At 43.4% G+C, this 72,089-nt stretch overlaps 1 protein-coding gene across 5 annotated transcripts; it reads left to right on the top strand.

Annotated features, from left to right (window-relative positions):
* The first annotated feature begins 21,167 nt into the window (after positions 1 to 21,167).
* LOC120909067 lies at positions 21,168 to 71,502 on the top strand. Of its 5 annotated transcripts, XM_040320706.1 has the most exons (8): positions 21,174 to 21,377; positions 45,623 to 45,661; positions 57,364 to 57,396; positions 60,280 to 60,315; positions 62,308 to 62,343; positions 65,858 to 65,973; positions 68,295 to 68,409; positions 71,220 to 71,502. In XM_040320706.1, exons 1-8 carry the CDS (start codon positions 21,314 to 21,316, stop codon positions 71,399 to 71,401), a joined length of 621 nt encoding a protein of 206 aa, XP_040176640.1. In that variant the 5' UTR covers positions 21,174 to 21,313; the 3' UTR covers positions 71,402 to 71,502. The 5 variants fall into 5 exon arrangements, with proteins under 5 accessions (XP_040176643.1, XP_040176641.1, XP_040176642.1 ...); XM_040320709.1 differs by lacking the exon at positions 60,280 to 60,315 and having other exon boundaries at positions 21,168 to 21,377; XM_040320707.1 differs by lacking the exon at positions 57,364 to 57,396 and having other exon boundaries at positions 21,173 to 21,377.
* The last annotated feature ends 587 nt before the right edge of the window (positions 71,503 to 72,089 follow it).

The following is a 72,089-nucleotide window of genomic DNA, read 5'->3' as shown; positions in this document are numbered from 1 at the left end:
GAACCTGCCTTACTAAAACTCAGTAACCTTTTACTAACTGCTAAAACCAATGGGCACTACTCCATACTCCTACTACTTGACCTTTCTGCGTCCTTTGATACTGTTGACCATTCGCACCTTCTCAATAAACTTTGTTCCATTGGCTTTCAAAATTCTGCTCTATCCTGGTTCTCCTCCTACCTATCACAGCACTCCTTCAGTGTTACTTACAACTCTGTCTCCTCCCATTTCCTCTTTCTGTAGGGGTACCCCAAGCTCTGATTTTGGACCCCTTCTTTTCTCTATCTACACCTCCTCCCTTGGTCACTTAATGACCTCCCATGGCTTTAAAGCCCCAAATTCAATAGCTGGCAAAAACTTGTAGACTTCACCTCCATAACATCTCTAAAATGTGCCCCTTTTAAATTAATGAAATCACTCCCTTGTTATCTCTCGCCTTGACTATTGCAACTCCCTCCTCATAGGTCTACAGTACCATCTCCTTTTCAGTCTATCAAGAATGCTACTGATAGATTCATGTACCTTACCAAGCGCTCAGTGTCTGCCACCCCTCTCTGCTAATCACTACACTGGCTTCCCATCGCCCAGCGAATTAAATTCAAAATACTAACTACAACATAGAAAGCCATTCACAACTCTGCCCCATGCTACATCACCAATCTTATCTCCAAATATCTCCAACTATCACCAAAATTGTCCACTCGGCTCCTCTCAAGAACTTATGCTCTCAAGCTCCCTTGTCTCCAGGACTTCTCCAGAGCCTCTTCCATCCTCTGGAACTCTCTACCTCCATCTGTCCGGCTATCTCCTACTCTGGCTGCCTTTAGGTGATCCCTGAAAACTCATCTCTTCAGGAAAGCATATCACACCTCCAACTAATCTCCCATCACCTCCATCAGCTAATTTCCAACAGTTACAACGTTTTTGTACCACTTGCCCCACCCTATTAGATTGTAAGCTCTTCTGAGCAGGGCCCTCTTAACCTGCTTGTATTTTATTGTAATGTAACTATATTGTGTCCCCTTTTACATTGTAAAGCGCTGCGTAAACTGTTGGCGCTATATAAATCCTGTATAATAATTTGGATCCAAGTGAGGGACAACTGAATTCTATGGGAGCATACACAAAATATTCTACAACTGCAGTTTGCTTATGCCTGAACTTTTATTTGCAAGAAGCACAGAGAGAGATAGGATGACATAAATGGAATCTTTTTTCTCATTAGTTTATAAAAAATGAATTTTCTTTTAAAGAATCAACAGCCTACACTATGCATGTGATAATGTTCTTTAGGAACTAATAAGAGGTTTGAACTGATGAGAAGAAACCTACATTGCATAGATCAGTATTTAAACATATACCATACTGTATACTGAAAGTTTTTTTGCCTGCAACTTATTTTATCTCCACTAGATGTCCTGCAAGATACATTTAAGTCTATGTCAGGGCAAAAAATAAATAAATAAATACATAAATACAGTACTTTTCTGCAGTACATTTCCACATGCTTTATCCTTTGAAAGACCCTTCAAGTACAGAAAATACCTGTTGATCTGCTGGAAATGCAACAGAAGCTCTGTTGTGGGCTGACAACACAATATTCTTGAGCACTGAGTAATATGAGCCCTGCCTAACTGTCTTTTTGCTAAACAACACAAACACTTCCATTTTTTTTTATCAACGCAACATTGTAACTGAGTATTGTGTAATTCCAATTTAAAAACTAGGAGGGCTAATTAGGCTCCATAGGAAGCGTTCACAGGACACATGTTGGCTCTGAATTTCTAACATGGCCAACAGGTATTCTTTGCAAAAAGTAGCAATGATCATTGTTCATTGCTATGCTGCATTCACATGTGTGTAGTTTTGCACGTGAAAACAGTGTGCACTAAACACATCAAAATGCATGGCTTAAAATCTCAAAAAGATACTTATTCTTTACCATATTTATCATGTGTAAGGCAGCTCATTGGAAATTAGTCTGCTGCCCTATTTGTGATGTATGACAGCATGCAAAAACACATACTGTACGGGCAGATACCTATATTTGTGTTATCAAGGATTTGGGGTTCACACAAACATCGTAAATATTTTACTCATGACTAGATGTTATTATATATATTTTGTATTCTTTTGCAATAATAATCTATTTACTTGGTTAACCCCATCCCGCCTGCCCCAGTGTCCCCTTAAAATGTTCTAAAACCCTGGGAGTGGGAAGGATTAGCAGTCATGTGACCACTGTGATTGGCTGTCAGCTGTACAATATATCAATGTATTTGTATATTTGTTTGTAAATTTATACTTTGGATAGTTGTTAAGTATCAATGCAACCTAAGGCTCTGTTCACATATATGCAAATTGGATGCCGGTGGGCAGTATAGGATGCCATCTGCGTTCACAGGGGGTAGAGGGGGTAGTTCAATACTGGACACATGGGGTTGGGGCAGGATGGGTCAGACTGAAGCAAGGCCTGTTTGCAAGGGGAGGGACCTCCAGCATAAAACAGCATTCGGGCAGAGATCATGCTTCCGCAATAGCAGTGGTGTTGCTCAGCATACACACAGCAGCTTAAACCTTGGCCAGATCACCACCTGGTACAACAGTCGGTGTTCGATAGGTAATACCAACAGTGAAAGCAGTAGGGCACCAGACCATAAACTGAACGTTAGGCTTATTCTTGAAGGTGGCAATAGCTGCATTAACATCTTTGGGCACCACATCACCACGTTTTTACAGGCAGTAAGCCATATATTTATCATGTCGTGGTTCACATTTCACCATCTGGTTAGCTAACTCAAAGCAAGCATTAGTCAGCCACAGTGAACTTCTCATGTGAGGCTTTCTCAGCTGAGATGGCTGGGGCATAAGGGAAGTGGCATGTGGGAAGTGGCATACAAAAGAAGGTCACCAAGTTGGGCTGGAACTCAGTGAGAACTACAGGCAGGGCTCCATAGATCACACAATCTGACTGATAAAACAATAAAAATCAGTGTAGGCTGGTCATCATTCAATATCTAAATTAAGCTCAGCTTAAAAAAATAAGCTTCAAAGATAAGCATTGTGAGTTACTAAAAACGTCATTCTTAGGCATTAACGTTATCAGTTTTTGTGGTGTGAAACAGTTAAACACATACATATATCTAACAAAGAAACAGTTGCAATTAGTCCGTCTTAGGCCCCGTACACACGACCGAACATGTCTGCTGAAACTGGTCCGCGGACCAGTTTCAGCAGACATGTTCGGTCGTGTGTAGGCCCGAGCGGACAGGATTCCAGCATACATTTGCCGGCCAGGCCTTTTTCCAGCGGGCAAATATTTCTGGACTTGTTTTAAAACAGCCCGCTGAAATCCTGTCCGCTCGGACATGTTCGGTCGTCTGTACAGACCTACCGTACATGTCCGAGCGCCCGCTAATCCCTCGCATGCGTCCCCGCGTATTGTTTACGCGCGGATTTCTGTATGATGGTGAGTACAGCCACCATACAGAAATCCCCGGGCAGACATGTACGGTGAAAACGGTCCGGCGGACCGGTTTCATCGTACATGTTTGGTCGTCTGTACACGGCCTTAGTTTTAAAAACCATTTCCCCCTTTTTTTTTTCCTCAAAGACCTTAAGCAGCCAGCAAACACAGGGTTAATCTGCCATCCTGGAATCTAGAGGCAGACGAAACCTGACACTCCCAATCTCGTCAATAGGATTTTAAAGTCTCCTGTTCAAGAAAAAACGGAGGGAGGGAGAGGGGGGAGAGGCCAGGCTACGCAAGCTAGTTTCTGTCCCAGAACGAACAAACATGAAACTACACACACAGTTAGAATATGACACACTATTTCAGCAATCATTTTTCCCCTTTGTCTGTATGGAGGTAATTATTATATACACAAACATGCGTAACACCATCCGTAAACCAAAATTCGGCAAGGTAACTGTGTCTCTATATTACATATTTGTATTTATAATTTTTTGTACACCATCTGTAAATCTGCTTTGTTCCTTCTTTTTTTTTTAAACACAGAGATGACAAGGCATCTGTGACTCTTATGGTTCACCCTCTTTAAGCCACTCTGTGCAAAAAGCAGACAAGGCAACTGTGTCACCCCCTTCTCATACAGACATCCGCTGAAATAGCCACATTCAAGTCAACATAGAACACAACATAACCAAAAATATCAGCTGGCAGAATAGGGCGACAGGTTCTCTTTAAAGCGACTTTGGACAAGAAATTTCCCGTCTTTGCGTGGCCTAGAAGCAGCAGACGAACCATGAGCGAAGGGAGGGCATCTAGGCAGAAAGAACACAAGGCAAGGAGTAAAATATACTTCTCTTACCATGTTTCAGAGTTCATGAAGCTCTGTTCCTTCCCAGGCGCACCTCAATTCGCAGACGGCTACATGTAGGTCAGCCACTTCCGGCCTACAAACCAAAGTGCACGTTGGGCAGCCAAAATGATATAGATGTCCCCTGGCACAATTCCAGGGCATAACCTAATCTGCCCATACTTTGAGAAATTGACCGCTCTTGCAAAATAATTAACTAATATCCATGTACGAGTATTTTCTTCCATTCCAGATCCTAATTTAGATACAGGTATTCACTGCATACTTCCTGGTTATTGGGTGATGGTTAAGAAGTTCCTTCAAAAACATTCTCTGCATCAGAATTAAACTATATATATATTTTCTTATATGTGATTACTGTACTATAGTCTCCTTCCCTCCATTAGACTGGCATGGTAATATGTTCAGGAACTATATATATATATGTGTGACATAGGTGATGATTGTGACCACTGAGAATCTGTGGGCTGGAATACAGTTGATGACTGGGGATATAGACCATAGAGTGCTCTGAACAAGAAAGATAAATATGGAGAGTCATTACTTAGCATCTGAATCCAACGGGAAGCATAGAAGTGCCCTAGCTGGTAGATGTGACCCCCATACGTATATATAGATGCCATAGGGGTCCAAAGGGGGTCCCGGATAAGTTTAAAGCAAGAGACCAAGTAGCTGCAGGTTTTGAGTCCCTGAGTCCTATAATCACTGTGATATATTCCATGGGGTAATTAATTAATTATTGATTAAGATTGTGTAAAGAACTGTTTAAAATTCAGATAATGGTAAACAACATGGCATTTAGTGTTTAACAGAAAATCCTACAGATTTGTTGCAGGAAAAAATAAGTTTTTACAAAAGATTCCAAACTTGAATTTGGTTATAAATTAAAAGTAGTTCTAATTTACTTAAGGTTACCAAGGAAAAATGTTAAAATATGAAAGTTTTGTTCAATCTAAAAAATTATAAAAATTGTAAAAAAAACAAAACAAAGAAGTGTTAAACGTTTTTGTAATTTGATATTTCTGATAAGAGTGGAGACCTTGGTTGGAGGAGGAGTTTCTGGGGAAAAGGGCCAATCACAGTTCATTAGGCTGGAACTAATTTGGGAGTTTCACGAGATTTTCCTCTAAACAATTTTTTTGTCGCTACTATAGTCAAGAAACGTCATATTATAATGTAATGTGCATGATTTTTGGCAGATGTACAAACCAAATATGTTAAAAAAATTGTAAAAAGGGTTAAAAATGATAAAAAACGATAAATGAGAATTGTACAATGAATGGGGATACAAAGAATTGGAAGATTAGGTCTGGCAGTAACAGATGTTTCTTTGGAGAGTGTTGCCAGCAGGGAGAATCTGAGAGAAACATTTTTGTGTTAAACCTTTTCAGAAACCTGGAATGGAGTTCATGAATGAGGGAAAATATATTTAGAAGGTATTGCTTACTAAGGTAATAGTTTTAAAACATTTTTGAGCCTAAATAACTTTTCTTGAGAGTTCATTAAAAATTTTGAAGACAAAGTATCTGTCTGAATAAATGTTAATGAATTATAAAGGCTTACTATAGGGCAAATCTGTCTTTAATAATAAAAGATAACTTGTATCTTTCAGAAATAAAATATTTAGAAAATCCCAATATAAATTAATGTTCTTTTGCAAAATTAAAACAGTTATAATTGAAAGTATAGTAATAGGAAAACATACAGTAATCTGGTAAGATTGTTGTTTTTCCAAAATTTAATTTAATAAAGAGGGTTCAAATAAGAATGCAAATTGGATTAATTATATCTACTATAACCAACAGAGGTTTGTTAACTATACCAGGGATGCACTCCAAGCTTTAGCTAAACAACTAGAGGCCACTTCACAAATGACTTTGTAAAATCGTATGGCCCTAGACATGATTTTAGCTGAGAAGGGGGGGGGGTGTATGCAAAATGTTACCTGGGACCAGTAATTTTGGGTGATAACACATTTGTACTTAGGTATAACAATTTTGTTTCTGCTTATATTGGTTACGATAATGGTTTGTTGTATTCTGCCCTGCATAAAGAAGCTGTTAGGAAAGGCATCTAAAAAGGTAACTCCTACTTTTTTGAATTTGGGTGATATTAGAGATGCAATGAAGGAGGAAGAAGAGGGACCGTATCCTCCATTACAGTCCTTATATGTTAAAAACACATACAACATTCTCAAATGATGAGGGAAACAATAGTGCTTGACCGCCTCCTGACTGTTTCGTTGGTAAAGACTACCGATAAGCCTTGTCTGATCCTAAGCGAAATACAAAAAAGATCCTGATAGGGGGGCCAGGCACAGAGCAGCATATGGATACTGATAAACTGTGATGGAGTTGATAAAATGATTATTTTGTGTTTATGTTATTTTTATCCTAACCATTCAAATATTGCTTTCCTTTCTTGTATTGTTGTACTTCTTTTATTTCTTGAGTTATATATATATATATATATATATATATATATATATATATATATATATATATATATATATATATATATATATATATATATATATATATATATATGTGTGTGTGTATTGCGTTAGTATTGTTTTCCTTGAAAGAGTCATTATAGAGTTAAATCTCAGCCTGGAATTGAAAAGTGAAAACGGATGTCTCCAAACCCCCCCTTCTACTACTCCTAATCAGCTGTTACTCGTTCACCCCTCCCATCGACCAAAGAAAGATGGCCCCCATGAGTGTGGAATGTTAACCTTGTGGCAAGCAAGAGATGTAACAAGAGAAGACTATATGTTGATGAACCAATCAGATGTACCCATATGAATGATGCTTTCTTATGTCACTCTGTCTATAAAGCTGTAATACCAATAAAGCTCCTCCTCTTTGTGGGTTGGAAGGCATGGAGGTCTGTGGTCTGAAATATTGTCTAAAGTCTACAGACTTACTTTGCCATGAATTTGGTTTAGAGGCAGATTAGGTTATGCCCTGGAATTGTGCCAGGGGACATCTATATCAACAGGGGTCAGCAATATGAAATACAGGGGTCAGTAGAACAGGGTACAGGGGACAGTAAGACAGAAGACAGGGGGTCAGTAGGGCAGGGTACAGGGATCAGCATGACATATGACAGGGGGTCAGCAGAACAGAGGACCAGGGGTCAATAGAGCAGGGTACAGGGGTCAGTAGGATGGAAGACAGGGGGCCAGTAGGGCAGAGTACAGGGGTCAGCAGGACAGAAGACAGGGGGTCAGGAGGGTATTGTACAGGGGTCAGCAGGATGGAAGACAGAGTCAGTAGGGCAGGGTACAAGGGTCAGCGGGACAGAAGACAGGGTCAGTAAGGCAGGGTACAGGGGTCAGCAGGATGAAAAACAGGGTCAGCAGGGAAGAGTACAGGGGTCAGCAAGACAGAAAACAGGGTCAGTAGAGCAGAGTACAAGGGTCAGCAGGACAGAAGACAGGCTCAGTAGGGCAGGGTACAGCAAGTCAGAAGACAGGGGGTCAGTAGGGCAGGTTATAGGGGTTAGTGGGACAGAAGAAAGGGGGTTAGTAGGGCAGTGTACAGGGGTCAGCAGGACGGAAGCAAGGGGGTCAGTAGGGCAGGGGACAAGAGTCAGCTGGACAAAAGAAAAGGGGGGTCAGTAGGGCAGGGTACAGGGGTCAGCAGGACAGAGGAAAGAAGTGTAAGTAGAGCAGGGTGCAGGGGTCAGCAGGACGGAAGACGGGGGGTCAGTATGGCAGAGTACAGGTGTCAGCAAGACAGAAGACAGGGTCAGTAGAGCAGCGTACAGGGGTCAGCAGGATGAAAGACAGGGGGTCAGTAGAGCAGGGTACGGGGTTCAGCAGGATGGAAGACAGGGTGAGTAGAGCAGGGTACAGGGGTCAGCAGGACGGAAAACATTGCATTCTGAGCACAACACATTCCTAGACCCTGTTTTCTGAGCAAATTTGGCAGAATCGTAAGTTTTTGGTCCCTTACGGCTCATTCAGAGGGATAATCATCCTCTGTACAGAGCCGCTGGTAGGTTTGTTTCTGTGTTGGCACTTTGAAAAAAAAGTTGGTTTTGTGTCACGGATTGGGCACTCTGGCTCAAAAAGGTTCGCCATCACTGTTCTAGGCTGTTTATAATTCCCTGGGGCAAGAACAAAGGCAAGGAGGCATCAGGAAGAACAATTGCCTCATGGATTGTTAATCTCATCCAGAAGGTGTACAGGGCAAAAGGACTGGAACCCCCGGCCCCTTCGGCTGTTAGGGGGCTCTCCACCAGATCGGTTTCTGCCTCTTGGGCAGCAAGAGCCAATGTGTCAATTGAAACCATTTGTAGGGCAGCGACTTGGTCGCCCCAACATACGTTTCTAAAACATTACAGAGTGGATCCAGGAGCTCTCTTATCGGTGAAGTTTGGCAGACAGGCAATAAAATCAGCCTTTGCTTCTTCTTCTAAATGATATCCTCTTCATAAAAGCTTCTTTCTAAGCATCCTACCACCCGTCTCAGCTAGTTATTTGCCATGAAGGTGCCAGGAAAACAGAAAATTGTACCATAGTTACCATCATTTTCTTTTCCTGGTTCCTCTCCATGGCAGCATGCAATCCCACCCTCAGTATTCTATATTACAGAGAATGCGGTGGCTGTGATAAGCATTTCTTTTAAGATATTCACTAGTTCTGAGGGAGGAGCCAAGGCGGAGCTTATCACATGTATGCTGCCATGGATAGGCACCAGGAAAAGAAAATGATGGTAAGTATGGTGCAATTTTCTGTTTTTAAAACTGAAATAGACAGATGCATTTTCAAAGCTCCTCTAGATGGCGTAAGTGAGATAAACACAATTACAATTACAAAAGGCTTGTTATGAAAAGTGAAATTCTGCCTGAAAAGATTAAAGGGGTTGTAAAGGTTTGTTTTTTATTTTCTAAATAGGTTTCTTTAAGCTAGTGCATTGTTGGTTCACTTACCTTTTTCTTTAATTTCCCTTCTAAATGTTTTTTTTCTTTGTTTTCTTTGTCTGAATTTCTCACTTCCTGGGCCAGATTCACAGCAGAAATATGGCGGCGTATCTACTGATACGGCGGCGTATTTTCAAATTTGCCGCGTCGTATCTTGATTTGGAATCCTCAAACCAAGATACGACGGCTTTTGGCATAGATCCGACAGGCGTACGGATTCGTACGCCTTCGGATCGTAGGTGTAATTCTCCGGCGGCCGCTGGGTGGAGTTTGCGTCATTTTCCAGCGTCGGGTATGCTAATTAGCTGTTTACGGCGATCCACGAAGGTACGCGCGGTCGTCGCATTCTCTTACGTCGTCGCTAGTCGGTTTTTCCCGTCGCAATCTTAAGCCTGCTATTTCATGGCTTAGCTTTAGACCAGCCATGTTAAAGTATGGCCGTCGTTCCAACGTCAAATTCCAATTATTTATTTTTCTTGCGTAAGACATCCGGGAATACGAAAGTACGCTACGCACGTCGCCGTTCAAAATACACGTCGGGGCGGCGTAATTTCACGCAAAGCACGGCGGGAAATTTCCTAACGGAGCATGCGCAGAACGTTCGGCGCGGGAACGTGCCTAATTTAAATGGTACACGCCCCATTTGAATTAGGCGGGCTTGCGCCGGACGGTTTACGCTACGCCCCTGCAAGTTTACAGGCAAGTGCTTTGTGAATCAAGCACTTACGCCGAAAACTTGCGGTGGTGTAACGTAAAGGGGATACGTTACGCCGCCGAAATTATTCGTGAATCTGGCCCCCTGTTCCTCCTCAGTAAGGTGTTCAGTAAGCTGTTCTAAATTACGTTCCACCACTCGAATGATGGTGGAAATCTTACTGAGGAGAAACCTGAAGTGAGAAATTCAAACAAAGAAAAAAAACATTTAGAAGGGAAATCAAAGGAAAAGGTAAGTGAACCAACAATGCACTAGCTTAAAGGAACCAATTTAGAAAATAAAAGACAAACCTTTACAACCCCTTTAACTTAACCTATTATTTCTCATTATGGATAGGGAAAGCTAATAACAACCCTTAGTTTTTGTTTGGACATCTGTGTCTCATAGGGGAGGATTCCCTTCACTTCTTGTCCCAGAGCCAAAACAGGAAGTGAGAGGAACTCCCTCTAAAGTAGGGTTGTGTGAGCTGATGCTGTTTAAAAGGACAACCACAAGCAGCTGTTTGTGTTCTGAGCTGTTTTAAAGAAAACCAAAGCAAACTCGAGTTTACAAAACTTTGCTGGCAGGCAGGTTTTTATTGCAGAAGAGACCCTATAAAGTGACACTGACAGCAGTGTGCAGCAGCACAGATGATGATGACACCTCACTGACACAACACGTCCCATCTCTCACCATACCAGTTGGTCCCTTCAGTGCACTGCAGTCCAAACAGAGCTGACACGCCTGCTCCCGGCTTGCCTTGCTTGACCCGCATACAATGCTCCGACTGCTCCTCTTGGCTCCTATTGACCATGACATCACAAGACACACTCAGGCACCGCCTCCACCTCAGCTCATCCGAACACACTTGGATAGTCTTGGCTGGCTCCAGACCTGAACTGCATGCACAGTTCTCAGAGAGTGTCACAGCCATATTTTTTACTGGCAACCTTTTCCTGTCACTGGTATTTACTGGCAGGAGAAAAGTGCTATTTTTTTTACTGGCTGCCAGTAAAATACTGATGGTTGCCAACACTGTCCAAGTCACACATGCAGCTTAGAGTATCTGCTGGGTGCCAGGATGAGTCAACTTCTATGTGCTTGTGCTGGAGTTGCATCAACCTGAGATGGCCAATAAAAACGGCCAAAGATGCTGAACCTGGAAGAAGACCGGATAAAAATGTCAGCTGCAGAGACAGAGTAATGAGGGAAGTCACGACCATCTCAGTGCTGAAACGGGGTGCTTTGGCAGGTAAGTTTGGTATAATGTGAAATATAATGCTGTTCCTCCAATATAGGCAGTGCTTTTTGATACATTCAGAACATATTTTGGTATTCTTAAAAACTGGTATTGCTCCCAATGGAACCTGGGGCTCAGGATCTCACCGATTTCTACCTCAATACAATGGGTGAAATATTTTAAATACTTTGAAATCCTAATTTCACATAAGATGGACTTGTGTCTTTTTTCAACGTCACCTACTATGTAACTAATTAAAAGAAAAATACATTTATATTGCCTTCAACATCACTTTCATCGGAAAATCCTCTCACTATCCCTGATAGGCTGGATTAACGTCAGTAGTGTATTTAGGTTTTGTGCTGCCCTAGGCCTGACTAAACTCATGCACCTCTAATTTAAATATGACCCACCCTATCCTGTCAAGGCCACAACCCTTGTTGTTTAAGACCCATCCTGAAATTGTGGAGTGGGGACACTAGTTCTGAGGGCCTGGGGGAGCAATGGATTCCCTTAATTTGCATAGATTTCGTCTCACTTCCTGTTTGGCTATGGGGCAGGAAGTGAATGGAAATCTTTGCAATGGGACAGGGATAGTAAAAAATAAACAGACAGGGGCTATAAACCTCCCATACTCTATCCAAAATGAAAAATATGTTTTGCCTATAGTTGTACTTTAAGCACACATTTCGGATAATTTTATGGAGAGGACTAAGTAGATATAACAATGCCAATGGTGCAGCAGAAACATATAGCACAATGAGGAAGGTTTATGGTCCAGGCTGATAGGACAGTCAAAATTAGAAGAGTCCCCCCCCCCCCACAGCTGCGGAATGCCAGCTGCCCGCATACCGGAAGCAGTGCGGTCGCTTTATGGGGTGCTAGACTAATTTGCCTAACAGTGTAGCACAAGCCGGTGGGGACTCTTTTCGTGCTGCCCCCCTGCAAAGTGCTGCCCTAGGCCTGGGCCTTGTTGGCCTAGGCCAGGATACAGCATTTATTAACGTAATAATGGTGGAATTTTTACTGACATGTACTTACATGAGAGTTATTCTGACCATCCCTGGTTTCCAAACCTACAAATGGTGTTCTAGATTGATTATGGCTCTGCAGTGATTTGTCCAGTCCAGAAGCAATATAGCAGCAAACTTAGAAACTGCCATACTATTGTAGCAAGGTACTGGGCTACAACAGTATGGAGAAGGAAACATTTATTTACATCTCCACCCCATTTGTGATGTTAATGTTGTACTGCTGGACCCTCCTCTGGCCAGCAAGGGGAGAGACAAGTCAAGCAAACCCACAGACATCAATGCAGAGCACCTTGAATCCTGCCCTGTGTAGTCTTAGGGCACAGCCATATATTGCTCCAACTGACTCTCTAAACTACAGGTCATAATAGACTCAGGAGGCTTGAGAAGCTTTTTATTCTATTTTCAAAAAATATCTCACTCTCTTGGCATTGTTGAAGTCCTCACCTGTCCGTGTAAGCAGAAGACAGAGCCAGCCCTAAATAGCCTGAGATTGAGAGTGAGATCACTACAGATCCAGCAGCACTGTCAGCCTTGTTAACCTTGTGGAATTTCCAAGAGATTCTCCAGATTCATTACTCTAGCCATTTGAGTTGCAGCTGTACCAGAACAGGACTAAAAGGACCCCTTCCACGGCAACAGCCTTTCTTTTGGCATTTCTGGAAGTTGGTAAGAGGGCCACTTGCCGACTTTGTACTGTTGGCAGTAGTCAAGTCACTGAAAGCAGGACAATTAGAGCACCCAATCTGCACCCCTTATAGCAATTCTGTATCTCAGTACCTTCAAGTTCCTACTGCACCATTACCAAATCTGAGCAGCGGTTGTATCACATCATTGCTATCTCTTGCCAACTTCTATTCCACCTTGCACTGAACTGCATTGCACCCTTTGCCATCTTGCTGCATGCAGGTTTAATGGACTAAAATAAAGGCCCCAACATTAGCCGGCAGAAGATCAACTTTAAGCACTTCCCCTATCATCCATCTTGCAAATTTCCTTAATTCACCTTCACTTTTTATGCCAGACAGTGTCTAACCAGCCAGTTTAGACCTAGCACAGTTGCTATACAGTGACAGTATAGCTCCTGCATTGTTAGATCAAGTTGTATTACAGCTCATATTGTTACATTTTAGGGGGCACTGCTATATTTATGCTAATCTGGGTGTTCCATGTCATTTATGCTTATCCCTCACTATTAAACATTTTTTATGCTGAACTACGTTACCACAATTGCCAACTTGTTTGTACGTACTTGGTTATCAAATTTACATTAAGTTTACCCTTGGTAACTGTTTTTAAGATAGCACTATTATTGGGTAATAAGAACTATATGCCATGTTTCACTGTGTTTACTTTCCATTAGGCTTATCCTGGCGTCAGATGGGCTGAGATCCTTGAGGAGGTTGAGGCAAAAAATAGAGTACCCATTTTAACTAGTGGCTCCCTTGGGGGTACTAGGTTCCTTCTCAGAGTAGAGAAACCTGGTCTTTCAAGATATTTAAGCATATTCTGACCACACCAAGTTTGTGTTTTCAATAAAAAAATACATACATACAGTACCTTCTTTGTGTTTCGTTAATTTCCCTCATTACAATGCTCTGTCCACACAGCACTCTTGAAACCTGCACCACCATTATCTTATTCCATATCATCAGTTGCTGGCTTCTTTTTCCTGATTCTCAGAGCCAATTCATCAATCACAATTGCCCCAGATCGCGTGCATGCACATAATGAGATCAACTGCTACATGTGATTGTTCAGAAAAGCCCAATAAAGGAATAATCAAGATTTGTCAAGACTACCTGAGATCTCACAACTGTTAATGCATAACTATATGCAAAATGAAAAGAATACATAAATGATGAAGTCTATTATTAGCATTAACATTTGTTTTTGTATTTCTTTTTCCCGCTCTGTAACATAGCTTTATTACTTCTGGATACTACCAGTAGATCCTTTTTTCTCTCTTCTTGTAAAAGGCCAAGCTGTCTAGCAAAAGTTGTTGTTACAGTTACTTTGTCCAAGTCTCAGCTGCTCAAAAGGTCAGAGCAATAATTACCCAAATACATAAAAAAAAATATGCTTCAAAATTTCCCAACTAATGTGTCTACATATCACATAAGAAACCCCCCTGTGTGAAATGTGATCCTATCCCCATCTCCTTGAGAATGCTGTAAAATCTTAGCCAAATGCTCTCCACGGTCCCTCCTTGCATCCAATGCTAATTACCCAATGTTTAAATTTTGAACCCTGACTGAAAGAACAACTACAATTTTGCTGGTGGAGCACACACAAACTTAAAACTTTTCATCATTTCTTTAACTTCTTTGATGCCCAATCTTGGCACAGCCTCCAGGAACAACTTTAAGTTCCTAAAATAAATTTAGGTACTTCCAATTATGCCAATGAGTAACTAGTTTCATAAGGTAAGTTGATTCCCTGATAATTCAATTAGAAAGACTTTGCATTCAAACCCTAAACTATCCCTAAATTACTTTCATATTCTACCACTAGCTCACTGCCTTGCCTTCATTATGTCACACAATGGGAATTCAATTTAGCAATGCACAAATCCAAAGAGGAATAGCAACAAATATGACCCAATATATCTTTCTGGACCATCAAAACATATTCTTTGAAAATGTTTATAAAGTCCCTTCTAGCTGGTACTTAAAGGGGTTGTTAAGGTAAAAGAATTTTCACCTTAATGCATCCTATGTATTAAGGTGAAAAAACTCCAGAGAATACCGGCCTCCCCAGCCCCCCCATTTACTTACCTGACCCCTCGAAAAGGCCTGCGCCGTGAACACGCTGGCATCTTGGCTGGCCTTCCAGCACATTCATTGGTCGGTTGAAGCAGCGCAGCCATTGGCTCGGGCTGCTGTCAATCACAACCAATGAATCAGTGCGCCGGGGGGCCGAGTGATAGAGTCGGCGGCTATAGCTGTCCACTGTATCACGGGAGCGCGCCCGCAAGGACTCCACACCATGCAAGCTCTCTCGCATGAATGTGTGAAGTTCTTGTGGAGAGGACCAGAGATAGCCGCGAGGGACCCTAGAAGACATGGTTCGGGGCCACACTGTGCAAAACGAGCTGCACGGTGGAGATAAGAATAACATGTTTGTTATTTAAAAAAAAAAATTCTTTACAAACCCTGAAGGGAAACTTCAACCTAAATGGGATAAATTAAGAATCCCCCCTCCTCTAACATTACTTACACTTTTATTTGGGAGGGGAAGTGGATACCTAGTTTTAGCATGTGCCCGCTCCCACTTACCTAGGCAATTCCACCAGAAGTCCACCCCCTGCCAACCTCTTTGGACACATCACCGGTCCCAAAGAATCACAGCCAGCTTCCTACAGTAAATAGTACTGTATGCCCCTTTGGGACCTGCATCTTGTCAGACACCCATGAGAAATTTCTAAAATTCTGGTAGGCATGGATATCTTACATACACCTAGACATTACTACATCCAGCTTCACTGTCCAGTAAAATATAGTTTATGGCTTTGCAGAACCCTTCAGCTTCCAAGCCCCATCTACCCTACTTTACCCCTCTGCTATGTACCACTCTCTAGACTGGTGGTATCTCTCTTCTCTATCTTAACAACTCACTAATTCCCTGTTTCTTTCCTCTCCACCTACTGCTTTTAATCCTAATTTTCCAGCTCGAAAAAACTATGAAACAATCTTCCCAACGGAATGTATGAACCAACATGATACTTATATCACTATGCATTAGTTTTTTTCCCCTACTTGTTAGAGGAGAAAGATTGCTTTCCCCCACCTTTTTACTCCAATATAATGCTTTTCTTAAGTATACCCCATGCCTGTATAATTAAAAAAAATTATAAATTCTGTACATCAACAGTGTTACTATATGCTACTTGTATTCACATGTCTTAAATACTAACTATAATGTATTGAAATTAAAATGGTCCAATTGGCTTAAAAATAAAAAATTCTAATTATCCTTCTTTTTCTTCACTTGGGGCTTATCAAAGAAGTTGAAATAATTGTTATGTATCTAGTGACTTGATGGACTTGATGTAACTGTAACTATGTAAGATCTACATCTAGTATTTTATTTTGTCAGTAAAAAAATATCACTGACAATCATGCAAATATAGTTTTAAATGTATTAGTCATTTGTGTTAGTCATTTCTACCTCCTAAATGCAGTAGAAATAAACAATGGTTCAAGAGTTTGCTCCGAAAACGAAATTAACTTTATTGAGAAATTTGAAGAACAGTAAACATTGAGTAAAGATTGAGTAAATGGAAATGCAATTTCTCAATTTCAAGTTAGTTTTATTTATTTAGGGACATTTTTTAAAGTAGTGAATGTGACTTTCACCACACTTAAAATGGCAGTGACACAATCACTCTCATTTACAACAAATGTATCTGGATGTGACACCTGCAATGAATGTCAGATTACATGCTTCATATTTCTAGTGTCCATACGCTAAATTGAGAAATAACTGACAGCAATCCTTAGCACACCATAAACTATCCATCATAATGCAATACCATCACCTGCAAAGTCCATAAGGAGTTGTTTTATCGCTGTCTGGCATATTGTCCTGGTGCCATTCAGGCTTCAATTAGGGCAGGATGCTCTTTTACAACCTTTAGTGCCTTTTGCAGATAGGTGCTGCAGTGAAGCATTGACCTACAGCACCCCTCACTCCAGGTAAGAATAGTCAACATGCCCTGCCCATCTAGAAAGTGGATAAAGTGGAAGTCCAGTCAGGGCCGATCCTAGAGTCACAGGAGCCTGGGTGCAGAAATATTTCTGGCGCCCCCACATGGGCGTGGTCATTTTACTAACCCCTCCCTTTACAAATGTTTCTATGGCAATGACTCAACCACAAATATGCTCCCCCACGAAATTATCATTAACCTGAGATACTTACATGATCTCTTAACAATAAACAAAATGCAGGAAGAGAAGCAGAGTACTTTATTGGGACCTGGAGGGGGGGCCTCTCTGATGGACACAGAGAGGGCTTCTGTTAGAGAGTCTGTTAGAAAGAGCCCCCAGACATACTACAGACATGATACAGTAGATGGTCAGAGACTGCAAACAGGAGACGGTCAGAGACCGCAGACTTGGTACAGGAGACATCAGAGACTGCAGAAACAGTACAGGAGACGGTCAGAGACTACAGACACAGTACAGGAGATGGTCAGAGACTGCAGACATAGTACAGGAGATGGTCAGAGATTGCAGACATAGTACAGGAGATGGGCAGGGGCTGTGTATCCTATGCAATCTATCATGCCATAAAACATCTAGAGCAAGGGCAGCCCAGAGCACATGTAAAGGGATGCTGGGGATACCATCCCCCAGCACACTGAACACTGTGACTCACCTTGGTTCTCTCTCTGTGCAGCCCAAGGTAGAGATGGGAGAGGGAGGCATTCCAACTGGAGTTGGTGGAGACGAGATCTAAGACTCCCAGTGTGAGGAATTCATTCCTGCACATCAGCACTCAGCAGCCACTGAAAACTAGAACCCTTGTGTCTGGAAGAGGAGCGGCCCCTCCCCGGAGCACTGCCAGGCTGGACGGGCTTCCCTATGCTCACACATTAGTTCTGGACAGACACACAACTATGCTCAGAACACTAGTTCTGGATGGACACAAACAATGATGGAAGGAAGGAGGGGGGAACTCTGGCACTTTGGTGCCCCCCCCTTTGCAGGCGCCTGGGTGCAAAGTACCATGTGCACCCTGCCTAGGATCGGCCCTGAGTCCAGTCATATAGTAACAATACTTAAACCTGCTTCCACCCCCATTTAGCCATTGTCGGAGATCGCTCCTCTTCACTGAAACCGGCCTCTGGAAAGATCACATGACCGGACCGGAGCACCCTCAGAATATTAAAAGTATAGACGTCTTTCCTTTACATGGTAATTAGTAGACATGTGCAGAATGGAAAAAAATGTTTTGTTTTATTTAAATTTGTTATTTGCATAAATTAGTGTAGTTAAATTTTTTTAATCCATTTAATTTGTTTTCGGAATTAGTTTTGTTTTTTCAAACCTAATGATATCATCACTGGGTCTCTGCGCTTTTTTATGCAATGGAGGCAGATCAAGGCTGGTAGGAGGCGCCAACAGGGTACTGTCCAGATTTCTTGCTGAAATCATCACATCAGAACTTTGCCACAGTACTCCTCTCAAGAGTCCTCAGCCCTAATGTAAGTTGTGGGCTGGCTCTTTGGAAGTTTTAAGTAAATATCTGATTTCCCTGATTGGATACATATCAATCTGAAGGGCTGGACATTCCTAAAAAGGTTAAATTTACTTGAAGACTGTCCGCATTTAGTGCTGAGCCTCCATAATTAACCACTTCAGCTCCGAAAGGTTTACCCCCTACCTTTACTGCGTTACTTTAACTGACAATTGTGCGATGGTGCGACATTGTACCCAAATAAAATGCATGTCCTTTTTTCCCCACAAAACTCGCCAGAGTTGCTCCATGTCGGATAATGTTTTTAGGTTGGTTCAGTGGATGGATTATACCTGTAGAGGATCAGTCCAGGAAACCATTTAGGCCCCCGCTCGCTCCTGACTCTCTCTCTCTCGCGCGCGCGCCCGCTTGCTCTTGACTCTAGCGCGCGTGCCTGGCGGCCGCGATCGCTCTTTGCAGAGCGAGAACCTGGAGCTGTGTGTGAAAACACACAGCTCCCGGTCCTGTCAGGGGAGAAATACTAGCGATCAGTCATTTTCCCTAGTGAGTCCACCCCCTACAGTTAGAACACACCCAGGGAACATACTTAACCCCTTCCCCGCCCCTAGTGTTAACCCCTTCCATGCCAGTGGCATTTTTATAGTAATCAATGCATTTTTATAGCACTGATCGCTATAAAAATGCCAATGGTCCCAAAAATGTGTCAAAAGTGTCCGAAGTGTCCGCCGTATTGTCGCAGTACCGAAAAAAAATTGCTGATTGCCGCCATTACTAGTACAAATAAAATATTAATAAAAAGGCCATAAAACTTCCCCATATTTTGTAAACGCTATAACTTTTGCGCAAACAAATCAATAAACGCTTATTGCGATTTTTTTTTTTACGAAATATGTATAAGAATACGCATCGGCCTAAACTGAGGGAAAAAAAGTTTTTTTATATATTTTTGGGGGATATTTATTATGGTAAAAAGTAAAAAATATTATTTTTTTCCAAAATTGTTGCTCTATTTTTGTTTATAGAGCAAAAACTAAAAACCACACAGGTGATCAAATACCACCAAAAGAAAACTTTATTTGTGGGGAAAAAAGGACGCCAATTTTGTTTGGGAGCCACAACGCACGACCGCGCAACTGTCAGTTAAAGCGTCGCAGTGCCGAATCTCAAAAAGTGTTCTGGTCTTTGACCAGCATAATATTGAGAAACTTAGAATGAAGACGCTCTGTGGAGGACTACATGGACTTACACTACTATATTTAGTTTTCTCTTATTCCTATTTCTTATTGAACATTTTTATCGATTTTTACTTGATTTTTTGGACTTTCTTTTATCACAATTTTTGGATTTTATTTAGATTATTTATTGATCACAATCCTTGGATTATATATTTATTGATATTAGTGATATTACATTACTGTGCAAGACCACTCTCTTTATTTCTATTTGTGTGTATTGTTAACACTATTAGGTTTTGCTGCTGGTTTTAATTCACATCTGTCACTATTTATTTGTAATTCTGATACACTATATTACTTATTTAAAGCGGTGGTTCCGCCTAAAACACATTTCTAACAATAGATTCGTAAGACCCGTTACACTGCGGGTAGGCTGGCTTTTTTTTTTTTTTTTTCGTACATACCGACATCTCGGCGTCTCGTCCCTTGGCGGTGGGCGTTCCTATTTGATTGACGTTCCTCGGACGGGCGAATACGTGACGTCACGACTTTCCGACAGAAGCCGAACGTCATTGCGCATGCGCCGTATAGAGTCGGCTCTATACGGCACCTGCGCAGCAACGTTCGGCTTCTTTCGGAAAGTCGTGACGTCACGTATGCGCCCGTCCGAGGAACGTCAATCAAATAGGAACGCCCACTGACAAGGGACGAGACGCCGAGATGTCGGTATGTACAAAAAAAAAAAAAAAAAAGCCAGCCTACCCGCAGTGTAACGGGTCTTACGAATCTATTGTTAGAAATGTGTTTTAGGGGGAACCACCCCTTTAAGTAGCGCAAAGGAGTTTACACATATCTTAATTCAGGACACACATTAACCACTTCCCGACGGCCGTACGACTATATACGGCCGCAGGGTGGTTCTACTTCTCTGGGGCGCCGTGTTTTCACGTCCGCCCCTTTCCGCGTTCCCCGCGCACGCTCCCGAGCGCGCAGCGGGGAACTTCTGTGCTGGCCATGTCCCTTGGACACAGCCAATCACAGACCGCCGTGAATGGCCAATCTGTGCGGCCAATGAGAGATGATCTCATATGTTTACATATGAGATCATTTCTCATTGCCGGCTCTCACAGACAGCGGTGCTGTCAGGGAGAGAGGAGACCGATCTGTGTCTCTTGTACATAGGGACACAGATCGGTCACCTCCCCCAGTCACCCCCCTTCCCCCACAGTTAGAACACTGTATAGGGAATACATTTAACCCCTTCCTCACCCCCTAGTGTTAACCCCTTCCCTGCCAGTCACATTTATACAGTAATTAGTGCATATTTATAGCACTGATCGCAGTATAAATGTGAATGGTGCCAAAAATGTGTCAAAAGTGTCCGATGTGTCCGCCATAATAACCAGAACTCCATGACTTTGAAAAGCTCACAGTGTGCAGTGAAATAAGTGTAAGCTATTTCAGTAGAGGAGAGAAGCATGTACAACTGTGCAAGAGTGAAAATTAGGCTGAAGTCCTGCTTTAAAATGTCACAATAATACATTTCTCAGGATTTGAATGACCCTGCAGGAAATGGTCCCTTTCCTGAAATGTGCAGTACTGGGCAGTCAGCTGATATACAATGGACTTGTGTACTCGTCTATAAATCACCAGCTTTTCTAGCTGTGTTTATACTGAAGCTGTGAACAGGTGGAGCAGACACCATGCAGAGGATAGTCATTATTTGTATTGCACTTATTTACTTCCAAGCAACGCCCAATGCTGCAAGTAAGTGTTAATCTGAATGTTTTTCTAATGTTTCTAAAATGTAATTGATGTAAGAAATGATCTGTCAAATACAACTGAAATGTGCATTTACTATCTTGCATTTGTATTCTGAATAGTCTAAAGGCCCATACACATGGTCGGACTTTTTGCCAACAAATTTCAAAATGAGCAAGTTTTCCCAAAAATCCGACCATGTGTACGCTCCATCGGACAAACTTTTTCGGTTTTCATCGGACAAAAGTTCGCTCTGCAAACGGACAAACTTTTCGGCAACAAAAGTCCGATGGTGCCTAGTCCGACCGTGTGCAGGGCGGGCACTAGCGCAAGGCAAAATTGGCACTTGCCTTACAAGGCCAGCACCAGCCAGGGGACAAGGCGGAAAATCAGTTGGGGTCGCCCGAACGAGACCTCCGACCAGCAAATTCAGCAGGGCCGTTTCTACTATGAGTGCGGGGTGCAGTCCACCCGGGCGGTGCAGCTGCACACTGTCCTCTCCAGCTGCCGCCCGGGTGGGGTTTGTCCTGGGGGGGGGGGGGTTGTGGTGGCCTCTGTACTAATAGAGGGGGGGTGACCATGGTTTGTGGGGGGGTTCTGTACTAATGAAGGGTGGTTTGTGGGGGGGGGTCTGTACTAATGGGGGATGGCTTGTGGGGGGTCTGTACAAATGGAGGGGGTGGTTTGTCTGGGGGTCTCTGCTAATGGAGGGGGGTGGTTTGTCCTCCTGGGGGGGTCTGTACTAATGGAGGCTGGAGGTTTTTCCTGAGGGGGGGTCTGTACTAATGGAGGCGGGAGGTTTTTCCTGAGGGGGGTCTGTACTAATGGGGGGGGTGGTTTATGGGGGGGTCTGTACTAATGGAGGCGGGAGGTTTGTCCTGAGGGGGGGTCTGTACTAATGGAGGGGGGCAGCAGTGTGTGTGGGCTGCCGCTGCGGGCAGCATCTGAAGGACGAGTCCAGGCCGCGCTCACCACACAGGCCAGACACACGCCCGCAGAGCCGCCGTGACTTACAAGGCCTCAGAAACAGGTCCTGTTTTAAAGTTTCCTGTTTAAAAAAAGCACCAAATCCCTGCAATAATATATTAAAGCGGGAGTTCACCCAATTCCTTTTTTTTTCTATTTTCCCCTTAGATTCCTGCTCGTTGTGTCTAGGGGAATCGGCTATTTGTTTTAAAATATGATCCGTACTTACCCGTTTTCAAGATGCATCTTCTTCCGTCGCTTCCGGGTATGGGTCTTCGGGAGCGGGCGTTCCTTCTTGATTGACAGTCTTCCGAGAGGCTTCCGACGGTCGCATCCATCGCATCACTAGTAGCCGAAAGAAGCCGAACGTCGGTGCGGCTCTATACTGCGCCTGCGCACCGACGTTCGGCTTCTTTCGGAAAATCGTGATGCGATGGATGCGACCGTCGGAAGCCTCTCGGAAGACTGTCAATCAAGAAGGAACGCCCAGTCCAGCAGCCCATACGCGGAAGCGGCGGAGAAGATGCATCTCGTAAACGGGTAAGTACGGATCATATTTTAAAACAAATAGCCGATTCCCCTAGACAAAACGAGCAGGAATCTAAGGGGAAAATGTGTAAGCTATGGGTGAACCTCCGCTTTAAGCAGCCTATATAATGTATTATTGCTGGGATTTGTAGTCCTCTGTAACTGCTGGTATACTGCATTGCATTTTATATAATGTATTATTGCTGGGATTTGTAGTTCTCTGTAACTGCTGGTAGTCTGCATTGCGTTTTATATAGTGTATTGCTGGGATTTGTTGTTCCTCTATAGCTGCTGGTTTTCTCCATTGCGCTGTATAATGTATTATTGCTGGGATTTGTAGTTTCTCTATAACTGGTCAGTGGTAATCTGCATTGCGCAGTATAATCATTATACAGTGCAATGGAGAATACCACCAGCTATAGAGGACTACAAATCCCAGCAATAGTACATTATACAGCGCAATGCAGAATAACGCCATCTATGCTATCTTTCCCTGTAAAAGATAAATAAGTTAAATGATCACTTTAAGCATCATAACCATTAAAGCCTAGTGGAGCACAGATATGGTGTGTGCGTGTGTGCGTGCGTGTGTGTGTGCGCACCGGCAAAATGCACCTTCGCCTAAGTTGGCAAAAATCCTTGCACCACCCCTGACCATGTGTACAGCAAGCCATCAGACTTTTGTACAAATACGCATGCCCAGAACCAATGTTAAAATCAACCAACAATAGCAGAAGTTGACCAAAGGGTGGCGGTAAAGAGCAGAAAAACCATGTGTTGTTGGGGAAAAAAATTAGGAAAGTTTGCAGAAAAGTCAGAGCGTGTGTATGCTATGGGTGTGCCCGCCCAACTCCCTTCGGACAAAAATTCATGTAAAAGTTTGTTTGAAGTCTGACCGTGTGTATGAGGCTTTACATTCTTTTTGTTGTACCCCAAGACTTTATCCATTACATGCTCAGGGATTCAGAGGCCATACTTTTTTTTTTTTTTTTTTTTTTGTTCTCATGAAACATGGTACACCTATAATTACTATTACTTTAAAAGTTATGTTAGTAATTTGTGTACTTAGTATTAAAGTGTTACTAAACCCACAACGTAAATGGGTGACCCTGCTCCCCTCTGACGTCACAGGGAAACCTGTTAACATCACCGGTTGGCCCTGCCCTCAGCTATATAACAGCTGTCATAGCGAGAGAAGCGTCAGTTGGTGGGAGTCTCCCATGGAAGCGGAACTGTTGCTCCTCTTTTATTTTATTTTTTCGGTCGATCGGGCGGCGGGATAGAAGATGAATGGACATATAATAAAGGATTTGTCCCAAGTTGTCTCTTGTGTTTTTATTTTTTACCATTATATATTTTTTTTGTGAAATGGTAGGGGTACAATGTACCCCATTACCGATTTAAATAGGGGGGTGGGATCTGGGGATCCTCCTTGTTAAAGGGGGCTTCCAGATTTCGATAAGCCCCCCCCGCCCGCAGACCCCCACAACCACCGGGCAAGGGTTGTGGGGGATGAGGCCCTTGTGAGGAGAAGGACAAGGTGCTTTTGGGTCAGACCCCAAAGTATCTTTCCATGCTAAAGGCATGTGGCAGGAGGGGGGGGGGGGCGCTCTCTCACCCCCCCTCTTTTCTTGTGGCCTGCCAGGTTGTGTGCTCAGATAAGGGTCTGGTATGGTACGGGTTCCCCTTAAAATCCATACCAGGCCTGAAGGGTCTGGTATGGATTTTGAGGGGGACCCCTACGTCATTTCTTTTTAAATATGTGGTGCAGGGTTCCCCTTAATATCCATACCAGACCTGAAGGGCCTGGTATGGAATTTGGGGGGACCCTCACAATTTTTTTTTTTTTTTTTTTTTTCAATGAGTTTTATCTGTATTGCCGAGACCTGATAATTCATAATAGCCACGAGTAGTTTTAACCACTTAAGGACCCCTTCACGCCAATATACGTCGGCAGAATGGCACGGCTGCGCACAATCATGTACCTTTTACATGTCTTTAAGTGCTCGCGACCCGGTCCGAAGCTCCGTGACCGCACCCGCGGGACCCACGGACCCGATCGCCGCCGGTGTCCCACGATCGGTAACCGGAGCTGAAGAACGGGGAGAGGTGTGTGTGTGTGTAAACACACCTTCCCTGTTCTTCGTTGTGGCAGTGTCATTGATCGTCTGTTCCCTGATCACATGTCCAGCCCCGCCCCCCTACAGTTCGAAACACATATGAGGTCACACTTAACCCATACAGCGCCCCCTAGTGGTTAACTCCTAAACTGCAATTGTCATTTTCACAGTAAACCATGCTTTTGTATAGCACTTTTTGCTGTGAAAATGACCCAAAAATGTGTCAATGTCGCAGTCACGAAAAAAATTGCTGATCACCGCCATTAATAGTAAAAAAAAAATATTAATAAAAATGCAATAAAACTATCCCCTATTTTGTAAATGCTATAAATTTTGCGCAAACCAATCCATAAACGCTTATTGTGATTTATTTTTTATTTTTTTTACCAAGAATAGGTAGAAGAATACGTATCGTCCTAAACTCAGGAATTTTATATATATTTATTATAGCAAAAAGTAAAAAATATTGCAATTTATTTTTTTTCACATTTTGGCTCTATTTTTGTTTATAGCGCAAAAAATGAAAACCGCAGAGGTGATCAAATACCACCAAAAGAAAGCTCTATTTGTGGGGAAAAAAGGACGCCAATTTTGTTTGGGAGCCACGCCGCACGACTGCACAATTGTCAGTTAAAGCGACGCAGTTTCGAATCGCAAAAAGGGGCAAGGTCCTTAACCTGCATAATGGTATGGGTCTTAAGTGGTTAAATTTTTTTTTCTTTTAGAAATGTCATTTTGCTGCGGGACTGTTCTAAACATGGGAAAGATGCACCACTTTACAGGCATACTATAGACACCCCCCAGGCACAAAATTTAAAGGAATATTTCACTTTAAGCGTTATTAAAATCACTGCTCCTGAAAAAACGTCTGTTTTTAAAACTTTTTTTGCATTGATACATGTCCCCTGGGGCAGAGCCCGGTTCCACAAACACTTTTTATGACAATACCATGCATATAAGACTTCAAAATTAGCACTTTTGTTTTTATATGTTCATGTCCCATAGACAATGTTCATGTGTTCGAACACATTTTTTGTCTATTCGCAAGTTTTGGTGCGAACCAAACCGGGGGGTGTTCGGCTCATCCTTACTGATAACTAAATTAGGAAAACTTGTGTAGGAATCAAATCCTTAGAAGGATGAAATACATCAAGGATGGATAGTCTTTTAGCTTGATATCATCAGTTGGTGTATCTTTAACCACTTGCCGACAAGCTGCTGGCAATATACTGTGGCAGGTTGGCTCGTTCCCGTGGACCGTCGTAGATGGAAGTCTGTCCCTTTAAGCAGGATAGCGGGGGCAAGTGATCGCTGCACCCGCTGGAGGCGCGTGCAGGCCTGCTACACAGCGGGGGTGCCGATGCTAATGGCGGTGGTTGCGATGACCGCTGGCCACGAGCGATCTTGGGCACGAGAGGCAGAACAGGAACGTGTGTGTGTGTGTGTGTGTAAACACGCACATCCTTGTTCTGTTCTGAGAGGAGATGCAGATTGTGGGTTCCTACAACCTGGGAACCACGATCTGTCATCTCCTATAGTGAGTCACATTGTAACAGCACTGGTGAACGGAGTGAACCACAACTGCGGTTAGCAAGGATTTCAATGCGCTTCTCTATGTGACAACTCCCTATTGGGCCCCAGGCGTCACTCCTCACAAACAGGAGTTTGGGGGATCTCTACATCATCTCTCTGTCACATAAAGAAAGGCGTTGAGCTACTAAGGATGGACGCATTACAACATGCGACCAGAGCTTAGCGTTTAAAATTATAGTATGCACTAAATGATATGAATGCACAACTGTATGCAAGTAAATATTAGTATTGTATAGCGTCGTGCATTAGGCCACTAAGGGAGAAGGTATAAAATACGTAAATTCTTAGCATAGAAGGGTTTAGGCAAACATGTTTCATAAACTTAGGGCATAGGCCCATAAACGGGTAGTACTTTTGTCAAGCACATAGTTAATAGGCATTGTTGAGACAACTATTAATTACACATGAGAGGAAATTGGAACTCAGGTACATTGAGAGTACACACAGTAAATAGGAGTTGTTGTGACAACTAATAATTGCATAAGAGTGGCAATTATTAGTTATAATTAGGGATAAGCCGAACACCCCCGTGTTCGGTTCGCACCAGAACCTTCGAACGGACCTAACGTTCGCGCGAACGTATCGAACCCCATTGATGTCTATGGGACTAGAAAATTCGAATTCAAAAGTGCTCATTTTAAAGCCCAATATACAAGTTATTGTCGGAAAACGGGTTTGGGGACCCGGGTCTTGCCCCAGGGAACATGTATTAATGGAAAAAAAAGTTTTAAAAACTGACATTTTTTTCTGGAGCAGCGATTTTTTTAATGATGCTTAAAGTGAAAATAAAAATGAAAAATTCCTTTAAATATCGTACCTGATGGGTGTCTATAGTAGTGGCACGTGTTTAGAACTGTCCCTGCACAAAATAAGATTACTATAATAAAAAAGTCATTTAAGACTGCTTGCGGCTTTAATGTAATGTTTGGTCCCTGATATATCCTTTGAAAATCAGTGAGAAAAATAGCATGGGTTTCCCCGCCCCCCTCCCCCAGGTCATTAAAAAGCCCCTTTGGCCCTATATACTTTGAACAGAAGTATACAGGCGGTGCAAACAAGACAGGGACTGTAGGTTTGTTGTTAAAGAGGAAGTAAACCCCCGCCGATTATTTCTCTTTATCAATTAATATGTTACACAAGCTCCCCGCATTGCATAGTACATGTAAAATTAGCAAAAACAAGGGCTGAAAATACCTTTTTTCTCCTGCTTTTTAATTCTCTCTATTTCCGGGTATTGAAAGCGCCATTGTTTGTTCGGTTTAGTGATTCCTTATCTGTTGTCACTACCGCCCTTACAGGTTCCCTGTTCGAAATCTCGTGCATGCGCGGTAGCGCCTTAAACCAAGCCTCGATCTCGTTCCTCAGTCTGCGGCTGCTGTGTTGTTTCATTCCCCTGTGTGACGTCTTGTTCAGTCACACGGGGGAGTATCAGGAAGAAGAAAAGGAATGAAAACGCGAGAGGGGAAGTTTGCTCAGTGTCAATTCCGGAATCAATTAAAATGAAAAACCGGCAAACTTTAGAAGGCCTGTTTTGAGGTCAAAAAGTGCGCAGTGACGTCATTAAAACGAAAAATAAGATTTTAGAGCTAAATACAGAGGTGAGTACACTTTCACAGGCAGCGATCAGCTGCCTGTGTTGTGGACTAGTTTTTAAGATAAAGTTGGCTACGAGGGTTTACAACCACTTTAAGAAGAATCTATTTGTAATTTTTAACTGGTACTTCTTTAAAGTGTAGCTTCAACCATAAAATCTTTTTTTAAGCTTTTCTGAAAACATAGAGAATATTTTTTTGTGAAACAAGGATTGTGATAAAGCATCAGTGGACAGGAGACACCTCTTACAGAAGAGAATTTCCCTTCCTAGGGGTAGATTTCCTCTCACTTCCTGTTGTCTCCTTCCGTTTGCAATTAGGAGTCATTTGTAATTTGGATGTTTGAAAGTAGGGGCCTGCCGTATATACTCTGCAGAAATTTGGGACCTAGGTGTTGGTGTTGCCACAACACTGTAAGCCCTCACAGTTAGGCCCCATACACACCATAGAATCTATCCGCAGATAAATCCCATCAAATGGGTTTCTGCGGATAGATCCTATGGTGTGTACACGCCAACGGATATTTATCCGCAGAGAAATCTCCCCTGGGATGGATTTCCAGCAGATGGATATTTGCTGACATGCACAACAAATCCATCTGCTGGAATCCATTCCAACGGATGGATCCGCTCGTCTGTACAGACTTACCGGATCCATCCGTCTAAAGGGATTCCCCGCACGCGTCGTAATGATTTGACGCATGCGTGGAATTCCTTATATGACAGCGTCGCGCCCGTCGCCGCGTCATAATAGCGGCGACGGCGCGACACGTCATCGGCAGAGGATTTCAGCGCGGATTTCAATGCGATGGTGTGTACACGCCATCGCATAGAAATCCTCTGAAATCCTCGAGAGGATTTATCCGCGGATACGGTCCGCTGGACCGTATCTGCGGATAAATCCTCTCGTGTGTATGGGGCCTAAGTCTTGGTGGGCACTGGAACGCCCTGCTGTGAAATATTAGATCAAGAATTGTAATTACACGCCCCTGTTGAACAGGGGCAGAAAAATTGGGCCTTAGGCACTGATGGCGATTCAAAAAACACTGCAACCCCTCAGATACTGTAATTGGAGCGCAGCAAAGCGCCTCATGCAAAGTATAGCATCAAAAAAAGTTATTATACGCCCCTGTTAAACAGGGGCAGAAAAATTGGGCCGTAGGCACAAGACTGCAACCCCCTCACAGATACTGTAAATTGGAGCGCAGCAAAGAGCCACATGCAAAGAATTGCATCAAAAAAAAGTTATTATACGCCCCTGTTAAACAGGGGCAGAAAAACTGGGCCTTAGGCACTGGTTAGCGGTGCCACAACACTGCAACCCCTCACAGATAATGTAATTGGAGCGCAGCAAAGAGCCACATGCAAAGTATTGCAACCAAAATTGTTAATATATGCCCCTGTTAAACAGGGGCAGAAAAATTGGGCCTTAGGCACTGGTGGCGGTGCCCAGAACCAACAATGTTCTTACTAGCTATCAGCAAGACCATTGAGGAGGAAAAGGATATTCAGTCAGCAGCATAACAGGACAGTCACTCAGCATCAGCATAGGCAGTCTCCAAGGGATCTGACATTTCCAAAAAATGATTCAGTTACATCAGTATCAGGTGCTTGGTAGCTGGTGTTGATCCAAGCCTGATTCATTTTTATGAAGGTCAGTCGATCGACTGAGTCGGTGGAGAGGCGTACCCTGTGATCGGTCACAAAGCCTCCAGCAGCACTGAATGTGTGTTCTGAAAGAACGCTGGATGCAGGACAAGCCAGTAGCTCAATTGCTTACTGTGCAAGCTCTGGCCAGTGATCCATCCTCAAGACCCAGTAAGCCAGAGGATTTTCGGTGGGGAAGGTGTCCAAGTCTGATCTTGCCCCTAGGTACTCCCGCACCATGTAAACCAGACGCTGGCGATGGTTGCTGGAACCGGTCATACCTTGGGGCTGCGGACTAAAAAATTGTCTGACGGCCACCTTCTCCACCGCTCCTTCTTTGACTCACCAAAGCCTCAGCAACACGTTGTCCAGGATTTGGTAACCCCCCAGGTTCTAGGAACGCGTTGCACAGACCTTTCTGCAAGGCCTCCCGAAGATGTTTCATCTTCTGCTCCCTCTGGGACGGCAAGATAAGCTCCGCAACCTTACTCTTGTAACGTGGATCAAGGAGAGTTGACAGCCAGTAATTATCCCTCTCCTTGATGCCACGAATATGAGGATCCTTGCGCAGGCTTTGCAGGATCAGGGAGGCCATGCAGCGTAGGTTTTCTGAGGCATTCGGGGCACAGTCCTCTGGGTCACTGAGGACGACAGGATCCGCAGCCACCTCATCCCAGCCACGTAAAAGTCCATGGGTTCCTTGGGACTGTAAATGATCCCTTGAAGACTGCTGCTGCTGAGTGATAGGCTCCAGCTCCATGCTGATGATACAATCCTCCTCCTCCTCCTCCTCCTCCTCCTCCCCTTCCTGTGTGCTAGGCAGGCAAGCAGGACCACTGTCTGGATAAAGGGGGCCTTGAGAGGTAAGGAAGTCCTCTTCCTCCCTCTGTTCTGCCTCAAGGGCCCTGTCCATTATTCCACGTAGCGTGTGCTCCAACATGTGAATAAGAGGGACAGTCTCACTGATGCATGCACTGTCACTGCTCACCATCCTTGTGGCCTCCTCAAATGGTGACAGGACAGTGCATGCATCCCTGATCAAGGCCCACTGGCGTGGGAAAAAACCCAAGCTCCCCTGACCCAGTTCTGCTGCCATATTGGCACAGGTACTCATTGATGGCCCTCTGCTGCGTGTGCAGCCGCTGAAGCTTGGCCAATGTAGAGTTCCATCTTGTCACAGATTAGGCGGTTCTTGGGCAGGTTGTATTCCCTTTGGAGGTCTGCCAGCCGAGCACTGGCATTATATGACTGTCAGAAATGCACACAGACTTTCCTGGCCTGCTTCAGGACATCCTGTAAGCCCGGGTACCTGCCCAAGAACCGCTGCACCACCAAATTCAGAACATGAGCAAAACAGAGCACATGGGTCAGTTGTCCCTGTCGCAGGGCAGAGAGGAGGTTGGTGCCATTGTCGCTAACCACCATTCCTGGCTTAAGCTGGCATGGCGTCAACCACCTCTGAGCCTGTCCCTGCAGAGCTGACAGAACCTCTTCCCCAGTGTGGCTACTGTCTCCCAAGCACACCAGCTCTAGCACCGCATGGGATCTCTTTGCCTGCATTCCTGCGTAGCCCCTAGTACGCCCACGGAGCACGCCTGGTTCCGAGGACACATCGCCACAGGAAGAAGCCACAGAGGAAGAAGAAGAGGAGGGGGTGGAGGAGAGAGGTGTGTCACAATCGGTAGGAGTGTTTTGGAGGCGTGGTGGCGGAACAACCTCCAACACTACTGTACCTTGCCCTGCATCCTTCCCAGCAGCCAGCAGAGTCACCCAATGCTCCGTGAAAGAGAGGTAATGTCCCTGTCCATGCCTGCTGGACCATGAGTCAGCGGTGATATGCACCTTACCACTGACCGCCCTGTCCAGCAAGGCATGGACATTGCTTTCCACATGGCGGTAGAGAGCCGGAATCGCCTTCCGTGAGAAAAAGTGGCGTTTGGGAACTTGCCACTGAGGTACCGCACATTCGACAAACTCGCGGGAGGAGGCAGAATCTACCAACTGAAAAGGCAGCAGTTGACGTGCTAGCAATTTCGCTAAGCTAGCATTCAACTGCTGGGCATGTGGATGGCTGGGAGAGTACTTCTTTCGGCGCTGCAGCAGCTGGGGCAGGGAAATGTGTCTGGTACAATCTTACATCGGTGTACCGATAGTAGATTGCCCGCATGTACTACTAGGTTGTGACACACCTAATTCTACACCTTCAGTCCTATCAGTGCAGGCTTCAGAGAGGACTGAGGGAATAGTGGGGCTGGAGATCCCAGTTGATGAGGGGCAAGGGGAGGTCCACTTTGTTCTTTGGTGTGGGTCTTTCAGGTATGCTTGCCAATGAACTGCATGGCAGGTCGACATATGTCTGGTCAAGCATGTGGTGCCCAAGCGGGTGATGTTTTGGCCACGCGAGATACGCTTGAAACATATGTTGCAAATAGCAACGGTGCGATCTGATGCACATGTCTCAAAAAAGGCCCACACCAAAGAACTTTTGCAGTAATGTTGAGACACAGCAGCGCCCTGCACAGGCGTAGCTCTGCGATGTAATGCAGTTGCTGTGCTGCCCTTAAGCTGGCCCCTGGAGGGCATCCTGCCTCTTTGGAGATGTGCCTGTGCCTCCTCTTCCTCCTCCTATCGGGCACCCACGTAGAGTCAGTGACCTCATCATCCCCTCCCTCCTCATCACTGTCGAAAACCTGGAAGTATGCTGCAGCTGGGGGAATATGACTGCCAGATTGCTGTCCCTCTCGGGCACCCCCTCTCTCTGGGCTCACATTACTGTCTTCCTCTATCTGTGTTCCATCATCGGAGCCTTCAAAATGCTGCGCATCTTCATGCAGCATGTACCCAACACTGTGTTGAAACAGGAGGACATGGTGGGACTAGGGAAGGAATAAGTGATGCCATTGAGCAGAGGGACGCCTTGGCAGCTAATTTGCCAGACAAAGTACCCTGAGCCTGGGTGAGAGAGGATGAGGATGGCTTGGTCATCCACTCTACCAATTTGTCTGCATGTTGAGGCTCAACACGGCCAGCTCCCGAAAAGAACGAGCGTGTGCAACGGCCACGTGCTAAAGAGGATGCACCGTGTCCATCACCAGCACTGTTGCCTCTAGATGCAGAGCCTGCTTGCCCTTGTGACTCTCTGCCTCTCTGTGTTGTCCTTCCATTATAATGGCCTGAAGAGGACAAAATCAGTACACACACCTCGTAGCTTTAGGTGCAAACTGCAGAGGACACGTGCAGTACACACCAAGTAGCTTTATGTGCAAACTAGAAAGCACAAGTGCAGTAAACACCAAGTATGTTTAGGTGCAAACTATACAGCACAAGTGCAGTAAACACCAAGTACGTTTAGGTGCAGACTATGCGCCTGCGCACTCCGGAGGGAACCATATCGATAGGAGGAACCAGCTCGGCAGAACACAGGCTTTGATTGGATAGATTAATAGCAGCGCCAGGCGGGCGCTGCTATCAATGACGTGGGTGCCGGCGGGCGGGGCTGTGTCATACACTCTGCCTCTATGGACACCAAGTGTATGACTCGGGAGCGCACCCGCAAGGTAATCCCCCTCGGGAGAGCGCTTCTCCTAGGGGGTTATCTAATGCAGCCGCGAGAGCCACTGAGGGCCCCCAGAAGAGGAGGATTGGGTCCACAAAATGAGCTGCACAGTGGAGGTAAGTATGACATGTTTGCTGTGTTTTTTTTTTTTTTTTTTTAAAACAAAGCTTTAGTATCACTTTAAGCCAAGACTGAAAATATGTACTCTTCAGACTATTGAGCATATTTAAGCAGGACTTATACTGTACCTTTACAGTTGAACCACCAGACGTCCTGAAATGTCCTCTTGTAGCAGATCTCCGAAAAAAAGGTCTTCAGCAGTGACCCCAATGAAGAAGAAGAAGAAGAAGAAGAAGAAAGCATCCAACAGATGCTGGGACTTTGATTTGAGTGTATACAAAGTAGTGAGAGAACAAAAACATTTGAAGAGTTCACTGGCTCAGGTTAGGCTGCTTATACCAGTTAAGGTACCCTTGACTGGGTACTTCAGCAGGTTACTGGAACAAAACATGCACAAATTGAAGGAGTTCCAGACCAAAGGATAAGAGTCCAAATTTATTTAGGAATGCAATAAAAAAAAATCTAAGAGCGTAATCAGGGCGGCTAAGATGAACACAAAAGGCACAGAGGAGAGTAAGAAAAATCCTAAAGTTCTAACAGTTGTGCATTCATATCTTTTAGTGCATACTATCATTTTAAACGCTAAGCTCTGGTCGTATGTTGTAATGCGTCCATCCTTAGTAGCTCAACGACTTTCTTTATGTGACAGAGATGATGTAGAAAAAATAAATAAATCGAAGATCGCCACCATTAGTAAAAAAATAATAATAATAAAAATGCCATAAATCTATCCCCTATTTTGTAGACGCTATAACTTTTTTATTTTTACCAAAAATATGTAAAAATACACATCGGCTCTTCCTTTCTTTATAGCGCAAAAAATAAAAACCGCAGAGGCGATCAAATACCACCAAAAGAAAGCACTTTTTGCTATAATAAATTTAAAAAAAATAAAATTGTTTTTTTTACTCAGTTTAGGACCATATGTATTCTTCATGTCATTGAATAAAAAAATCGCAATAAGCGTATATATTGATTGGTTTGCGCAAAAGTTATAGCGCCTACAAAATACGGGATAGATTTATGGCATTTTTATTATTATAATTTTTTTTACTAGTAATGGTTGCGATCTGCAATTTTTATCATGACTGTGACATTGCGGTGGACATATCGGACACTTTGACACTATTTTGGGACCACTCACATTTATACAGCGATCAGTGCTGTGTAATTCAGGGGAGGGGTTAACACTAGGGGGCGATCAAAGGGTTAAATGTGTTACCTAGGGAGTGATTCTAACTGTGGGGGGAGGGGACTGTCTGGGGGAGGTGACCATTCGGTGTTCCTCTGTACAAGGAACACATGATTTGTCTCCTCTCCCCTGACAGGACGTGGATTTGTGTGTTTACACAGATCCACGTCCCTGCTCTGTGACAGGCAATCACAGGTGCCCAGCGGACATCGCGGCCGCCAGGCACACGCATTGGCTCCCGAGTGACGCGACGGGCGTGTGTGTACGCACCTCCTAAACGGCCGGGAAGCCAAGGACGTCATATGATGCCCACCCAGGATGGGAGATTCCTCCTGAGGATGTCATTTGACAATACGTGGGTAGGGAAGTGGTTAAAATACATTTACTACCTATAATTTAATAGTTAGTAATAGTTGGTTATTATTATTATTATTATTATTAGTTAGTTAGTTATTTTAGATTTTCGGATTTTTGTTCTTTCGAACTTTCGGATTTTCATCCTTATTTTTGAATTTATAAACTTTTGAATTTCTTAAATTTGTTAAACGTGTTTTTGTTAACTCAAATATTTCCGAATGAACTAATTTACTGAATTTTGTCAAAACAAATTGTACGGGTTTGAGAGCTTACTCCTGTGATGTTGGAGGTGAGCAGTAACAGTTGGGCCTTAGCAACCTCCTAGCAACAAGGCAGGACAAGGAGGGAGTCATCTCTGGGAGTTTTTTAAGCCAGGCTTTGGGAGTAGGTGGATGGCCAACACCTATAGCACAGGCTTTATTCAAACTTGGTCAAAGCTGCACAATTTGTTTTTATCCACAGAGACCCCTTACTTGCATAGGTAGTTTTTTTTTGGCAAAGGTAACTAGCCCATTAAGTTTAAATTAACTAAATGCATCCCAGGTACATAAAATACAAATGATGTTTGAAGGCTTACAATTTTATTTTCTTCAGGAAGCAGCCATGTAGAAAATCCTGTCCCCTGCCAGCATAATGCAGGGAAGAACCCACTGTGGAAGCAGTGGTCTCACTGCAGGGGTCAGACACACCTCCTGTTGAGTCCGAGCTAAGGTTTTTCAATTAACAAAATTGTTTAGATGACATGACCCTTTTTGTCTCCGCTATAAAGCCAGACATGCCCTTTTGCTAACTCAGCAGGAAGCATGTTGGACCTCTGCAGAAATACAACCTGTCTTGTCTACACATAGAGCAAGGTTCCTTCACTGCAGCACGCTTTTAGGGGACATATTTTCCCACTAAGGCATACATGGTCGAATTTCGAAAGAATTTGCTTTTGAAAATCAGAAATGATGTGCGTTTTGTGATCTGATGGGGCCACCATTGATTTCGAAATTCGACCAACCAAGCCTTTAATTTTACCTCCTGTTGCTTCAAAAAATCATTTTCGTGACTGGGAATTTTCTTTTCTTGCATATGCGTATTCCTTTTTTCACTGACATTTTTTGCATGATTGCCCATCATTGATTAGAAAATCGCTTGTTTTTCCAAAAATTTCCAACATTCCCAATTACTCAAATTAGATGGCCGCACAAAAATCAGCTGTTGCTGCAGCCCACTAATTTCTTAGATAAGATGATTTTACCTCCTGTAGCAACAGGAGGTAAAATTAAAGGCTTGGTCGGTTGAATTTCAAAATCAATGGTAGCACCATCAGATCACAAAACGCACACAATTTTGGATTTTCAAAACAAAATTCTTTCGAAATTCAACCACTTTGGAGAGATTTTCTTTCACGTCCAATTGCTTCTGTGGGACATGACGTAAAGGGAAAGTCTGGGAAACAGACAGAGAAAAAAAATTACAGAAACAAAAACCCCAAGATTTTTTTTTGGGTTTACATACACTTTAGTCAATATTATGCATGAATAATAAACTGTGTAACACAGGGGTCTCAAACTGGTGGCCCTCCAGCTGTTGCAAAACTACAAGTCCCATGAGGCATTGCAAGGCTGACAGTTACAAGCATGACTCTCATAGGCAGAGGCAGGATGGGACTTGTAGTTTTGCAACAGCTGGAGGGCCGCCAGTTGAGACCCCTGGTGTAACACCTCATACCGCTTGGCAGATAAGGAGAACAAAAGGTGATTTGGTGAGCTAGTATTTCAAACCTCAGGGTGCAATTCCTAAATCTTGAGGGGTAGAAGGAATTGGTCAGTCACTTTTTAGGAACTTTAAAAATGTTTATAAGAACACAATAAACTTAAGAAGAGAGGGTTAGGGCACAGGATACCCCCAAATATTACCCACAAATATAACTTCAGGCATTTCTGCTTGCAAAAGTCAATACAGGCGTTGCACGATTTCAAACAAGACAGTTTCTGTAGGTTTGTTCTAAGGTTGAATCTGTTTGGAAGGGCTCTTTTACACGGAGCGGATCCGTATTGATCCGCCCCGTGTGTGTCCGTATAACAATACGCCAAATTAGTTTCAGGTATATGGATCGCAACTGTGGAGACTTCTCAGGTTCGAACCCAGGTTTCACTCTTAACTCAGTTAAGAGTTTGGGTTCTATCATCACAGCCTCAGTAAAGTAAAAAGTGCTTATTACAGCATAAGAAACATAAAAGTAAATCTTGTATTAATGGTATAGAACAGGTATAAGGATAGGTGTAGCCGCAGTACTGGGACTGCACACTAGAGGTCAGCAATGAACACAGGCATAGAAGCAAAGCAGGTAACTGGTATCTATAGCAGTGAGCATAACATGTGAGCTGCAGTTCAAACTTGAGTGAAACTCCTTAGTACTTTAGCATAGCAGTGAACATAACTTGGAAGCAAGCGGCAAGTATGGAGATCAGCATTTAGTAATTGGTTTCTATAGCAGAGTACTTGCGGTTGCAGATAGCTGGGCATGGATGTGCATCCTGGGAGCCTGGACCTGGTTGATGAGAGCGGTAGCTGCAAACAAGGAGTCCTGGTGATCCAGTTCAGGAAGCTGGAGCTCAGTTCATGTGAGTCTGGAAGCCCAGCTGACAGTGGCGTTCTGTCAGCAATAGAGGAACACCATTCTGTCAGTGTTGGAAGTTTAAATAGGCCGCACAGGAGCGAACCAGGAAGTACCACTAGGTGGCGCATCTCCGCAACCACCGTGGAGAGCAAGGCTGCAGGAAGTGAGAGGATATTCAGGAAGAAGGAAGAGAGTTGACTGGGAAAGAAGCAACTATAGTTGTACTTAGTAGAAAGTTATTGGTGTGACATTACAGTCCGTCGGCTCAGCGGGGATCATCCGTAAATCCCCGCTGAGCTGTCGGCGGACAGGGTGGTCCCCGCACACTGTGCAGAGACCGCCCTGTCTTTCCTCCGCTCTCCCCTATGGGGAATCGGATGAATACGGACCGTGTGTCCGTATTCATCCGATCCGTTCCGCCAGACGGAAGAAAAATTGTATTTTCTTCTGTCTGAAAAAGCGGATCTTTGCGGAGGCGGATCGTTACGGACGTTAGCGGATGCATCATCTGCTAACGTCCACAATCCCATAGGAATGCATTACAAGTCCGTAAACGGACTTGTAAAAAACGGTCCGTTCGTCCGCCCGTGTGAACGCGGTGACGTACAACACGTACGACAAGCCAAGATCAATGAAGTTCAATAGGCAGTTTGGCTCTTCTGCTTGATTCTGAGCATGCACGTTTTTTTGCGCGTCGTAATTGCATACAGACAAACGCGATTCGCAATAGGAATTTTTCCTGTCACAAAAATTGAGATCCTGCTCTCAATCTTTTCTTGGCAGGAAAACTGACAGAAAAAGTGTGATGGAGCATACACACGGTCGGTTTTCCTGACCAAAACCTCACATCGCACTTTTCCTGTCACGAATACCGATCGTGTGTACGATTACAGGAGAGAATTTCCCTTCCTAGGGGTAGATTTCCTCTCGCTTCCTATTGTCGCCGTTTTTAAGTAGGAGTCGTTTGTAAGTCGGATGGTTGTAACTAGGGAACCGCCTGTACAGGCTATAAACCTTCAATGGGGTTGTAAACCTTAATGTTTTTTCACCTTAATGCAGCAGATTTTTTCAGCCTCAGCTGATTGCCAGCTTAGACAAGCTCGCTCCCAATGCCTGCTTATAAACGCCGCTCTACACAGCAAGGGACGAATGTGATATTGAGCAGTGCTTTTATGATTGGTTATCCATGCCGCTTTATACAGCAAGGGGCGGATGTGAGACGTCTATTTTATTCAGAAAACCATCATCCAAAAAAGGGCTGCTCAATATCACACCCGTCCCTTGCTGTAAAGAGCGGCGTTGATAACCAATCAAAAAAGCAATGGTCACTATCACATCCGCCCCTTGCTGGCCCTTGCTGTGTAGAGCGGTGTGTACTATACAGTGTATAATCAGGCATTGGGAGCGAGCGCGTCTGTAGCTGACGAACAGCTGTTTCCGCTCTGAGTTTTCCGTCAGCTCGGATTGCGCCTGCGCACTCCAGAGGGAACCATATCGATAGGAGGAACCAGCTCGGCAGAACACAGGCTTTGATTGGATAGATTGATAGCAGCTGCTATCAATGATGCGGGTGCCGGCGGGCGGGGCTGTGTCATACACTCTGCCTCTATGGACACCAAGTGTATGACTCGGGAGCGTGCCCGCAAGGTAATCCTCCTCGGGAGAGCGCTTCTCCTAGGGGGGTTTTCTAATGCAGAGAGGAGCCGCGAGAGCCACTGAGGGCCCCTAGAAGAGGAGGATTGGGTCCACAAAACGAGCTGCACAGTGGAGGTTAGTATGACATGTTCCTGTTTTTTTTTTTTTTAACAAAGCTTTAGTATCACTTTAAGCAGGACTTATACTGTACCTTTACAGTTGAACCACCAGACGTCCTGAAATGTCCACTTGTAGCAGCTCTCCGAAAAGGTCTTCAGCAGTGACCCCAATGAAGAAGAAAGCATCCAAGAGATGCTGGGACTTTGATTTGAGTGTATACAAAGTAGTGAGAGAACAAAAATATTTGAAGAGTTCACTGGCTCAGGTTAGGCTGCTTATACCAGTTAAGGTACCCTTGACTGGGTACTTCAGCGGGTTACTGGAACAAAACATGCACAAATTGAAGGAGTTCCAGACCAAAGGATAAGAGTCCAAATTTATTTAGCAATGCAATAAAAAATCTAAGAGCGTAATCAGGGCGGCTAATATAGAACACAAAAGGCACAGAGGAGAGTAAGAAAAATCCTAAAGTTCTAAGTTTTTAATACATTAACAGTAAGAAAGTGAGGTCAGAGCATATTAGCCCCATAAAGGATGATGAAGGGAATTTGGTTACAAAAGAAAGAGAAGGTAAAGGTTTTGAATGCATTCTTCTCAGTTTTCACAAAGGAAAAATGGGGATTTTGTAACCAAGACTTTAATGTTAATAACACGTCACAGAATGCACCCTCATGGCTAACAGAATACAGTATCAGAAATAGACTTAACATAAATAAGTCACCAGGACCAGATTGCTTACACCCGAGGGTCCTTAATAGGGTTGTAAAGGAAATTTTTCTTACATGAACGAGTACCGCAAACCAGGAAGTGAATGAGAGAACAGAAACTAGAACGCTGGAGGTGATATAGATGAGGGAATTTAATAGGTATTTACTCATTTTTTAACAGAATCATTACACTATTCTGTCTACCTTGCAGACATTAATTTTAGGCAAAACATTTTTTTCCTTTACAACTCCTTTAAGGAACTCAGTCAGGTGATGGCCAGACCATTGTTCCTAATATTTATGGACGGTGTACCTACTGGAATGGTACCAGCTGATTGGAGAAAAGCCAATGTGGTACCAATATTTAAAAAAGGGCAGAAATATATCCCTGGAAACTACAGGCCAGTCAGTCTAACATCCGTAGTATTTAAGCTATTGGAAGGGATAATAAGGGACCATATCCAAGATTTTGCTGATGAAAACAGTATATTTAGCAGTAATTAGTAGACATGTGCAGACTGGAATATTTTTTTTCGTTTTAGTTTTGATTTATTTCGTTTTTCGTTGGGGAATAGCTTTCGTCAGAAAATCCAATAATACTTGGTTTCTGTCGAATGGTCAAAAGAATATTCGACGGAACGTCGAATCTTTGTTGGTTTCTGTCTAATGGTCAAAAAATATTCGACGGGACGTCAAATCTTTACGCCGAATCGTACATTTCCGTTCGAATATTCCGCCTACAAGAATTCTAATGTTGTATGACTAGTAATAATGTCGAATCTATTCTCTATAATGTCGAATCTATTTTCTCATAAATCGAAATCTATTCTCTGTAATGTCGAATCTATTATTTCTATAGTGTCGAATCTTTTCTCTATAATGTCAAATCTTTTCCCTATAATGTTGAATCTCTCTATATCTAATTTTTACCGCAACGAAAACGAAAATAAAGCATTTTTTATGTCGGATCTTTCGGTTTTCGTTTCTTGCACTTTCGTTATCGTTTGTTAAAACGATAACGAAAAAAACAGATTTTTGGACGAAAATGCATTCTAACGAAAACGAATGCACATGTCTAGTAATTAGTAGTGTTGCTCACGAATATTCGTATTGCGAATATTCGGCTCGAATATGGCATATTCGAGTATTCGCGATATATTTCGAATTTCGCGGTGAATATTCGCAATTCCGAATATTCGCATTTTTTCAATTTGATTTTTAAAACAGATCACATCCTATCGACGTCTAAAAGCATTGCTGGTATGATTAGAGACCCTGGGCCGAGTAGCTAAGCTGAGGCGATCCTTTTATGTTGCCGAATTGAAAAAAAAAAAATTGCGAATTTTCGCGAATGCGAAAATGATTGCGAATTTTCGATAACTGTGGTAGGAGAACTCTGATTGTCTCTGATGCAAAAGGGGGGGGCTTTGTGTATGTTTCTGTTATGAATATTTGTATGTTTGATATTATTTTTTTTTGTAAGAAGGAAAAAATTGCGCATACCTTAAAAAAGGGGGAGAATACAGCAGCAACTCAAAAATGTTATACAACATAAATTAATACAAGACAGAAAATGGAGTCGCTCTACAAGAATAAAAAATATGTCTAGTGACAAGACATGTGGGCAAATTATAAAATAAGCAAGCGCAAATAACTTGTGAAATACACAGTGAAACAAATATATAAAGAAATATAGTCCCAATAATAGAAAAATAATCTTTCATAAAAATGTCTTTGATATGTGAAGTGAAAAAAAGTCCAAAGCATGCAGCATGAACGTGTTCAATCTTCAAGGTGTTTGATTGACAAACGGCTGTGACAGATGTATAGAGTAAAGAATCACCACCAATGCAAAACACTTTTTATTTTCTATTGTAAAATATCAAGAATATTCTGAGCCAATCAGAGTGCTCCTTCCGCATTTGCCGAATATTCGCAATTATTTTGTATTGTAAAATATCAAGAATATTCTGAGCCAATCAGAGTGCTCCTTCCGCATTTGCCGAATATTCGCAATTATTTTGTATTGTAAAATATCAAGAATATTCTGAGCCAATCAGAGTGCTCCTTCCGCATTTGCCGAATATTCGCAATTATTTTGTATTGCAAAATATCACGAATATTCTGAGCCAATCAGAGTGCTCCTACAGCATTTGTCGAAATTGCGCAGTAAATATCGCATTCGCATTTCGCGAAATTTCGAAAAAATATCAAGAATATTCTGAGCCAATCAGAGTGCTCCTACCGCAGTTATCGAAAATTCGCAATTATTTTCGCATTCGCAATAGCGAAAATTCGCAATCATTTCATTTCGATAAAATATCACGAATATTCGAATTTAGCGAATATATCTCGAATATTCGACTATATATTCGAGATATATCGCGAAATCGAATATGGCGTATTCTGCTCAACACTAGTAATTAGCATGAATTCATGAAGAATCGTTCATGCCAGTGCAATCTATTATCATTCTATGAGGAAGTGAGCTGTCATCTAGATCAGTGTTTCTCAACTCCGGTCCTCGGGGCGCACCAACAGGTCTTGTTTTCAGGCTTTCCATTATTGTGCACAGGTGATTTTATCAGTTTCACTGCCTTAGTAATTACCACAGCAGTTTGATCTGAGGGAAATCCTGAAAACATGACCTGTTGGTGCGCCCCGAGGACTGGAGTTGAGAAACACTGATCTAGATAAAGGAAGGGTGGTGGATGTAGTGTATCTGGACTTTGCAAAAGCATTTGATACAGTTCCACACATACTTTACAAACTGAGGTCTTTTGGCATGGACCATAGGGTATGTACCTGGATTGAAAACTGGTTACAGAGGGTGTCCAAAGGGTGGTGATAGATGTCGATTACTTAGAATGGTCCGATGTGGTAAGTGGGGTCCCCCATTAATATGTCATGGGGTCAATTCTGTTTATTTCATTCATTAATGATAGAGGATGGGATAAATCGCTCAATCTCAGTATTTGCGCATGATTCAAAGCTAAACAGGGCAATAACTGCTGTGCTGGATGTGGAAACCTTACAGGGAGACCTAAATAAAATAATGGGGTAAGCAACTACATGGCAAATGAGGTTTAATGTTGAAAAATGTAAGGTGATTAATTTGGGTGCCAAAAATACGAACGCAAGTTACTCGCTAGGGGGGAGAACCTCAGGGGGAATCCAGGATGAAGAAAGCTCTAAGGATCCTAGAAGATGACAGGCTCAGCAATGGCATGCAATGCCAAGCTTCTGCATGCAAAGCAAACAGAATACTAGCATACATCAAAAGGGGGATTTACTCAAGGGATAAAATGATAATTCTCCCACTCTACAAGACTCTAGTCCAGCCGCATCTTGAGTATGTCATCCAGTTCTAGGCAGGGCTCGACTGGGACAAAAATTTGGCCCTGGAAAGTGCCTCAAAAACGCCTCCGCTGCAGTCCCAGTGTGAAAGCCTAAATGCTTTCACATTGGGGTGCTGCCAGGGCATTAAAAAGGTCCTCCAAGCAGCATCTTTGGGGCAGTGGAGGAGCGGTGTACTGCTAGAAGCCGAATAGCGCAGCTAAAATTACAGTAAAGTGCTGCTAAAACTAGCAGTGTTTTACCGTCAATGGCGGCCCCAGTGTGAAAGCAGCCTAAGTCAGGGGAGTGAATGAGACAGAGGAGGGGTCTGAGAGACAGAGGAGGGGTCTGAAAGAGGGGGGACTGAGACAGAGGGGAGGGCTGAGACAGACCACATAGCACTGTACCTTTCTGCAGTCCCTCCTCTGCTCACCCCCCCCCGCTGTCTCAGTGTTCTGGCATGTTTGTGTAGGATGCTGGGTACCTGATGGCCATCAGCGGCAGCAGCGAGACTCCCTCTTGATCCGGGGGGGTGCTCTTGTTGCTCTGTTCCTTACAGCGGCGCATGTTCTCTTCCTCTGGGCTCCCAGTCAGCCTGCACTCCGGCCCAGGCCGCATGGTTCCTGGAGGAGAGAGGAGGTGGAGCAATCGAGGTGCTCGCTCCTGGTCGCCTCTTCAGTGGTGATGAAGGGGGTGGAGCTCTTCTCCCTCCTCAGCTTTTACATCCACCTGCCCTCCTCACTGGCCACCTTCCCCGGCTCTGTTTGCTGCCACGCTTCTGCTGCCGCCGAACTCTGCATAAAAAAAATGGCCCACTGAGCCACGGGAAACTCCCGGTAGTCCATCCCTTTTTCTGGGCACCAGTCCTCAAGAAGGATGTACTGGAACAGCGGCCATTCACTGAAATTGGAAGAGAAGTGGTTTACCATAAGCAACATAAAGGGTTCTTTACTGTTAGAATTCTCTTCCTCAAGCAGTGGTATCAGCAGTTTCAAAAAAATATTAGATGGGCACCTTAATGATCACAAGATACATGGATATATAAGTTTTACTATTGAAATAAACACATTCACCCACACAGGTTGAACTGGATGGACTGGGGTCTTTTTTCAGCATTCCCAACAATTCCCCACAACTAGTTTGTACTAGAAAACATGCTTTTCAGAGGTCAGAACAACTCCCGCTTCATCAGGGCTTCAGTCTGCTTGAGCAGCCAAGAAAATTCTATCTTGATTGCTCATGTAGATACTGCCGACCAGTAACTCTCTTGATCCAGCAGTTAGCTTTCCTGAACATTTTCACACAAGAAAGCTCTATTTTGAGTCTATTTGAGATTCTTAGTTTATCTGAAGCCCTGATGGCGAGGTAGTTGACTGTTTTTTAGTACAAACTAATAAATTACTGTAATATGGTGTCTTTTTATCATTTGGTCTGGCACTCCTTCTTTTATGCATGTTATTTTCTAGTGTTCAGCTGCAAAGCTACTTCCTTCATCTGGAGCTCCAACAATGATGCAGCTGCTCCCCTCCTGTACCCTTCAGCACAGTGACGCAAATCTTTCAGATCTCAGACTTACTTGTAGGCCCACTCTTGGTTTAGTCCTCTCCAGGCACCAGGCCTCTAAAACAGACTCCTTTCAAAGCAACAGCCCAGAAGATAAATGACAAAAATATATTTTTGAAAGGTTGTCCTAAATCTGTATATCCTTCCCAGCATGCACCACTGGAAAAAAAAACGTAATTTTGGTTAGCCAGAGAGACATAAATATTAATGGCTCAGAATTATTGTAACTTCCTACTATATTGCCTGGAGCACTCTCCAATAACAGGCACAATCAAACAGTAATCTGGGTTTAGGAATAACCCATTGAAAGCAGATCTAAAACAATTCAGAGCTCAAGCTGACTACAACCCAGCAACGACACTAAGTGCTTAGGACAGGGTCCCTACATCTGCAAAGGCAGATAAAAAGTTTATTTATTTTTGTTACCCATCACAGTTTTGTTAATAAAGCACCCTTGATGTATTATGAATGATTTTTCATCACAGTATATACAGTAAATGTGCTGTAAAAATGAGCTTAATGAAGTGGGAGACTAACAAATAAGTAGGGTTGATGCAAGATCCATTTTAATGTGTTTGTGTTTATTGACTTAAAATTTGCTTTTCTTTGTAGGGTCCTCGGAGTTGAAAGATGCCATTGATTACAACCCTGGTAAGAAGAGTTTCTTGTCTTCTGGCAAACGGGTGATTGATAGGGTAAAGGTATCCCTAACATTTAGATAATAACCATCTAATGCCACGTACACTCGGAATTTGCGACAAAAGTTCGATGTGAGCTTTTGGTTGGAAATTCCGACCGTGTAGGCCCAATTTTACTTTTTCTGTCGGAATTTCCGACAGCAATAATTTAAGAGCTGGTTCTCAAATTTTCAGACGGGAAAAGTTCTTCCGACTGGAAAAATTCCGATCGTCTGTGCAATTCCAACGTGCAAAAAAATGCATGCTTGGAATCAAGTCCACGCATGCTCGAAAACCTTGAACTTCATTTTTCTTGGCTCATCATAGTGTTGTACGTCACCGCGTTCTTGATGGCCGGAATTTTGTGTGACCTTGTGTATGCAACACAAGTTTGAACCAAAATTCCTTTGGGGAAAAAATCCATGTTTTCTTGTCGGAATTTCCGATCGTGTGTACGTGGCATAATACCTGAAGTTCTCTGAAGGAATAAAGGACACAGGCTGCGTTAAAATTTATTAGAAAAAAAAGAGGGCATTGGTTATCAGATGAACTTCAGTGCACAAACATACAGTATGTTAAAGTGTTTAAGGTCAAAAATGTTCTTCTATAGTTCCCTCTGGTATATAACGCTAAGCTCCCCGATGGATGTAATTTTAAAAAATATGCGGTATAATAGCTTACTTCAGAGCGCCATTCGGCACTCAGCTGACTGCCTGCCAATCTCCTGTTCCGATCTGATAGCTGCAGGGGGAGGTACTGGGTAACCCCCACTGATGTCAGCCGAGAGGAGGGGAGGAGACCGGCGGGCAGGCACGTGAGCATATTTTTAAAAATTACATCTACTGGGGAGCTTAAAGGGGTTGTAAAGGAAAACTTTTTTTTTTCATAATAAGCATCCTTTACCTGCAGACATTCCTCTTTTCACTTCCTCATTGTTCGTTTTTGCTCAGAAGTTGCTCTATTTCTTCTCTCTTCTGTTCACTTCCTGCATGTCTGATTGTTACTCACCACCGTCAAGGGAGGCTTTACTACGGTGGTCAGTGACATGCTCACCCCCTCCTGGGAACTACATCTGTGTGGCAGGACGCTCTCTACGTGTTAGAGACTTCAAGGAGGTGTGAATTACTCGGCGTGCCGCAATTCATACTGGGAAATGTAGTGCTTACATGAACGAGCGCCGCAAACCAGGAAGTGAATGAGAGAACAGAAATTAGAATGCCGGAGGTGATATAGATGAAGGAATTTAATAGGTATTTACTCTTTTTTTTTTAACATAATCATTACACTATTCTGTCTGTCTACCTTGCAGGCATTAATTTTAGGCAATTTTTTTTTTCCTTTACAACTCCTTTAATAATATATAATAGACGGAAGTATAGAAGAAAAACTGTTTTTTTTTTTGAGCAGGAGGGAAGGATCGGGGAGCTGACAAGCAGGGAGAGGAGGGGATCTGATTATTGTGGTCAGCATACAGAGGGGAGGGCAGAAACTGGCAGGGTAAGCCAGGTATTTCAGGTGATACTGGGGGCTAAATTACACAGCACAAGCACTGTGCTGTACAACATGCTTTAAAGAAATAGGATCAATATATATTTTTTTGGGTTAACAAACACTTTAACTTGCAGGTCAAGGGTATGCTAGTTTTATAAATATCTGTGTAAGATTTATACATGCCTGTGAATTTCTCAGTCCTTTTCCAGAGCTACAAAATCGGCAAAAATAAAAAGATCTTCAAAAAAAGGTGTACACACCTCATCAAGCTACATATTCACATGTATGCTACATATTCAAATGTATGTATCTACTTTATTGAAAGAAAAAAAAAAACCCTTACACATAGCCCTAACCTATGCAAACCTTTAAAATGTGAACAAAATACTACATACAAATATAGTTCATATACAGTAATATCTGGGCAGTCCATGATAAGTGGAAGCTGGTTTGAAAACAAATGAAGATATCAGAGTCCAAATATATAGGCCCGGATTCACAAAGCACTTACGCCGACGTATCTCGAGATACGCTGTGTAAGTGTAAGTATGCACCATCGTATCTATGCGCCGTGCCCATAAACTGAGATCCGCCTGAAAATAGGCTTCATCCGACCAACGTAACTTTCCTTCGCCGGGGTATCCTGGTCGCATAATTATGCTGGGCGCATTTGCCGCTCCCATTGATTTTCTATGCAAATGAGGGAGATACGCCGATTCACAAATGTACTTGTAAAGTTATTCCCCATATAGGAGGCGCAGCTCATGCAAAGGTATGGACCAGGGAACACAGCCGTTGTAACATTTTACGTTGTTTATGTAGTACGTGAATAGGGCTGGGCGTAGGTTACGTTCACATCGTAGGCAGTGATCAGTCGTATCTTGGGGAGTAGTTCCGACGTGATTCTGAGCATGTGCACAGGGATGCGGCCACGGGACGGCGCATGCGCTGTTCATTTTAAGTACTTCTATGGCGCTTGCTCCATCATTTGCATGGGGTCACGCCTCATTAGCATGGCTCACGCCCACTTCCACCTACGCTGGCTTACGCAGAGGAAACCCAGCGTTTCTTTAAGAGCGAGTGGGAGCAAGTGCTTGGTGAATCCAGTGCTTGCCTCTGTGCGCTGCGTCGGCGTAGTGTATATTGGATACGCTACGCCCGCATAAATATGCGCCGATGTATGTGAATCCGGGCCAAAGTATATGGACACTGTAGTAAATATAAAGTGCTATTGAACAGTTGCAGTTAGTCACATTCAAATGGACTTGTTCTGTAATTCTGAGGATGTGTCAGAAACATAACCCAGTATTCATAGTCACACAGACAGGTCCCTTTCATCACACCACCATGGTGTCAAGGCTGATTCTGATTTCCAAGTGTAGCGGTACTCCCATAGAAGCCTCAGGAAGTTTGCCCAGGTCTTCCCAACTTCAGCCAAGCCAGTTGCACAAAACACTTTCGCTCGTTTTTTCAAAACCAGTCTACAGGGGATGTTTTTGTTGTTGTTTTTATTTTTGGAGAATATAGATAGAAATGAAAGATGTGGTGGGATACTCCATGAATACAAACTGTGTACACTGAGGACTTAAAGGTTAACTCCACATTCGTAATTATTATTAGAGATGGCCTGCCGGTTCGCCAGGCGGTCGTTTCGCGGCAAACTTTGGTCGTTCGCGATCTGCCAAACCGTCGGACATCTGGCGATTGTTCGCGGCGGTCCGCAATGTTACATGGGTAAGAACTTTGACCTATGACACATCCATCAGGTGGTGCAGGACAACCAATTGAGACATTTCAGCACATGGACATACCACCTACCTTTATAAATAGACCTGATCTGGCATCTATCTTACATTCTGCTGTTTGTCAGTATAGCGAAAGGGTGCTGTGTTTGGAGCAGGGACAGACTGTATTCATTCAAATAGCTATCTAAAAGGTCCACAAAAGTCATTTTAAGGACTGGTATAGGTGTGCTACTTGCTCTAGTATATAGGTGTCTAATACATTTATATACTTTTTGTCAGTTTAGAGAGGTTGGCGTTTCCATCAGGGACAGAGTTTAGCGACACAAATCGCTACCTAACAGGTCCACAAAAGTTCTTTCAAGCACTGGTATAGGTGTGATACTTGCTGTGCACTGCAGTATATAGGTGTAATATACACTTATAATATACTTTCGAATATAGAAAGCATATTAGTGGATTTGTATTGTGCAGCATTGTGACTGGCGGTGTATTTGGTTACTGCTGGATTTTTGCCTCTTTCGCTGCTTTTCCTCTGCTACACACATAAAAAAAATCATGAAAAAAAAGTTTCATAACTGGTGAAATAAACCAGTGGCCCCCCAAAATGACAGATTTTGTTATATACCTTCTTCCACATATACTGCGCTTCTCTAGAGACTTTTGTCACAGGGTCATTTAAAAAATGACAGGAAGAGGCAGGCCCTTCCACAGGGGTGGTAGGGGTAGGGCAGGAGCACCAGGCCGGAGCCAAAGTGGGAAGTGGCACAATGTTCGTTCGATTACATCAAAGGATGCACCAGACTTGGTTGAGTGGCTCGCCACCAACACCACCACCATATACCCTCCGCTTGAGTCACAGGAATTATTTTCTGATCCATCGGAAGACATTTTGGATGCGCAGCCATTCTTGGCATTGGATCAGGAAGAGGAGGTAGCAACAGCTGGCACTCAGCAGTCTGACGACAGTACTCAGATCAGCCCAAGGAGGTTGGTGCCCGATGTTGCTGCCTACTCTGAGATCTCTACTGTTAGTGATGGGGAAGGTGACGTTGATGACGTGACTACAGACGTCACGCGGGTGCCCACAAGAGAGGAAGAGGAGGGGAGTTCAGAGGGAGAGATGGACCAACAGATAGGGAGGAGAAGCAGGCCAAACGTACATTGCACAGGAGGGACAAACCAGACTCCTAATGTATCAGGAGCGAGCCATCAACCATGTACGGTCACATCTGGCGCTCCCAGGACGCCTGCCCATGGCTCTGCAGTGTGGCCTTTTTTTAACGTGTCCGCTGCAGACAATAGTGTTGCCATCTGCAGCCTTTGCAGTCAACGCATATGTCGCGGTAAGCCCAACACTCACCTAGGGAGGACCGCCTTAAGAAGGCACCTGGCCTCCCATCACCGAGCCCAGTGGGAGCAACGCCATCAGAACCCACAAAGCCACACTCCAGGCTCTCACCGTCCAGCCTCTTCTTCTTCTCCTTCCCCTCTATGCTCACAATTGTCCTCCACTCCACCTTCCATCATGCCTTACTCACGTTTTTCTGCAAAAAGGCAGGCTTCCGTGGCCCAAATGTTCGATAGTAAAAAAAAAGATGATGCCGGATAACCCTCTTGCCCAACGGTTGACCGATGGCTTGTCGGAACTAATAGCCTGCCAACTACTGCCATATAAACTGGTGGAATTGTAGAAAGAAATGTTTGGACAGCCGCACTCTGAAAAAACCTTCTCGTTGCCTTTTATTGGAAAAAGTATTTAAACACCACACATCAGAGCAAAGACAGGGGCATACAGCTGACGTTTCGCACTATCAATCAGTGCTTACTCATAGGCTAGCTATGAGTAAGCACTGATTGATAGTGCGAAACGTCAGCTGTATGCCCCTGTCTTTGCTGTGATGTGTGGTGTTTGAATACTTTTACCAATAAAAGGCAACCAAGAAGGTTTTTCCAGAGTGCGGCTGTCCAAACATTTCTTTCTACAATTGCTTCGTGCATTGCCGGCACCTGGGTTTCTCTGAGAGGATACGGATTCATCCACATACCTTATTGGAGCGGTGACTATCATATCTCTATATAAACTGGTGGAGTCGGAGGCCTTTTCGAAAATTTGTGGCCATTGAAACACCACAATGGAAGGTCCCAGGAAGGAATTTTTTTTCACAGAAGGGCATCCCAGAGCTATATGGCCATGTTCAGTGGCAAGTGAATGTATCTCTGGCACACAGAGTCGGTGCCAAGATACATCTGACCACAGACACATGGTCTAGCAAACACGGGCAGGGAAGGTATATAACTTTCACTGCCCACTGAGTGAACCTTCTGACGGCCGTCAAGCATGTAACCCGTGGCACCCATGTAGATTTGGTTTTACCACCACGGATTACATGCAGGCCTGCCTCTTCTTCTCCTCCTCCTACTCCATCCTCCCTCTCCTCCTTGGCTGACTCCTCATTTTCCGATGCTACCGCCTCTTCCACTGCGCCGACCAAGATCCCCAGAACCTATTCGACATGCCAGGTGAGACGTTGCCATGCTGTGCTGCGTTTGTTGTGCCTGGAAGACAAGAGCCACACTGGTCCTGCACTGCTTTCAGGTTTGCGTTCACAGGCAGATCAGTGGCTAACACCGCTCAATTTGACAGTTGGTAAAGTGGTGTGCGACAACGGTGCCAATCTGCTGAGCACGCTGAAACAGGGCAAAATTACACATGTGCCATGCATGGCACACGTCCTGAAATTGGTCGTGCGGCGATTCGTTGACAAATACCCTGGGCTCCAGGACATCTTGCGGCAGGCCAGGAAATTCTCGGCCCATTTCAGAAGATCTTACACGGCCATGGCTCGCCTTGCTGACATTCAGCGGCGACACAACCTGCCCAGCAGACGTCTTATTTGTGACTGCCCGACGCGATGGAACTCAACATTGTATATGCTTGATAGGCTGCTCCAGCAGAAACGTGCAGCTAACGACTACCTGTACGAACTTGTTTTTTTTTTTTGCACCGCGCCAGTGGCTGCTCTAATGCGCGACTTATGCAGACTTCTGCGGCCATTTGATGAGATCACTAAACTGAGGAAGTCGCAATGCTGGATGAATTCCCAGGGGGGGCTACTCCACCTGAGACAAGTCAACAACGGGAGTCTGAAGAGGAGTCGGAGGATGGTGCCGGGGCAGAGGAGGAGGAGAAGGAGAGCATGCTTTAAACCTTTCTGGGATCCCTGGTGTTGTCTGTGGATGGGGGGGAGGAGAATGAGGACGACATTATCCTGGATGATAAGCAGGAGCCAGGCCAGTACCGTGCTTCCAGTTTAGTGAAAATGGGGGGCCTTCATGCTCTGGTGTTTTTAGAGGGACCCCTGTATAAAAAGCATAAAGGGCAATGACCAGTACTGGGTGGCAACGTACTTAGACCCCCTGTATAAACAAAACATGGCGGAAATGTTACCACCATCAAAGAGGGCTATCAGAATGCAGCACTTCCAGGCCTTGCTTCGAGAAATGCTGCATTCTGCTTTTGCGTCCGCTGACAGAGGAATTTCCACTCACAGAGAAACAGTTTCGGGTAGAAATCCAACAGCGCCTGCAAGAAGAGGGCAGTTTGAAGATGTCTTAGTCACTAATGATATGAGATCATTCTTTCAGCCGACCCATCGACAGCTGTCCTCCGGATCAAGCATCAGGGAACGCCTAGACCGTCAGGTGTCCGACTACATCGGGTTAACGGCCGATGTGGACGCACTGAGAAGTGATGAACCCCTGGACTACTGGGTGGCAGGCTTGACCTCTGGCCAGAGATTGCACAATTTGCAATGGAACTGTTGGCTTGCGACTCATCCAGTGTCCTGACCGAAAGGAAGTTCAGCGCAGCAGGGGGGTCGTGACCGATAAGTGCACTCGCCTAGCTCACAACAGTGTTGACTACCTTGCATTTATAAAAATGAATGAAGCATGGATCTTGGAGGAAATCAACACATGTGACCAGTAGACCATGTTTCAAATTCTGGTGAACGCCTGTGGCCGTGGGCTATTTTTGGGACCTGTAATGGCCAACACTTACTTCTGTATCCGGTGAATGCCTTTTGTACCACCAGCCATGGAATACAAAGTTGTTTGCTGTCAAAGTACAGTACCTGAGCTATATTGGCTCTCATATGCAATTAATACTTGTTACTACAAATACTATATGTACTCAAAGTACCTGAGCTATATTCAAAGAAAAAAGTCGTGCTAAATAGATCTATGAGTAGGATGCACTAAAACCAGCGCAAATATTAAGAAAATCAAGGTGACAAAAAATGAACACACTGAACAAAATTGTATGGAAAGGATCTAGTGCACACTTATGGGTTAACCATAATCCCAATAGAGTCCAAAACTTAAATGTTCACAGTGAATGGTCTCCCAGGTGAAAAATGGGGACGTGGTTACGTAGATCCTGTGACCACGTCCCCATCGAGACGAAATGCAAGTTCCCTCTTCTTCTTTCCCATATACCCCATACTGGTGTACTGTTTGAGGCAATCCATCAGTGTGAGTGTCCCGCTCTGGAGATACATTTCAAGGATACCATCAGTTCATGCTGTATACTGTATGTGTATATGATCTCCTATAATTTAGAGATCATATATTTCCCGTAAGAGGCAGTGTGTGATCGTGGTGGAGGTGCTTCTATCATCACTTTTCTTTTGGACATTTGTGGATTATTTTTCACCTGGGAGACCATTGACTGTAAAAAAAAAAAAAAAAATAGTTTTGGACTCTATGGTGGATTATTGTTAACCCATAAGTGTGCACTAGATCCTTTTCATACAATTTTGTTCACAGTGTGTTCATTTTTTGTCACCTTGATTTTCTTAATATTTGCACTGGTTTTAGTGCATCCTACTCATAGATCTATTTAGCATGACTTTTTTCTTTGTAGATTTGTTTTGATGTTGTATAACATTTTTTAGTCGCAGCTTTTTCACATTTATTTTTGAACAAGCGCAGTATTTTTTCCATTACCTGAGCTATATTGCCTCTCATACATTTCTATTAGTTGCCAGTACAACTTGTGTATTATACGTGTATCCTCAAAGTACCTGAGCTACACTATCTCTCGTATGCAATTAATACTTGTTAATACAAATACAATTTACTACATGCTTGACAGAAGTATAAAATACTTATAGGCCTCATCCTAATTGTTGAACATGTTCGCTCTAAATTTTCTATGCTAGGGGTTGATGCTATTTCATAGCATCTCCCTTAGTGGCCTAAATACATCTCTACATGGTAAGGTTGATATGATGTAGAGAACCCCCAAACTCCTGTTGCTAGGTGTGACGCCTGGGGTCCCTTACTGATAATCACCTGCATGTAGTGGTGTATTGGGATATTGACTAATTTTAAACGCTAAGCCTTGGTCGCATGTTGTAACGCGTCCATGCTTAGTAGCTTAACGCCTTTATGACACAGAGATTATGTATAGATCCCCCAAACTCCTGTTGCGAGGAGTGATGCCTGGGGCCTAATACTGAGTTGTCGCATAGAGAATCGCATTGAATTCCTTGATAACTGCAGTTGTGGTTCACGCCGTTTACCAGTGCTGTTACAATGCCTAATGTACCACCAGCCACAGAATACAAAGTTGTTTGCTGTCATGTGGACGTGGGCCAATTTTTGGGGCCTGTAATGGCCGACACTTACTTCTGTATCCGGTGAATGGCTTAATGTACCTCCAGCCACAGAATACAAGGTTGTTTGCTGTCAGGTGAACACCTGTCGGCTAATTTTTGGGACTTGTAATGGCTGGCACTTACTTATGTATCCTGTTTTTCACTTAATACCTCTGGTAGGTCAGTGTCCATGTTGTGGGACTATTTGGGCACAGCTAGTAAGTATTTTGTGGCTGCAAATATGACCTGAAGGTTTTTAATATTCACCTGCCATTAAAGTCAATAGGGCCCGCCGCGAACTTGTGGTTCACGGACATTTATGATTGTTATCGTTTGCGGACCGTCCCGTTGGATGTTCGTCCATCACTAATTATAACAATCCCATTAGATTCACTTTTCAGAGACAAACCCACAGGGATTTCTTCAGAATAACAAAATGTAGGAATCTGCAACAAAGTTTGTTCAAATCCTGGTAGTGTACATATATCACCCAGAGGGGGAATGCTTTTTTTCTTAACAAAAGGGAGTAGAACAAGTAGAGCAAAGCCCCTTTTTATTTAGTGGACAGTGTCTGGACAAAGCTCTTTGGGACCACCAGCTGGTGTCCCTTTTTAATAGACCCACAGCTTACTATACTAGGCAGAGGGGTAGCTAGGACTCAAGGTCCCCAAGATCCATCAACGTCTGTACTCACAAGGCCCAGGGACAAATGGATGCCCCTTTCCAATCCTCCAAACTCCCCTCAGTCAGGTTTTTCAAGGCACCCGTGTCTCTGCATTCTTCCCGTCAGGTCACCCACCTGAGGCCTTCTTCAGCAGCTTATGCCTGGGTAGGTAGTGTGACTCCCCCAGGCTGAACTCCTCCACTCTGGGACAAGACCCAGAGCTCTGTAGGCTCTAATAATAAATGAAGTCACCCGGCAAGCCATCAGAGCCTGCCTCTCTGGGATAGACCAGGACTGCATCCATTTTCATGCCACCATCTGCATAGCTTCACACCTACTATCCAGAAACTTCTCTAGTCTCCTGGATACAGAGGAAGCTTATGCATACCTGAGGCAGCAGAGCACACAGATCAGACCTCACTAGTAGATTGTGGCTGCATTGATTGCAGTGAGCAAGAATATGTTTTTTTTTTTATTGAGATATATGAAGATCGTAGATAACAAAAAATAACAGCATTTGTAAGGCATTTTACAAAATAATTTTATATAGAATAAAGCCATGTAATCTAGGGTTCCTGGAAGACAAGTCAGATTGGAATAGCTGGAGAGATATATCATATTACATCAGAGCTGTATCTGCTGTCAATAAGTAGGTAACTGGATGGATCTTATAGTACAATAAAGTCCTAGGATTACAAGAAGAACAAATAAAAAAAAAATAAAAAAACAAGAAGGAGGGCGGTTGAAATGAATGGGGGGGGGGGGTTTGAAGTGGAAAACTCAAAACATAACACACAGGTATGGGGGGGGGGGGGGGGGGGGGATGCCAAGGCTAGCATAGCGTTATTGTGAGTGGTGAATCTTATTTACTGTGAGGGTAGAGAAGATCTGAGAGGACTGGATAAAAGACTTTAGGGACGTAAGTAGTTCAGGTAACAATTAGCAGTCATTGGTGGTGGGTTGTCTGTCAGGGGAGACCATCTCTCCTGAGCCTGAAGAAGGGGGAATCTTGAAATATGAGAGAGTACTGGTCAAAGTTGGCTAAATCCTCCTGGAGAGAGTGCTGAGAGCATGAGTAAAAGTTAGTTTTAGAAGTTTCATGTTTGAAGTCTGTGTTGGCTTGTTCTTTGAATAGGAGCTCCTGTTTTATTTGGGTGGTAGTAGGGCAGTGAGATGAAGTCCATATTTTTTAGTATGGTTAGGAGGCAAATCAAGGAGGCAAATCAAAGACCAATCTTTGTGGGTGTGACAAAAGTTTGGGTATTCAGTGGTAAGAATATGCTTTTGCCTGACACAAATTATTCACACTGCCTACAGTGTGGCAACTAATTTTACCTATCACATATCTAGGAAGGTGCCATCTAAGTATCATGATGGGATGAGTGAAAGTTTCTAAAGCCACATTGTCCTTTTTCTGCAACCTACGTAAATAGTTTGACTATGTGGTTGTTAAAGCAAACATTCAGTTTGGGAAGCCCATATTTTTCAAGCACTCCTGAGATGTTGGTTTTCTTTGCGTTTTAGACATTGTGTTTGTTGCTAATAGCCAGTTTTTTTTGTTGTTCTAATAACCCCTAGTTTCCATATTTGAAAGCTTAATTTATGCATTGGCTCTATTTGTTACCCTGATGTACATTAGTAATGACTATAATCTTTTGATGTAGCACAGTGTTTACAACATTACTTATACATTTTGAAAGTATTTCTTTACATGTTTATGACTATCTGAAATTTTCAAGCATGGTAAGTCAATTTGTTTATTGACATGACATCCCGAAGACAATGGAAACATTTCTTATACTAGTATGACTACCACTCCTAATGCTTAAACAATCCTGTATTTACCTTTGAGATCAAGGGACCATACATACTTCAGGGGCACCTTTACACTCCGTTTGTTGATAAGAGTTCTTACTTTTAATTATTTGTATGTTTTTATTTGTTAAATATTTAGATATGTGTAACTAAAATCAAGAACGAAAATGTAAAATGTTGCAACTTGCAGTAGTTTTATGTTATGGTTGCATTTGGATTCGTTTTTTAATACAGTAATGTTTTCTAGTTATACAGAAGTCTACTATCATCTTAATAAACTGTATTTCAACTTCTTTTTTAGAAACTGAGGGGGAAGTAAAGCATAAAGCTCATGGTGTGTATAATTAAGATTTGCGTTCTTGTGTTTCTGGTAAAAGGTCTTGGCAATATTTTCACGCCTAGTAACATGACATTTTATAGAAACATGTAGACTCAGGAGAACTAGCAAATTTTATTTTGTTAAAAAACAATTTGTTACCTTGAACTGCAACTGTTCTCCTGTTAAAGGGCACCAGTGTTATATTGGTTAAAACAGAATTATTGTCTGCTTGCAAATTGCATATATTGGCATACAGTGCCTTAAAAGTATTCATACCCCTTGAAATTTTCCACATTTTTTCATGTTACATCCAAAAACGTAAATTTATTTTTTGGAGATTTAATGTGAAAGACCAACACAAAGTGGTGCATAATTGTGAAGTGGAATGAAAATGATAAATGGTTTTCAATTTTTTTTTTTTACAAATAAATATATGAAAAGTGTGGCGTGCATTTGTATTCAGCCCCCTTTACTCTGATACCCCTAACTCAAATATAGTGCAACCAATTGCCTTCAGAAGTCACCTAATTAGTAAATAGAGTCCACCTGTGTGTAATTTATCTCATTATAAATTCAGCTGTTCTGTGAAGCCCTCAGAGGTTTGTTGGCGAACCTTAGTGAACAAACAACATCACAAAGGCCAAGGAAGACACCAGACGGGTCAGGGATAAGGTTGTTCCTACCGTGCCATGCAAACGGCCAGGCGTGGCCACCCCCCAGGTGGCTCAAGGAGGTTATAAACTCATGACTTTCTGAGTACTGGTCCTGCTGTATTGCCGCTGAGCTACACCTCAGATCATTATTCAGCCTGGTTGCCAACTATGCCTTGTCCTGCATGCAGCACTGAGGGCTACTCTGGATCTTGCTTTGCAATTACCACCTGTCACTCATGGTTCAGCTGAGGCAGTTTATCTAATCACCTGGGTATAAAACACTGCCTCGCCCTGAGGGCTGTGTCAGTTCATTGTCTCTTGTGTGGCCAGAGTGTTTCAAAACTGACCCTGGCTTCTGACCCTGGCTTTGTTCATCGCTAATTCTGACATTTGGAATCCCTGTCTATGGCTTCAACTCGATAATCCTTTTGCAAATTCCCTGTCAAGCCCCATGCACAGGTTCACAGCCCAGTTAGCCATTTACCTTGTTACCGTGGGCTGTGTGTATTTGCAAGGGTGAGCATACATCTCTGCATTATGGACTCCAACCACGGTAAGCCCTTACACACTGTTCAATCCATCATCGAAATGGAAAGAATATGGCACAGCTGTAAACCTACCAAGAGATGACCGTCCACCTAAACTGACAGGCCAGGCAAGGAGAACATTAATCAGACTAGCAGCCAAGAGACGGTAACTCTGGAGGAGCTGCTGAGATCCACAGCTCAGGTGAGAGAATCTGTCTACAAACCAACTACTAGTCGTACACAAATCGGCTCTTTATGGAAGAGTGACAAGAAGAAAGCCATTGTTGAAAGAAATCCATAAGAAGTCCCGTTTGCGAGAAGCCATGTGGTGGACACAGCAAACATGTGGAAGAAGGTGCTCTGGTCAAAATTTAACTTTTTGGCCTAAAAGCAAAACGATATGTGTGGCAGAAAACGAATGCCGCGTACACACGATCGGAAATTCCGACAAGAAAAGTCCAATGTGAGCTTTTGGATGGAAATTGCGACCGTGTGTATGCTCCATCTGACTTTTGCTGTCGTAATTTCCGCCAACAAAGGATTGAGAGCAGGTTCTCTATTTTTCTGACGGAAAAAGTTCTTATAAGAAAATCCGCTCGTCTGTATGCAAAAAAACATGCATACTCAGAATCAAGAAGAGCCAAACTGCCTATTGAACTACATTGATCTTGGCTTGTTGTACGTCACCGCGTTCTTAATGGTCGGAATTTCCGACAAGATTTGTGTGACCGTGTGTATGCAACACAAGTTTGAGCCTACATTCCGTCAGAAAAAATCCAAGGTTTTCTTGTCAGAATTTCCGAACGTGTGTACGCGGCATAACACTGCACATCAGCCTGAACACACCATCCCCACCGTGAAACATGGTAATGACAGCATTATGTTGTGGTAATGCATTTCTTCTGCAGGCAACGGGAAGCTGGTGAGAGTTGAAGATGGATGGAGCCAATTACAGGGCAATTTTAGAAGAAAACCTGTTAAGCCCCATACACACTATCAGTTTTCCTGCAGGTTTTTTAGGTTTACCAAAACCATCTAACATGAGGTAAAATCTTAAGAGTTTCAATTTGTATGCAATCAGGCAGGCCCTTGCACTACATGGTTTTGGTAAAACCTGAAGAGAAAAACTGCAGGAAAACTGATAGTGTGTATGGGGCTTGAGAGTCTGCAAAAGACTTGAGACTGGGGCGTGGGGTTCACCTTCCAGCAGTAAAACGACTGTAAACATACAGCCAGATCTACAATGGAATGGTTTAGATCAAAGAATATTCATGTGTTAAAATGGCACAGTCAAAGTCCAGACCTAAATCCAATTGAGAAGCTGTAGCAAGACTTGAAAATTGCTGTTCAGACGCTCTCCATCCAATCTGACAGAGCTTGAGCTATTTTGCAAAGAAGAACGGGCAAAAATGTCACTCTCTAGATGTGGAAAGCTGGTAGAGACATACTGAAATTCACCTATCTATCACTATCCATATAATACAAATACTGATTTAATCTGCAGAGATTCTTGTAAAATGAATGACACCCATATTGTATTCTGTACAGTATGTATGTATTATGCAACTAATTTCTGCTTCAAGATAGACAGGAAAAATAATATATCATGGGGGCTGCATTACAAATGAGCACCCATACAAAAAAATGAAATGTCTTTGTGTTAATATACATTCTTCTTTTGTTTTAAGTTAATGGTAGTTTTTTATTTCTTATTTTAGAAAATGTTACGAAACTGTCCATCAATCAAACTGCAGGTATCCAGTATAATTAAGGAATGCTGTGATGGTGGAGTGCAAGTTTTTCCCAGAGGCAGAAGAGCATTAAACACCTCTGTTGTAACTTTTATCTTCTGAGGGTCCTTCTGGGGGAAGCAATTGAGCTTCTATTGCATTGGCATTCCCTCTGGCTCCCTAGAATCACCAAACACACAATACTCAAAAAGCATCCATCTTCACTTGGTTGTTACTTTACTAAAACACTCAATAATCGCTCAAATCGTGTTTACAAAATAGTTAGCTGCTGTCATAATACATAAAATGTCTAAAAGATGTCAATCCAGATAGCTACCAATCAAAGCAGACAGCCCTATAACAAATGTAAAATAACATCTAGAAAATATGTAACAATATGTAATGCTTATCAGTGCAACAAAACATATATAAACACATACAAGTCCCACATATATTAAAGTCCAAATAGTGATAGTGTCCAGTGGTACTCCATAAATATAAATGACAACAATAAGTACCACATTAGGTGATAGCATATTACAGCCGTGAGACGATTTAAATGAAATTCTTTACTTTTACAAATGTAATTTTGCTGCTCTCATTCATAACACTGCGTGTGTACGCGGCATTAGTGCCTGGTAGGCAAGTGGTCAATAAATTCCTAAAAAAGCCAATGGCCCAGATTCTCGTAGATGGGCGTAATACTGTGGCGGCGTAACGTATGTCATTTACATTACGCCGCCGCAAGTTTTACAGGCAAGTGCTTTATTCACAAAGAAATTGCCTGTAAAGTTGTGGCGGCGTAGCGTAAATCCCCCGGCGCAAGCCCGCCTAGTTCAAATGAGCCGGGTAGGGGGCGTGGAGCATTTAAATTAGGCGCGTTCCCGCTCCGAACGTACTGCGCATGCGCCGTCCCTAATCATTGGTTGCGACGTGAACGTCCAGCCCCATTCACGGACGACTTACGCAAACAACGTACATTTTTTAATTTCGGCGCGGGAACGACGGCCATACTTAACATTGGTTGCCCCTCATATAGCAGGGGCAACTTTACGCGTCGCAAATCTAACGTAAACATCGTAACTTCACTGCGTCGACCGCGCGTACGTTCGGGAATTCGCGTATTTTGCTAATTTGCATACTCGATGGGGAAAACGACGGAGGCGACACCTAGCGGCGAAAAAAAAAATTGCATTTAAGATCCGACAGCGCCTGTCGGATCTAATGGTTATCTATGCGTAACTGATTCTAAGAATCAGTCGCATAGATACGACGGCTCAGATTAGGACTTACGACGGCGCACATTGTGTTGCGCCGTCGTAAGCCCTTTGAGAATCTGGGCCAATGTTTATACACAAATTCTCTGGAAGAGACTTGGAAGTCCCTAGCTTCCAAGTTTACTTCAAAGTGGCCCAAATTACACAGTTACTGTCATTTCCCTTTTCACAGTTGATGCTACTCCCTTATGGGTGCTACTAGAATCATATAGCTTTTCACCAGTGGACACTGAAGCGCTCCTGTGGCTTCCACCCAAATCAAGACGCAGAACCACGAGACCCTCGATGCGCTATACTTTGACCATATGGCACTCCACTAAACATTTTAGCAAACTTATTTTGACACATTTACCCTTACTACCTCTTCTGGGAAACGCATGCTTTCCCCCCAGGCTTAGAATCTCTGAGCATATTCCATTGGTGGACATCCAGCAAATTTTGATCTTTAAAAATATCTGTTATGACACACCAATCTCATGTTACCCATTCAATAATATTTAAGATTTAATATCTCAAAGATATGATGTGGGTTAAATGAGAGTTCTTTTGACCAGGAGTGAAAGCGTTAACATAATAACATTTATTAGGTATAGCCTAAGGCAACACTCAGCTAGCCAAATTACCATTATTTATACGCAATGCATTACAAATGAGCACCCATACAAAAAAATTAATTAATCTACATCCTACTTTAAAATGTTTTTTCAAATTAATGTTAGTTTTTTGTTTTTTATTTTAGAAAATGTGACGGAACTGTCCATCAATCAAACTGCAGGTAAACCAGTATAATTAACTACTTCCATACAGGGCACTTACGCACCTTCCCGCCCAAGCCAATTTTCAGCTTTCAGCACTGTCGAACTTTGAATGGCAATTGCGCGGTCATGCTACACTGTACCCAAACAAAATTGGCGTTCCTTTTCCCCACAAATAGAGCTTTCTTTTGGTGGTATTTGATCACCTCTGCGATTTTTTTTATTTTTTTTTATTTGTTTATTTATTTATTTATTTTTTGCGCAACTAAAAAAAGACTGAAAATTTTGAAAAAAAATTACGTTTTTATTTTTTTCTGTAATTTTTTTTGTAAATAAGTAAGTTTTCTCTTTCAATTACGGGCACTGATATGGCGGCACTCATGGGCGGCACTTATGGGTGGCACTGATGGATACTTATGGGTGGCACAGATGGGCACTGATAGGTGGGCACTGGGCACTGATGGGCACTGTGGGGTGGCACTGATGGACACTGTGGGGTGGCACTGATGGACACTGTGGGGCGGCACTGATTTACCCATGTTGCCAGTCAGTGCCCATTTGTGGGCACTGATTGGAATCTTTTTTTTTTTCCCCCAGACTTTTTTTTTGTTTGCCCTTCCCTGGTCCAGGGTGGGCTTCCCTGGTGGTCCAGTGTGGCGATCCGAGGGGGGGGCTGCGCTGATAAACAATCAGCGCGAACCCCCCCTGTCAGGAGAGCCGCCGATCGGCTCTCCTTTACTCGCGTCTGTCAGACGCGAGTGAGGAAGAGCCATCAACGGCTCTTCCTGTTTACATCGTGATCAGCCGTGGTTGGACACGGCTGATCACGTGGTAAAGAGCCTCCGTGAGAGACTCTTAACCTTGATCGGTGTTGCGGGGTGTCAGACTGACACCCTGCAACAACGATCGCCGCGATGCGCGCCCCCGGGGGCGCGCAGCGGCTCAGAATCCCGAGGACGTCATATGACATCCAGTCAGGATTCTACAACCACTTTGCCGATGTCAATATGTCATTGGCGGGCGGCAAGTGGTTAAGGAATGTTGTGATGGTGCAAGTTCCACATGTTAAAGCAGGGTGAGCCTAGGGGTCAGGACCCGGGGGGCAGCATATACAGTAGCTAAATGCAAACCTCTTTTAGAGGTGTGTATAATTTAATCTGTTTCTGGGATTGGAAAGGGGACAAGTGGAAAACCGTTTTCAGCACCAGTCTTAATGGGCATTAAGAATACCGCATGATTCCCCAAAGGTTATGCAATGGCTGGGCAGTCTTTCAAAAATGTTACAGCATGACCTCTTTTACACTTGTGTTAGCCTATGAAAGGAAGACAATGTTCTCTTTTCTTCTCTCCTGACCTGTGCAACACTTCTCTTCATGTAAGAACTATCTTACAGCAGCTTAGTGCCACGTCGAAGAAATGCCTCTTCTAACAAACATAGCTACCCTTTCTTGGTTAATTTGTCCTGGATCCCAGGCTTCTTGTATATCCAGCCAACCAAGTGCCATCTCTTGGTCCTAACCCTCAGGCCTATAGGCAATACAATGCTTACAGAGGTTCACTACTATCATAATTTTATTTGTGACTATTCTTCAATGGTAGCTCAAAATATGTCCCTTAGCCAAAAAGACACTAGGGTGAAAGTCTGGTTACACTAAACTGTTTATGCCTTTTACAGAATAAGGCTCCATGCAAAGGTATGCATGTTTCTTTTGAGCGTTTCTGCAGTGCTTTTTGCAGTTTTTTTTTTACAGCGACTTTACTGTGATTTTTCTGCGTTTTGCTTACTTTATGCTTTTTTTTTTTTTGGAAAATGTGGTGTTGGGCAAATTTAAGCTGCATTTTGCATTTAAAAAAGTCCCTGACCCTTTCCAAACGTATAGGCACAACAACGCGTTTCTGCAAAAAGCATGAAAAAAACGCATTGTGTGAATGGAGCCTTAATGTTGTATTTCTCTTGGTCTCCATTCTTCAGAATTCAGATATCACCAAACCATTTTCCTTGGGAGTGGATCCTTTGTCTATTGGGGTAGGAGCTGTCCTGGTTCAAGCACCCAAGAAACAGTAATTCTTGTACATTTTCAGAAACAGAAAGAACCTACACCAATGAGACTGAAAGCTTCTAGTAATTAAACGTGCTCTGCAAGAATATAGGCATCAGTTAGAGTCCCGGTCGGCAACCCGTCAGTTGCGGTTCACAGGTGGAACAGGTGACAGGTGTATCGCAAAGAGATTCCCAGGATTTTCTCTGGCAGCTTCTGAGTAGGGATGAGCCGAACACCCCCCGGTTTGGTTCGCACCAGAACATGCGAACAGGCAAAACATTTGTTCGGATACGCGAACACCGTTAAAGTCTATGTGACACGAACATCAAAAGTGCTCATTTTAAAGGTTAAAAATTTTTTTTTTCTGTCTAAACAGAAAAAAAACACTGCGCTAACGTATAAGTGAAAATTTAACAAAACGCGTGAAAATGTAAGTAAGCAGCCAGTACTAATTACCAAATACCATGATAAACAAAAACTAAAAAACACAAGATAGTACAGCGCTGTGAAATAAAATGACACCAATATATACAACGTTGATCATACAAGGTGAACTAAAAAGTGACAACAAAGAAAAATTTAAAAAATTGTTGAGTAAAACGTGAAGAAAAAAGAAGGGGAGAACCATCCAATTCAATGAAACAGTTCATATGTGAAGTGAATCTTCTTAAGTAGATAACCATATGTGTCTGGAATAGGAAATCCTCCACCAAAAAGGGACACCGGATAAGTGAGAAATGAAATCTCCTTACCAGAAGAAAAGACCGGATTTGCAGCTGTCTTATAAGGCCTAGGGATGTTTAGGACTAGTCTTCCCAAAAAGACTGCTCCAGAAACTGCAAAGATCCAAAGGGCTGGCTCCTGATCGAATATGCTCCAGCAATCAATTGATGATAGTATTAACCATAGAATAAAGAATAATAGAAGGCCACATAGTGCATTACTGTATAAAAGCTGATTTATTGAAGAACAGGTGTGCACTTACAGTTAAGTAGTGAAAAAAACGCATGTGGGATGTATTGTGGTGAGAGAAGGTAGCGTCTCCTCAAGTCCTCCTCCGTCTGCTTCAGAGCTCCGTTCGTCACGTGTCTCCGTATGGCGTGATGACGTCACCCAGCTAAGCCACACCTACGCGTTTCGTCACGAGTAGGACGTCTTCGGGGATAACTGTAAGTGCACACCTGTTCTTCAATAAATCAGCTTTTATACAGTAATGCACTATGTGGCCTTCTATTATTCTTTATTCTATGGTTAATACTACCATCAATTGATTGCTGGAGCATATTCGATCAGGAGCCAGCCCTTTGGATCTTTGGATCATTTTAAAGGTTAATATGCAAGTTCTTGTCATAAAAAGTGTTTGGGGACCTGGGTTCTGTCTCAGGGGACATGTATCAATGCAAAAAAGTTTTAAAAACTGACGTTTTTTCGGGAGCAGTGATTTTAAAGTGAAGCAACACACATTAACTTTTTTTCTCTTGCTGTTTTATAGCTTTTGAACAGATTGTGAAATTAACCAACTGCTCAGTGCCTAGGGTACCGGGAAATGGAGGATTAGTGTGTGTTTATTTTGACGACAACTATTACTGCAAACCAATGTGTAACCAGGTATTTTACTTTATTAATATTATTTTTAGAGCTGTTAAACATTTATTTTGAATATTTCTTGTACAAGATGTTACTTGCTGTCTTTTAGTCCACATTTTTTGTTGTGTTAAGTTTCAGGATTGTTTTTACTAAACGGATACAGTATTTCCTATGCAGGTTCGTCTACTAGTGGCTGTATTTTAGACAGTGTAATTAGCATCTTTGCTGACAGTTTTGAGATGAAAATAATTACAGGATAACCAACCTAGAGATAGTGGGCCAGATTCAGAAAGAGATACGACAGCGTATCTCCTTATACGCCGTCGTATCTCTGAGTGCGCTCGGTCATATCTATGCGCCTGATTCAGAGAATCAGTTACGCATAGATATCACTAAGATCCAACAGGTGTAAGTGTCTTACACCGTCGTAGGCTGCATTTTCAGGCTGGCCACTAGGTGGCGCTTCCGTTTGTATACGCGAGGAATATGCAAATTACTATTTACGTCGATTCAGAAACGAACGACCGCCTGGCGCTTTTTTTTACGTCGTTTGCGTTCGGCTTTTTCCTGCTATATGAGGGGTATGTGCGGCGTATCCTATGTTAAGTATGGCCGTTGTTCCCGCGCCGAGTTTTGAAATGTTTACGTCGTTTGCGAATACGGCTGGACATAATTTACATTCACGTCGAAAGCAATGACGTTTTGCGGCGGACTTTCGAGCATGCACACTGGGATGTTTTAAAAAAAAAACGTAAAATACGCGGGGTCAAGCCAAATTTAAATAAAACACGCCCCCAACATCCCCATTTGACTTAGGCGGGCTTACGCCGGCCCACATACGTTACGCCGCCGTAACTTAGGGCGCAAGTTCTTTCTGAATACAGGAACTTGCGGCCAAAGTTACAGCGGCGTAGCGTATCTAGGATACGTCACGCCGGCCGGACAGATACGCTCAGGTATCTGAATCCGGCCCCGTGTTTTCATTAGATCATTGTAGGTCAGAGCTGACACACAGTTCTGCATTGTGATAAGAGGAACTGCAAAGAACTGTCACTGTACTGCAGGTACATCGATAATTACTAACTTTACATAGACACAAAAGTCTTTAAAACAATAGCACAAATTGATAAGATTTTATATTAGGAATTTATTTTCAGTTGATCCACTTTATAAACACATATATATTGGCCCAGATTCTCGTAGCACTTACGCCGACGTATCTACAGATATGCCGCGTAAGTGTCAATGTGCGCCGTCGTATCTATGCGTCGTGCCCATAGAACTAGATACACCTGAAAATAGGCTTCCTACGACCGACGTAAGTTTCCTACGCCGTCGTATCGTGGGCGCATATTTACGCTGGCCGCAAGGGGTGCTCCCATTGATTTACGCATCGAATATGTAAATGACTGAGATACGCCGATTCACGAAAGTACTTGCGCCTGTCGCAGTAATATACGCCGTTTACGTAAGGCGTACGTCCGGCGTTGAGTTATTCCGCATATAGGAGGCGAATCCCATGCAAAGGTATGGACCACGGAACAGCCGTCGTATTTTACGTTGTTTACGTAGTACTACGTGAATAGGGCTGGGTGTAGGTTTAGTTCAGTGATTCGACGTATCTTAGGCGTTCGTTCCGACGTGATTCTGAGCATGCGCACTAGGAAGCGTCTACTTGACGGCACATGCGCCGTTCGTTCGGCCCATCATTTGCATGGGGTCACGGTTCATTTAAATGTATCACGCCCACTTTCATCTACTTTGAATTAGGCCGGCTTACGCCGGCGCAACGTTGGGAGCAAGTGTTTGTGAATACCGTGCTTGCCTCTCTGTGTTACGTCGGCGTAGCGCATATGAGATGCGCTACGCCGGCATAAAGATGCGCTCAGGTATGTGAATCGGGGCCATATTGTCTTCTCTTGATTTAGAAATGTTGAAAATATTAAATGTTATAAATATTTATATCAATCAACGCATGCAGCCAATAGGCTGCAATGCTGATCAATGTATTCTGACAGTGGCAGAGTCTCTGCTGTCAGAATACAGTAGTGCAGCAGGGAGGGTTGCTTCAAATGTGTGGATAGGGAAATCTGTTCCCCTTTTTTTTTTTTTTTTAAGCTGGCTAGGTAATCCAAAAAAACAAAAAACAAACCACAATCTACGGTCAGTTTAAGAGATTTTCCAACATATTTAATTAAAAGACCCAATATGTAAAACCATTGCAGGCAATCAGAATAACTTGGTTTTATAAAAATGACTCGTGAAAAATAAATTGTAGATGTAATTACACATTACTGTTTACACTGTACTAATGTATGAGGTTTTTTTAAACTTTACTCAAGGGCTACGATTTCGCTTTTTTGAGAAGGAGCAGGCTGTATGAGGAATGTGGAACTAAAAATGCCTTCACTTGGACAACCCAGTATATCGGAGGTTCTCGGCTAGCAGAATGCATTGGTAAGTTGGTGAAATGTATTGTTGCGCATGTGGAATATGAAAAGAAAACCCTAAACCTTTTGACACTGTACCCCATAAACGCTTAGTCCACAAATTGAGGTGTGTTGGCGTATATGTACCTGGCATGGGGGTCCCCCCAAAAATCAATACCAGACCCTTATCCGAGCACGCAACCTGGCAGGCCACAGGAAAAGAGGGGGGATGAGAGAGCGCCCCCCCCCTCCTGAACTGTACCAGGCCACGTGCCCTAAACATGGGGAGGATGCTTTGGGGTCCAAAGCACCATGTCCCCATGTTGATGGGGACAAGGGCCTCATCCCCACAACCCTCATAGGCCTCATAGGCTGCAGTGATGGGCACTCATAGGCTGCAGTGATGGGCACTCATAGGCGGCAGTGATGGGCACTCATAGGCTGCAGTGATGGGAACTGATGAGGTGGCAGTGATGGGCATTGATAGGCTGCACTGATGAGGCAGATCTAGTGGGTACTGATGAGTAGGCACTGGTGGGCACTAATGAGGCTGCACTGATAGGTGGCACTGGTGGAAACTTATAGGCAGCACTGATGATTCTCTACAGTCATGTGCATAGGGCTGCGTAGCCGCAGGCCAGACAAGGTGATAATCGGAATTGGAACACTGAGCAATGGTAGAAGGTATCTTTGAAAAGTTGACTTGGCCTCCAAATTATCCATATCTCAGTCCAATTGAGCATCTGTTGGATGTGCTGGAGAAACAAGTCCGATCCATGGAGGGCCCACCTCACACCTTAAAAGACTTATGGGGTTTGCTACTGATGGCAAGGTGCCAGATATAACAGCTTAACTTCAGAGATCTAGTAGAGTCCATGCCTTGACAGTCAGGGTCATTAGGTCGGTGGCCATAATATTATGGCTGACTGGGGCATATAGCCTTAAAATGCAGTAAAAAGGTTTTAAAGGAAGCCCTCATTGACCCTAGTAGCTACAGGAACTGTGGACTAATTCTTTTTTTGAATCAAAAAGGTTTTTATTGCTCACAAAACAAACAAACCATAGAAGAATGACATTTTACACACAGTATGCAAACAGGCACGTCATCAAAATTGCAGGTCAAACAACCGATGCACTACATGAAATCATTTTACACAATCATTATACCGTCTCAACCAACTGGACACCAATCCCCGGACCCCTGTCCCTGCCCACTCTCCCATCCCTTCTCCCTCCATTCGGCCTCCCAAGTAACCAGGCAGGAGACCCTGTAAGTTGTTCTCTGTCCCTACATCCCCCCTAGTAACCTTGCTTGAACTAGCTCCAAGGGGCTCAACCCTGGCGTCGCAAGCCATGGATCCCATAGTTTAAGAAATTTCCCTGCGTTTGCTCTGTGCTGGTAAATGTACTTTTCCATCAACAGTGTTCTACCCATATGTTGTACCCAGGTCTTAACCAAAGGGGGCTCCCTCGACTTCCAGTGTATGAGAATGAGTTTTCTCGCCTGGAACAATGCCCTGGCGAATGCCATTCTAGTAACTTCCTCCGCTATCGCCCCTCCAAAACGCCCAGCAGGCAACACAGTGGGTCCAGTGGGACAGCGGTCTGGAACACCGAGTTTAGGGTCGCCAGGACCTCCGACCAATATCTATGCAACTTGGGACAACGCCAGAGCAGGTGGACCAGATCTCCCTGGGCCGCCCTGCACCGTCCACACAACGGGTCAGGGGCCCGGCCCATTCTGAAGAGTCTAACCGGAGTAAAGTGCACCTTGAGTAAGATGTAGAGTTGGGATACCCTTTGTGACACATTTAGCGAGCAGGTATTCACAGCCTGTAAGGCCTCCTCCCATAGTTCCCCTTCAATAGGCCCCAAGTCCGTCTCCCACTGTTCTGCCACCCTCATAGGATGCCCCTCCAGCAATGATGACAGGAGCAAGTTGTAGCAGTGTGAGATCATGCCCTTGGTATCCTGCGCTTGACACAGCGCACGGAAAACCGGTGTGGGGGACTGAACCCACTCAACCGCTGCCCCCTGAGCCCTCACTGCGTGCTGCAGCTGTAGGTAGTAGAACTGCATAGTGTGTGGCAGGTTGAATCTGGATTGCAACTCACTGAAAGGAAGCAGCCCCCCCCCCAAAGACATGTTTAAGATGTGTGACCCCGAAGGAACCCTGCTCAATTTTGGCCAGCTCCTCATAGGAGTCGTTCCCCCAAATAGGACTAAACTCGGTGAACCCCGCCACATCTTGAAGCTGCTTAGCCTTATTCCACACCTTCTGAACAAGAGCATATGTAGGCATACGTTAATTGGGTTTTTGGAATTTGCGAGCCTCCAGCCCCTCTGGTATCGTGGCTGCCCCCGAGCCCCGCAGCATAAGTTTAGCCGCCGAGGCCCTGGGCTGCGGCCCCGTGGCCCCTATCAAGTGTTGGAGTTGTGCCGCCAAGTAATATATCCAGGGATTGGGTAAAGCCAGCCCCCTCCCCCTCCTTCGGGCGCTGAACTGTGGACTAATTCAACAACAAAAGATTCCAAAACCACCTTGTGTTTTTAGAAAGCTGCCAAGTGCCTGCTGCCAGAGGAAGCAAGGGGGTCAAACTGCCATTTATATGTCTCTGTAGTGAAATTTCAGGAATAATTGCTCCACAGTGCCTGCATCAAACCATTTAAATATTTTAATGACCATAGTTTGGCCACTTTGTGGCATTTTTCCTTTGCCGCTGTACATGACTCAGAAGCAGACAGGATTCTTAGCTCTGTGTCCAGAATGGAAAAAAAAAATCAGAAGTACAGCAGGTAAATAGCGCACAGTGGTAAAACACATTTATTTTGTTTCAGTTTCAGATGTCCCGGTGAGTGGACAACCATCGGCCTACTTCAACAAGAAAACGTGTCTAGAAGTTGTTTCTGACATGAAAAGAAAACGGGAACATATAGATGAGTTCATAAGCGAACTGAAAAAAAGAGACATACAAAAAGATCACAAGAAAGAGCTGGATTTTGTCACTTGTGGAGAATGATAAACAGATTTAAAGAATACGTGATTTTGTAATGCCTTTTCATTTTTGGACTTTTGGCTGCCCTCCGCTTAAATTCACAATAAATGTCTGCTTGCTAACAATGCTGTGCTTACCGACGTTTGCAGTTATTAATCTTGAATGTCATTAGCTATGCAAACACCATCTACAGTAATCAAATATATAATAGTATACATTAAAACCTAACACTAACTATTTATTATTACATAGAGAGATTACATTACTGTCAGGTGAACCCAATGGGGAGTTTTTCCATTATTTTCTGCCACTAGAACACACCCACCGGTCCAATTTTTTGTTAAATGAGTGTATATGAAGCAGGGGGTGTTGGTCAATTTTGTAACAATTTTTAATTTTGCATATTCACTTTTCCAAGCTTTTTAATTAATGTTGACTTAAAGTGGAGGTAAAAAAATAAAAAATATTTTTTAACATTAGATTAGGAATAGTAAGGGCATTTACTTTCGGCAGGTCTTCTTTTTTTTTTTCGTACATACCTTTTATATTCTGTTTCGGTCCAGGGCTTCCACGTTCCGATGACTCCGGGACTGGGCGTTCCTATCCCTGCCTCAGGGTTCCGATGACTGCGGGACTGGGCGTTCCTATCCTTCGGTTCGATGATTGACGGCTTGTGAAACAGGTGACCTGTCGCTCAAGGTGCGTCACCAGA

The sequence above is a fragment of the Rana temporaria genome, chromosome 8, assembly GCF_905171775.1.
Source record: "Rana temporaria chromosome 8, aRanTem1.1, whole genome shotgun sequence".
Classification (NCBI taxonomy): Eukaryota; Metazoa; Chordata; class Amphibia; order Anura; family Ranidae; genus Rana; species Rana temporaria.
This window is presented reverse-complemented; position numbering and strand designations above follow the sequence as displayed.

Excerpts from the sequence above, each read along its gene's own strand:
- LOC120909067 (XM_040320706.1), top strand. The coding sequence starts at position 21,314 with ATGCAGAGGATAGTCATTATTTGTATTGCACTTATTTACTTCCAAGCA. Across the intron at positions 21,378-45,622 it reads AGCAACGCCCAATGCTGCAA|GGTCCTCGGAGTTGAAAGAT; the intron begins GTAAGTGTTAAT and ends TTTTCTTTGTAG. Across the intron at positions 65,974-68,294 it reads GCAAACCAATGTGTAACCAG|GGCTACGATTTCGCTTTTTT; the intron begins GTATTTTACTTT and ends ACTTTACTCAAG.